The sequence below is a fragment of the Furipterus horrens genome, unplaced genomic scaffold (assembly GCF_987537825.1).
Source record: "Furipterus horrens unplaced genomic scaffold, mFurHor1.1.pri manual_scaffold_2, whole genome shotgun sequence".
NCBI lineage: Eukaryota > Metazoa > Chordata > Mammalia > Chiroptera > Furipteridae > Furipterus > Furipterus horrens.
Genome location: NW_028327172.1, coordinates 79884308 through 79956396, shown reverse-complemented (window position 1 = coordinate 79956396; position 72089 = coordinate 79884308). Strand labels below are relative to the sequence as shown.

At 38.5% G+C, this 72089-nt stretch overlaps 1 protein-coding gene and 1 pseudogene across 1 annotated transcript; both read right to left on the bottom strand.

Annotated features, from left to right (window-relative positions):
* Positions 1 to 39540: 39540 nt before the first annotated feature.
* LOC150018886 (adrenodoxin) lies at positions 39541 to 61567 on the bottom strand. The gene is made up of 4 exons (XM_090265902.1): positions 61129 to 61567; positions 56940 to 57064; positions 44417 to 44546; positions 39541 to 40309 (listed from the first exon to the last, which is right to left on the bottom strand). Exons 1-4 carry the CDS (start codon positions 61335 to 61337, stop codon positions 40195 to 40197), a joined length of 579 nt encoding a protein of 192 aa, XP_090122028.1. The 5' UTR covers positions 61338 to 61567; the 3' UTR covers positions 39541 to 40194.
* Positions 50467 to 53371, bottom strand: LOC150018887 (myosin regulatory light chain RLC-A pseudogene; annotated as a pseudogene).
* Positions 61568 to 72089: the final 10522 nt, after the last annotated feature.

The following is a 72089-nucleotide window of genomic DNA, read 5'->3' as shown; positions in this document are numbered from 1 at the left end:
AAAAACTGATAATATCCTAGCAAGAGAATGTTCTATTAGGATTCTACAGAGAAACACAATTGATAGAATGTGCATATATTTATCTATAGACAAACAGAGATATAGATAGATATAGAGATTTATTTTAAGAAATTGGCTCGTGCAATTACGGAAATGGGCACGTCCAAAATCTACAAGGTGGACTGGCAGGCTGGAGACCCAAAAAGAGCCAGGGGTTGCAGTTAAAGTCCAAAACGATCAGCTACAAAATTTTCTCTTGCTTGGGAGAGGTCATTCCTATTTTTTTTATTCAGGCTTTCAACTGATTGGATGAAGTCCATTACATTATGAAGGGCAATCTGTTTAATTGAAGTTCATCAAATTAAATGTAAATCTTATGTAAAAACACCTTCACAGAAACTTACAAAATGACATTTGACCAAATATCTGGGCACTATGATCCAGCCAAATTGGTGGATAAAAATAATCATCACAAATATCTTTTAGAATTAGGCCAACCAACATTTGTATCCCAGTCTTGCCACTTAATAATTATGTGACTTTCTGAGCCTTCCTTTATCTGTCAAATGCAAATAATAACACAAATCTTGAAAGATTATTAGAAATAAATTATATAACCAGTATAAGCACATAGTAAGAGCTTAAAAATGATAGCCATTTTTCTTCACTTGGGAATATTTAAGCCTGACACAAGTAGCAACTATCTCAGATTGCTTTATAGCCCAGGCAGTGTGGCCCCTGGCAAAACACAGGTGGGAGTTGACATTGGCCTGCACCACCCAGGAACCCGCAGAGCCTGCACACCCAGTGGAGAGCTACAGACCATGTTGGAGCACCACCACCCTGAACATGCACAGCTGACCTCCACAGAGGGCAGAGGTTGGTGGTCAGTAGTCACAGCCAATCCTGCAGCTGACTGGCATTGGTAAATCCCTCCCAATGATCTGCCAATAGCAATCAAATCTCAGCTACAGGAGGAGGATATACTTAGCCCACATGAAGGGCACACCTCGAGAACTCAGCTTGAGTGATAGGGGAGGCTGTGCCACTGGACCCCACAGGACACCTAGTACATTAGGCCATGCTACCAAGTCAGGGAGTCAAAGCAGCTCTACCTAATACACAGAAACAAACAAGGGAAGTTGACAAAATAAGGAGACAAAGAAGCATGGCCCAAATGAAAAAACAAATCAAAATACCAGAAAAAGAGCTAAACAAAAGGGAGATAAGCAACCTGTCAGATGAAGAGTTCAAAACACTGGTTATAAAGATGCTCAAGGAACTGAGTCAGGACCTCAACAGCATAAAAGAGATCCAGTCAGAAATGAAGGATACAGTGATTGAAATAAAGAACAATTTACAGGGAAACAACAATGAAGACAAGAATCAAATCAATGATTTGGAACATAAAGAAACAAAAAACAACCAATCAGAATAACAAGAAGAAAAAATAATCCAAAAAAAATGAAGATAGTGTAAGCAGCCTCTGGGACAACTTCAAGCGTTCCAATATTCGCATCACTGGAGTGCCAGAAGAAGAGAAAGAACAAGAAATTGAAAATATGTTTGAAAAAATAGGACTTCCAGTCAACATGGAGGCATGGGTAGACAGACAGGCTGCATCTCCCTCCACAACTATGAAGAAATACAACTACATCAAAACTGGAGACAACCAGAAGTTCCAGAAAATCAAGCTGCATGGAAGTTCAACAAACAACAATATAAAAAAGACGTACTCATCCAGAAAGGTAGGGCAGAGCCAAGGCAAAGAGGACACGATGTAGAGGTGGTGGCAGCAGCAGCAGCAGTGGCGACAGTATTCAAAATGATAAAAAGCAAGGACCTACAACCTAGATTACTCTATCCAACAAAGCTATCATTGATGGTGGAAGGGCAGATAAAGTGCGTTCCAGACAAGGTGAAGCTAAAGGAGTTCATCATCACCAAGCCATTATTATATGAAATGTTAAAGGTATTTATTTAAGAAAAAGAGGATCAAAACTATGAACATTAAAATGACAACAAACTCACAACTATCAACAACAGAACCTAAAAAAAAAAAAAAAAAAAAAACTAAGCAAACAACCAGATTAAGAACAGAATCATAGGTATGGGGATCATTTGGAGGGTTATCAGCTTGGAGGGGGAGAAATGGGGAAATTGTTCAGGGATTAAGAAGCATAATGGGCAGGTACAAAATAGACAAGGGGAAGTTAAGAATAATATAGGAAAGGGTGAAGCCAAAGAACTTATATGCATGCCCCATGGACATGAACTAAGGGGGCGGGGGTTGCTGGAGGAAAAGGAGATACTGGGCAGAGGGTTGCAAAGGGAAAAGAAATTGGGACAACTGTAACTGCATAATCAATAAAATATAATTTAAAAAGAAAGAAAAAATAATAATGAAAGCAATTCCCTCATTTGGTGAAGGAAATAGACATGCAAGTCCAAGAAGCACAGAGATTCCCAAACAAGATGATGCACAGAAGCCCACTGCAAGACACATTATATTTAAAATGCTAAAGATTAAAGATAAAAAGAAATCTTAAAAGCAGCAAGAGAAAAGCAGCGAGTTACCTACAGGGGAGTTCCCATAAGACTGTCAACTGATTTCTCAAAGGAAACTTTGCAGGCTAGAAAGGATTGACAAGAAATATTCAGTCATGATAAAATCAATGACCCAACGGGTGCAGGGAGGGCCCACTGGACACACAGAAGACTGTGCGCAGTCACCCCTGGCCAGCCCAGTGGGTGCCAGGCAAAAGTACCAGGCCGGAATCCGGAGTGCAGAGCACTTGCCCAGGCCCTTCTTCTTTAATTGTTGTTTATTTGTTTGTGGGCCTAGTTTAGCCTCCCTTTCACTCTAAATAAATAGAATATAACTACTATATAATTCCACTTTCCTACTATATTCTGCACTCTTCCCCTTTTTTCTTCTATAGTTATTAATATACAACATAAATATTACCTACTGTCTTGCACAGTCTCAACGATTATTAACCTATTATCCCCTCTCTCAAAAATTGTATTTTTCCTCCCCTAAAACAACTCTTATCTATTCTTCCTATAGTGTAAAAGCTTTAATCTCTCTACATTTATATTAATACTGGCTTGTTGGCTGACGATAGCAAAATAGAGGGTGGGGGATATTTTTGAGGGTGCGGGTCTCCTGCCGGGGCTGTGTGTTTATGTTCTTAACAGCATCTCCACTAAAGAATTCAAGATAAAGTGGATAGAGTGACTCTCAATCAACTAGCCAGAGGGAAGATCCTAACAAAAAAATCTGAAATATAACCAGACAGCATAAACAAACAATATAAAAGGTACCCCAAGAACATCAGGCTCAGGAGATCAAAGAGACTGCACCACTGAAACCCCCAGATCCACCATAAAGAATCTCATATCACAAAGGTGGGTAGGCAAAGCAGACAAATCCAAATAACAAAAACAAACAGGAAGAATCCAACATGGTAAGATGCAGAAACAACCTCTCAATGAAAAGAAAAGAGGAATCCCCAGAAAGAGAGGTAGATGGAATAGACATAGCCCAAATGTCAGACATGGAATTCAAAATTATGGTGGTAAAGAAGCTCAATATGCTCGAAAACCTCAAAAACAAAAGAAAATTACAGGGATCTTGCAGAGAACTACACCAACATAAAAAAAGACATAGAAACTATCAACAAGAACCAAGAAAAATGAAGAATGCAATCTCTGAACTGAAAAACACAGTAGAATCAGTCAAAACCAGACTAAACGAAGCAGATGATCGGATTAGTGAGTTAGAGGATGATGTAGGAAATAATTCTCAAATGATACAGGAAAATGAAAAAAGATTGAAAAAATATGAACAAACTGTAAGGGAATTACAGGATAGCATGAGAAGAAATAATATCAGGATCACCGGAATAAGAGAGGGAGAAGAAAAGGAGCATGGAATTGAAAAACTGATAGGAGAAATAGTGACAGAGAATTTTCCCAACCTGATGAGAGAAAAAGTTATGCAAGTCCAAGAAGCACTGAGAGTTCCAATAAAGAGGAACCCCCAAAAACCCACTCCAAGGCACATCATAGTTAAAATGGCAACATTCCAAGACAAAGAGAGAATCCTAAAAGCAGCAAGAGAAAAACAGCAAATAACTTACAAGGGAGCTCCAATAAGGCTATTGACCGATTTCTCAACAGAAACATTACAAGCCAGAAGGGAATGGTCAAAAATATTTCAAGCAATGAAAAACAAAGGCCTACAACCAAGAATACTCTACCCAGCAAGGCTCTCATTCAAACTAGAAGGTGAAATAAGGAGTTTCTCAGACAAAGGAAGACTAAAAGAATACATCTCCACCAAACCAGCATTGCAAGAGATGCTAAATGGAATATTCTAAGAAAAAGGAAGAGAAAAAACAAAAAAAGAGTAGAGGAATAGAGATACAAAAGGGAAATGAATAAATACATGTCAATAATAACGTTAAATGTAAATGGATTAAATGCTCCTATTAAAAGACATAGGGTAACAGAATGGATAAGAAAACAGGACCCACACATTTGCTGTCTACAAGAAACTCACCTCAAAACAAAAGATTTACATAGACTGAAAGTAAAGGGATATAAAAAAATATTCCAAGCAAATGGACCTGAAAAAAAAGCTGGGGTAGCAGTCCTCATAGCAGACAAAATGGATTTCAAAGCAAGGGCAATAAAAAGAGACAAAGAAGGACATTTCATAATACTTTAAGGAACAATCCATCAAGAAGATATAACACTGATAAACATATATGCACCCAACATAGGAGCACCCAAATACATAAAGCAAATACTAGAAGACCACAAGAAGGATATTAACAACAACACACTCATAGTAGGGGACTTCAACACTCCATTATCAACAATAGACAGATCGTCCAAGCAAAGAAACACCAAGGATATACAGGCATTGAACAACACACTAAACCACATGGACTTAACTGATATATATAGAACTTTTCACCCCAAAGAAGCAAAATATACGTTCTTTTCAAAGGCACATGGGACATTTTCAAAGATAAACCACATAATAGGACACAAAACAAGCCTCAACAAATTCAAGAAAATTTAAATCATATCAAGCATCTTTTCAGACCACAATGCCTTGAAACTAAAAATCAACCTCAGGGGAAAAAAACAAAGACAACCAGACTCATGGAGAATGAATAACACGCTATTAAATAATGAATGGGTTAACAATGACATCAAAGAGGAAATCAAGAAATTTCTAGAAACTAATGACAATGAACACACAACAGCCCCGAACCTATGGGACACAGCAAAAGCAGTCCTAAGAGGGAAGTTCATAGTAATACAGGCATATCTGAAAAGACTAGAAGAATCTCAAATAAAAAACCTAACCCTAAAACTACAAGAACTAGAACAACAACAAACAAAGCCTAGGGCAAAAAGAAGAAAGGAAATCATCAAGATCAAAGCAGAATTAAACAACATAGAAACTAAATGAACAATCCAAAAAATCAACAAAACTAGGAGTAAGTTCTTTGAAAAAATAAACAAAATTGACATGCCTCTAGCCAGGCTCATCAAGAAAAAAAGAGAGAAGATCCAAATAAACAAAAGCAGAAATGAAAGAGGAGAAATCACGACTGATACCTCAGAAATACAAACAATTATAAGAAATTACTACAAACAACTATATGGCAAGAAATTTGACAACCTAGTAGAAATGGACAGATTTCTAGAAACATATAACCTTCCAAAAATGAATCAAGAAAAAGTAGAAAGTCTCAACAGACCAATAACAAAGAAGGAAATTGAAACAGTAATCAAAAATCTCCCTGCACACAAAAGCCCTGGACTGGATGGCTTCACCGGCGAATTTTACAAAACATTTAGGGAAGAACTAACTCCTACCCTTCTCAAACTAGTCCAAAAAATCCAAGAAGAGGGAAAAATCCCAAACTCTTTCTATGAAGCCAGTATTACCATAATCCCAAAGCCAGGTCAAGACACAGCAAAGAAAGAAAACTACAGGCCAATATCACTGATGAACATAGATGCTAAAATCCTCAATAAAATATTGGCAAACAGGATCCAGCAATACATCAAAAAGATCATACACCATGATCAAGTGGGATTCACCCCAGGGATGCAAGGATGGTTTAATATCCGCAAATCAATAAATATAATACATCACCTAAACAAAATGAAAGACAAATATCACATGATCATATCTATAGATGCAGAAAAAGCATTTGATAAAGTACAACACCCATTTATGTTGAAAACACTCAGCAAAATGGGAATAGAGGGAGCATACCTTAACATAATTAAGGCTATATATGAGAAGCCTGAAGCCAACATCATACTCAATGGACAAAAACTGAAAGCATTCTCCTTGAAATCAGGAACTAGACAAGGCTGTCCACTCTCCCCACTTCTATTCAACATAGTGTTGGAAGTCCTAGCCACAGCAATCAGACAAGACAAAGAAATAAAAGGCATCCAAATTGGGAAAGAAGAAGTAAAACTATCACTATTTGCAGACGACATGATAGTATACCTAGAAAACCCTATAAACTCCACTAAAAGACTACTCGATATAATAAGTGAATTTGACAAAATAGCAGGGTACAAAATAAATATACAGAAATCTAAGGCATTTCTGTACACCAACAATAAAATATCAGAGACAGAGGCAAAAAAGAAAATACCGTTTACTATAGCAACAAGAAAAATAAAGTACCTAGGAATAAACTTAACCAAAGAGATAAAAGACCTGTACTCTGAAAATTATGCAACATTGAAGAAAGAAATTAAGGAAGATACAAATAAATGGAAGAAAATACCATGTTCTTCGATGGGAAGAATCAACATCATCAAAATGGCCATACTACCCAAAGCAATTTACAGATTCAATGCAATCCCTATTAAAATACCAATGACATATTTCACTGACCTAGAACAAATCCTCCAAAAATTCATATGGAACCAAAAAAGACCCCGAATAGCAAAAGCAATCTTGAGACAGAAGAACACAGCAGGAGGAATCACGATACCAGACATCAAACAATACTACAAAGCCACTGTGATCAAGACAGTCCTGTACTGGCATAAGAACAGACATATAGATCAGTGGAACAGAATTGAAAGCCCAGAAATAAACCCAGGCCTCTATGGTCAACTAATCTTTGATAAAGGAGGAAGGAATATAAAATGGAGTGAGAAGAGCCTCTTTAACAAATGGTGCTGGGAGAACTGGACAGGGACGTGCAAAAAAATGAAACTAGACCACCAACTTACACCACACACAAGAATAAACTCAAGATGGATTAAAGACTTAAATGTAAGCCATGACACCATAAAAGTCCTAGAGGAAAACGTAGGCAGGAAAATTTCAGATATCCCACATAACAACATCTTCACGGACACATCTCCTAAGGCTAAAGAAATAAAGGAAAAAATAAACAAATGGAACTACATCAAACTAAAAAGTTTCTGCTCAGCAAAAGAAAACATCAGCAAGATGAAAAGGAAACCAACCATATGGGAAAACATATTTGCCAATGATATCACAGACAGGGGACTGATATCCAAAATATATAAAGAGCTTATACGACTCAACATCAAGAAAACAAACAACCCAATTAAAAAATGGGCAAAGGACCTGAACAAACACTTCTCCAACGAGGACATACAGAAGGTCCATAGGCACATGAAAAAATGCTCAACATCATTGGCCATCAGAGAGATGCAAGTAAAAACCACAATGAGAAACCACTTTACGCCTGTCAGAATGTCCATCATCAACAAATCAATAAACAACAAGTGCTGGCAAGGATGTGGAGAAACGGAAACCCTACTGCACTGTTGGTGGGAATGCAGACTAGTGCAGCCACTATGGAAAACAGTATGGAATTTCCTCAAAAAACTAAAAATGGTACTGCCTTTTGAACCAGAGATTCCACTGCTAGGATTATACCCGAAAAATCCTAAAACCCTAATTCAAAAAAACCTATGCACCCCTATGTTCATAGCAGCCCTGTTTACAATAGCTAAGTGCTGGAAACAGCCTAGTGCCCATCTGTAGATGAGTGGATCAAAAAACTGTGGTACATCTACACAATGGAATACTATGTAGTAGAAAGAAAGAAGGAACTCCTGCCATTTGTGACAACATGGATGGAACTAGAGAGAATTATTCTTAGTGAAATAAGCCAGGAAAATAAAGCAAAATACCATATGATATCACCTAATACAGGAAACTAAAGAGCAACACAAACAAACGAACTAAATAGGCAAAGACTAGAATAGTAGTCAGTAGAGGGAGGGGGGAGGGAGAGAAGGGAGATAAGTAAGGGAAGGGTCTAGTCAAGGAACATCTACGAATGACTCATGGACACAGACAATGGGGACGGATATGATTGTGGGAGAAGGGATGGGCTGGGAGGGGGGAGCAATGGGGGGAAAATGGGACAAATGTAATTGAAAAACCAAAAAATAAAATTAAAAAAAAAAGAAGAAGAAATATTCAGTCATGAAAAGCAGGGTCCTACAGCCAAAGCTGCTCTACCCAGCAAAACTATCATTTAGAATCAGATGGTAGATAAAGAGCTTAAAGAAGTTTCCAGACAAGAAAAAACTACAGGACTTCATCATTACTAAACCATTATTATATAAAATGTTAAATGGGACTATTTAAGAATAAGAAGAAGGAGAGATCAAAACTATGAACAATAAAAAGGCATTAAATACATATCAATCAACAATTGAATAAAAAAACAAACTAAGCAAACAAGAGAACACAGACAGAATCACGGATATGGAGAGGGTTTTGATGTTTGCCACATGGGAGGTTGGTTGGGGGAGAAAGGCTGAACAGGTGAACAGATTAAGAGTACAAATGGCCAGTTACAGAATAGCCAGGGGGTTGTAAGGTACAGTATAGGAAATGGAGTGGCCAAATAACTTAAACCATGACCCATAGACATAAACAATGTTGTGGGAATTACTAGAGGGAGTGTAGGGTGTTGGGTAGAGGAGTGGAGATGGGGGGAAATTGGGATGTCTGTAATACCATAAGCAATAAAATGTAATTTAAAAATAGAATAAAATAAATGATAGCCACTGTTAATATCTTCACTCATAGAGTCATCTTCTGGTATTCTATTTTAAGGAAATAACTGGAAATATAAAAATGGAGTTTATTGCTATACTATTCACAATACTGAAAAACAGAAAATAACCTAAATGTCCAACTATAGAAGAATGGCTAAAGAAACTATAGTAGGAGAGAATTTCAAGCAACAATTAAAACACATGATTGCAAGTATTCTCAACACTAGAGAATACTCATGTTATGTAAAGTAATAAAAGCAGGAAACAAAAAAAAAAGCTTGAACTGCTCAACTATGTAAAAAAGGACAATTAAATCTTATTAAAATAAAATACTCCAAAATAATGTTTTGTTATTTCTTTTTCTATATTTTCCAAATTAACAATGAGCTTTCATGTTTTAGTAATTAGACTAAATTAAAATAATTTTGTTTAAAAACATGCAGCTTCAGATTGCCCTCAGTGATGACTTCTCTTGGGCATGGTAGCAGAATGGTGACCGGGAACACTCTCTCCCCAGTCTGACTCCTCACTCCAGCTGGACCTGAGCTGCCATGAGCAGACATGGTAGGTGCATCACAGACTGGCTGCCAGTGTTCCTCGGATAGTTTACAAGCAGGCTGCCCCATAGAAATGCCCCAAATACATTTTCATCAGTTGGCTTCCTCTCAGAGGGAGGCCACATTTCCTACCCTGCAGCCTATATAATGGTAGCTCTATTTTCTTGATTTCCTGAGCAAAGGGCATTAGGGCTGTTTCCAGTCTTTTAGCCTTCGAGGTGCAGTTAGCAGACAGATGTCAGATAAGCCAAGTTCCTAACAGAACACAATCCACCTGGCCTATGCGTTCCATCCACAATACTGAGGGTCTAATTTGGACTAAGAAAGACATCCAGTAAAAATTACCCATCTCTCCAGATGACAAAGGGTTGGTTGGCTGACCAGGAATCCAGGGTCCAACAACTGAGATAACTCCTTGCCTTGCCTCATCTCGTGAGCTGCATGTGATTAGGAAAACAAAATACTCAACCCAGAAATCACAGAGTAAGAAGAGACCAGTAAAGGAGAAAAGAGGAAGATTGTCTTCTCCGTTCAACTAAATATGTATAACAAAAGCATAAATGAGTATCAAAATTTTGCCAGTATAACAAAAGTTGAATTTCTGCTTGAGATGGAAGATCAGGAAATGATTTGTGCAGCTTATTAATAATGTAATCATGAACTCTGGAATTACCGCCATGAATAAGCAATATCCTTTGCAACAGGCACAGGCCTCGAGCCAAAGAGAAAAACATGAGTAGCCAGCATGGCATGACTGGGTCTCCACCATATGAAGGGGCATCAGAGTGATTTTCAGCAATAGGCTGGTTGGACATGCCCACCCAAATGTGGGGCAGTGAATGCTTCCTGCTCTAGGTACAACGGGAAAGCAGACATTTCCTTGGCAGTTGCCACTTTTCCTACAGTGTCCTCTTCAACTTTTATATGTCTCTTCTTTTATTCCTTCCCTTCCCTTTCTAACATATTCCTCCACCCTAGGTTGCATTGCAGTCTTTCCTGCTAAGGGCTTGACTAGATAAGAGATTAATTAATAAAAGTATACAGTGTGCGCAGCCCCCCACCCTGAAGAGGTATTCACTAGTAATTAAAGGATTCTTTTAAAACATTTTTCCATTATAAAAGATGAAAGATAACACTGTGAACATTTCTATATAATTTCTTTCATTCTCTACTCTGTACATAGTTTTAATTTGGGCTTTCAAACATAGCTGAGATGACACTGTATGAATGATCAAAGCCTTCTTTATTTTTATTTAACAAACATTTCCCCAAAATTAATATAGATTCATAGGAAGGACCATTTTCAAGGTACATGTAATATTCCACTGAGAAGATAAATCATAACTTACTAACTCCTCTATTATCATGTAATAGTTCCCCCTTATCCATGGTTTTAATTACGAGCAGTCAACAACAGTCCAAAAATATTAAATAGAAAATTCCAGATATACACAATTCCTAAGTTTTAAATTGTGTGCCATTCTGAGTGGCATGATGAAATCTCTCAAGTCCCACTCCTTCCTACCCAGGATGTGAATCATTCCTTTGTCAAGCATCTCCACACTGTAGACACTCCCTGCCTCTGAGTCACTGAGTAGCCATTTCAGTTATCAGATGGACTGTTGAGGTATCACAGTGCTTGTGTTCAAGTGACCCTTATTCTACTTAATAATGACCCCAAAGTGCAAGAGTAGTGATGCTGGCAATTCAGATATGCCAAAGAGAAGTGATAAAATGCTTCCTTTAAGAAAAAAGGTAAGTACAATACAGTAAGATATTTTGAGAGATCACATAACTCTCATTACAGAGTTATGTAATAATTGTCTATTTTATTATTAGTTGTTAATTTCTTTATTGCATCTACTTTTAAATTAAACCTTTTAATAGATATGTACATACAGGGAAAAAAAACAGTTTATATAGGGTTGGGTACTACCTGTGGTTTCAGACATCTACTGAGGGTCTTGGAATATATACCCCTAGGTAAAGGGGAACTACTATAATTCCTCTTAAGGAATAAAATTGTCTGAACTTACAAAAATGCTGTTAGGTCCTAGAAGTAATAACAACTAACATGTGTTGAAGACTGACTACATGCCAAAGATTACTCTAAGTATCCTGTATTTATGAGCTCATTTGACCCTCACAGAAAATCTTATTAGAAGAGTGTACTATTCATTTCACCATCATTTTGTAAGAATAAAACTTGGTTATAGAGCTAGTGAGTAACTTGCTGAAGCTCCTTGCTAGAAAGTAGGAGAGCAGAGCTTGTGTATCCATGCACTTTGGTTCCAGAACTTGGGGTGTAAACCACCACAGGATGGATGGTAAGGTCAAGGGCTGAGGGCTGAGCTAGTTACACAGTTCAAAGTTCAGAGATGAGGACAGAACTGCTCAGCAGGAGACAAGTAACAAAATTTATTGTTAAGGTAACAGAAGGCAGGTGGGAGAAACAATGAAAGAGAGGAGTCAAGGAATGATGTAGGAGAGGCGAAGAGAAGAACTTCCCCGTGGTGGGGAAGCCTAAAATACAACTTTGGGGAGCAGGAATGCCTACAATGAGTGGATTTTTAACAACAGCTTTATTGAGGTATAATTGACAAACTGTATTTATATAAAGTACACTATTTGATAAGTTGAAACCGTCAACACAATCAAGATAGCAAACAATTCCATCACCCCCAAAGTGTCTCCATGCACTTTATATTCTCCCAAACCCCTGCCCACCCAGGCAGCCACTGATCTTCTTTCTCTCACTGTAGGTTAGTTTGCATTTCCTAGAATGTCATATAAATGAAATTGTACAGTATATGCTCTTTTTCTGTCTGGTGTCTTTCACTCAGTGTAATTATTTTAAGATTCATCCATGATTTAGTGTGTATCAATAGTTTATTCCTTCTCATTTCTAAGAAGCATTCCATTGTATTGTTATATCAAAGTTTATTTATCCATTCACCTGTTGATGGGCATTTGAGTTGCTTCCAGTTTGTGGCTATTACAAATAAAGCTCCTCTGAACAGTCCTGTTTGTCTTTGTACGGAAAAAAAAAAAAAAAAAAAAAAAAAAAAAACCCTTTCATTCCAGTAGGAGTAGAATGGCTGTGTCATATTTTAGGTTTATATTTAACTTTTTAAGAAATTATTTTCTGGCCCTGGCTGGGTAGCTCAGTTGGTTAGAGAACTGTCCCTGATTACAAGGTTGTGGTTTCAATCCCCAGTCAGTGTACACCAGGGCACACCCAAGAATAAACCAATGAATGCATAAATAAGTGAAAAAACAAATTAATGTTTCTCTTCGTCTCTCTTTCTCACTCTCTCTCTCTCAAATCAATAAATAAAAAAGAAATTAAAAAAATTATTTTCCAAAATGTTGTACCAGATATATGAGATTTACCATTTCTCCACATCCTTGCTAACACTTGTATCATCAGTCTTTCTTTTTTAAAAAATTATTTTATTTATTTATTTTTAGAGAGAGGGGAAGGAAGGGAGAAAGAGAAGGAGAGAAACATGAATATGTGGTTGCCTTTCATGCGCCTCCAAAAGGGGATCCAGCCTGTAACCGAGGCATGTGCTATGTCTGGGACTTGAACCAGCAATCCCTTGGTTCATAGGCTGGCACTCATTACACTGAGCCACACCAATCAGGGCTAGTCTTTTTAATTTTAAACATTCTAAAGATGTGTAGTAGTATTTCATTGTGACTTTAATTGGCATTTCTCTAATAACAAGTTATGTTGACCATCTTTTCATGCATTTATTTACCATGTATCTTCCTGATGAAATGTTCTTTAAAATATATTTTTATTTTTCTTCAGTTGTTTTATTGCATTTAATTATTTATATATTTGCATATAAGTCCTTTATCAGATATTTTCTTCCATCTTAATTTTGATAGAGTCCAATTTATCCTTTTTTTTTTAATATGGACCATGTTTTTGTGTCATAGCTGAAAAATTCTAAGTCTTACACTTCTAGGTTTCATATGTAGATCTTTAACCCATTTGGAGTTAATTTTTGCACATGGAACAAGTATGAATCACAGGTCATACTTTTGTGTATAAATACCAATCATTCCAGCACCATTTGTTGAAAAACTGTCTTTCTTTCATCGAATTGCCTTTGTTCTTTTGTCACAATTGACCATATATATGTATTTATGAACTCTCTGTTCTGTTTCATTGATCCATATAACTATCTGTATATCAATACTGTATAAGAATGTCTTGATTACTGTGGGTTTATAATACATCTTGAACTGAGGTAGTATAATTCTTCAAATTTTGTTATTCTTCAAATTGTTTTGACTTTTCTAGGTCCTTTGCATTTTCACATGCATGTTAGAATAACCTTGTGGATTTCTTTAAAATAAGAAAGCCTCCTGAAATTTTGATTGGAAGTGTGTTGAATACATAGATCAGTTTAGGGAGAATGGACATTTTAATAATATTGATTCTCCCAAACCACAAAATTGGCATATATCTCTCCACAAAATGGATTTTTAAAATATTATTTAGTGTGTACTGACTTCAGTACCCAGATCTTCAGTAAAGTCATAAGTTTATAAATATATGCTTATACTTTTGTGACATGTGTATGTTTGGAAACTGCTGAAACTTGTCATGGTTTGATTAACATGATAAGGCCAAAGCAACAGTGTGTGGAGCCAAAAGCATAGGACCATGGGAGGGTCCATAAAACTTGGTAGAAATTTGACAGTGGACTTCCACAGACAGTAAAATTGATGGTATTTTGTTAATATGTTATGGAAAGATACTACCTAAATCTCAGGGCCAAAAGTAGCATGAATGCAGACTTTTCATATATATATATATATATATATATATCGTCGTCGTCGGCAGCCGTCCGACTCGAGAGACGATGGTGTAGCTTCTTAAGAGTCTATCTGCACCGCCGAGAATGGTTGTGCAGTCCGACTCGGGAGTGACACGGTATCTGTCTCCTCCCGTGTTGAATCGACATCTTGCGATGACGCTGGAGTGTCCTCTCCAGTGAAGCTGAAGCTACAGAGCCTGGGCAGGGTGATATGGAGGGTCTGCTGTCGCCCATGCAGCAGACCCCCCCTCTCTTCGCAGCTGAAAGGTCCAAGGGAAAGACGGAGTCAATACAGCTTGGCTTCAGGTGCGCCGCAGGAGTTGCCGGTGTTGACTACAACGTCAAACCGCCTTAGGGACTCCGGCTCCGGATTTTCTGTCGGGGTTTACTCCCTTAGCCTTTCCCCTGAAGAGGTATGCCGCAAGGCAGCGGAGGTTTTTTGGAATCAGAGTTTTCCTTCTCTGATGTGCCCTGACTGGAAGATCGAACCAGCGACACTTAGCTCGCAGGCCGACGCTCAATCCACTGAGCCAAACCAGCCAGGGACATATATATATATATCAGAGAAGGAAAACTCTGACTCCAAAAAACCTCCGCTGCCTTGCGGCATACCTCTTCAGGGGAAAGGCTAAGGGAGTAAACCCCGACAGAAAATCCGGAGCCGGAGTCCCTAAGGCGGTTTGACGTTGTAGTCAACACCGGCAACTCCTGCGGCGCACCTGAACCCAAGCTGTATTGACTCCGTCTTTCCCTTGGACCCTTCAGCTGCGAAGAGAGGGGGGGTCTGCTGCATGGGCAACAGCAGACCCTCCATATCACCCGGCCCAGGCTCTGTAGCTTCAGCTTCACTGGAGAGGACACTCCAGCGTCATCGCAAGATGTCGATTCAACACGGGAGGAGACAGATACCGTGTCACTCCCGAGTCGGACTGCACAACCATTCTCGGCGGTGCAGATAGACTCTTAAGAAGCTACATCATCGTCTCTCGAGACGGACGGCTGCCGACGACGATATATATATATATATATATATATATATATGAAGAGAGAGAGAGAGAAAGAAAGGAAGGAAGGAAGGAAGGAAGGAAGGAAGGAAGGAAGGAAGGAAGGAAGGAAGGAAGGAAGGAAAGAAGGAATGATTTCAAGAGTTAGGATTTAAAACTAAATTTAATCAAAGTCATAAAGACCCTCAGTTTCAAAACTGAGCTCACAGATACCACTCAGAGAACTGTGATGAGGCAGTGAGAACAACCTTGCTGTAAATACATATATTAATGACATCTTGAAACAGACATTTCAGTAACCCTTCTAAATGAGAATTTTATCACCTAGTTGTTTGAGGTGCTTTTAATTGAAGGCCCAGAGGTGTAGAAACCTCTGCCAGACCTTAGGCAGAGCCCAGGTAAGCAGACTTTCCTTCCAGAGACATACTAGTTTCCCAGTCATGCCAAAAGCTGACATCAAAACTTTTCTGCAACAAAGAGAAAGCAGTATAGTACTTGCCTGTTCACCACTGACGAGCTCTGGCTCATCATCAGGGAGTAAAGAGAAGCCTTCCCAGGGAGCAGAAAGACCAGAGGTGGTTTTTATCTGATGCGATGGTTACATAATACTGCCTCCCTGAGAAATTATATTGCAATAGGAATATTGGCAGCGTCACCAAAAATAAGTAAATAAATAAAACTCTCTGGCCCCAAGCTTACCTTAGATTTGCCTTGCAGCTATCACAAAGAATGCATTAGGAGATTCCAACTGGGTTAGATCTTGTTGAAGAGGAATTGATAGTCATCTACGGAGAGAATTCAGAAGTTGCAGCCTGACCGTGTTTCCTTTTATACAAGGATTGATCTTTGTTTTGGAGCAGTGGTGAACCAATCTATTTAAAGCTAATTGCTCCAGTAGTAACATGAATTATGAGAAAAGAAGAAGAAAAATAACTTTTAAACAACACATTAGTCTCAGAATGGCAAAGATATCCATGTCTAAGAGAAGGAAGAAGATTCAGGACAGTTTCCTGCTCACCAGAGGGCTCAGGTATTTTGGAATTCTTTCAGATTTGGGATGTAAAGAACTTTTGACAAGTTAGCCAAAATGATAGCCTGATATAACAGGACCAAGTGACAATTTAGTCAAAGAGGTTTTTTTGCTTGTTTGTTTGTTTTGCCAATCTGCCTGTGCAGCAGCTTAAAAGCTCATTGTTGTTGCTTAAAGGAAACAAGTTCTAGAGAGATATCAGTGACCTTGGAACAGTCCCCAGAAGAGATCCTGGTTTCCTCGAAGCAACTGTGGCAATGCGCCATGTGGACAGTTTTAAGTCTGGGGACAGGTTTATATGGGGAGATTCTGGCTTGACCGTGACCTGGAACAGTCATCCCAGACCTTCTTATCCAGTTTCTCTGCACAAGGCCAAGGCAAAAGAGATAATTTCCTGTTACACTCCCTGTCTGCTGTGGCCTTTGCACTTGACAAGCAGGGTACGTACTTAGCCTCATTCCTTTTCTAATTCCAGCGCCACCTGCAGCATGAATGGTATCAGCTCATCAGGGAGCAAGAAGCCTGGTTCAGAAGTGAAAGACAAGGATGACAATGAAAGCCATGGTGTTCCATTGCACTTCTTGTCCAGAACCAAGATTGTTTACTTAGATTAGAATAAATCCAGATGTGGCGAAGCCACCAAAGTGCTATAAAATATGTTGACAAGTGAAGAAAAATTCTATTTGGGGTTTGCTCGAAAATACCCGGGTGTAAGTGGGAGGTAGGGGGATTGGGAGGAGGGTCGTAGATAAAACAGTGATCACTAGGAGTTGATACTTTTTGAAATTGGGTGATGGGTATAAGAAAGTAATATTCTCATAGAACAGGTGTGTTATTCATTCAAGCTAATGAATGCCAAGTACTCAGCATACAGTAAGTGCTCAATAAATGCTACCTATTTTCTCCACTTTACATGCAAAGCTCAAAAAAGCAACTTGCCTGAAGCAGTAAAGCTAGGTCTCTAAACTACACCTATCTTATTCCAAAGCCTGTGCTCTTAGCCACTCTCTTATTTAATATATACAATACCCAATGCCTAGCACTGCAACTAATTATTGGGTGTGACCCACTGTATTAAGTACTTTGTATGAATTAACATATTTAATTACTACAACTAGTCCTTATGATGAAGGACTAGTAATATAGACATTTTACAAATGAGGAGACTGAAGGCCTAAGATATTTGAACCTTCTTCTGCCCAAGAGAAAGGTCAGTAAGTGGAACCAGACACTCTGGCGCTCTGCTTCTAGAATCCACCTTCCTAACCACAGGATGGCATGCTCATGCTCGCCTGGGTTAGGTTGTTTGCAAAGCCATGAGGGGCGGCTGGTGAGTGGAGATGGCCCTGGTGAGCCCTGGACTCTCTTTGGAAACTACCAACAAAAACTGAGTTGTACAGAAACAATCAGCACTTATTCCCTTCTCAATGCCTTCCTCACCATCCTCACCACGGCAGCTTCCCTGTATCCTCCTCCCTGCATGTCTCTTTCCTTTCTTATTTCTCAGTTTCCATGGTTCTCTCCCACTTGACTCCTCTTTTACTTTCAAAATTGTGTTTGCTTAATCCTCCCTCCACTAAGAGCCCTGAGGGGACCCAAGCCTGGTTATAAAGTCAGATTTCTCAATGATTCATTCAGCTAATGTTCGAGTGACTGACACTGAAAAAGCTGCTAGAGGTTGCAGAGATGAATGACCCAGCCCTCAAGGTCACAGTCTAGTGTTGTGAGGAGAGCAGTTAATCACCAGTTACAGGGCACCTACCATATACCAGGTCCTCTTGCAGACTTCAGCATGAAGCATAACATGAATGTAAAACACACAAGGACCCTTGCATTCAGACTGAGGAGTAAGGAGGTAGAGGTGAAATAAAGAAAGCGGTAAATGTAATGTATTTGGGTAGGTGCTGTTCCTGTGTTAGAAGCAAGAGCAGGGCACTCTACGAACACAAGAAAGGGATACCTGAATTGAATCTTAAAGCACAGGAAGCCTGATGAGGTGGGTGTGCGGCCACAGGGTGGTGTGTGGAGCCATAACAAAGACCTGGAGTCATGCAACAGGGAAGTACATACAGGTGTCATATCTGGGCCAAAAGCGTGAGCAAGAGAATATGGGATTAGACAGAAGCAAGATCACAGGATGCCTTGACTGCAGCTCTAAGCCTCCTGGATTCTACCCTATTGGCCTGTGTGTTGGCTAAACTTGCCTGCTAAGGATCACCCAGAGCATTTGTGATAGCTGCTTTCCAAGTTCTATGCTAGGCCTGCTCCATCAGTCTTCAGGGGAGAAGCTCTGAATGACTCGTTTTAACAAGCCATCTGGTGGTTGTTATGATCAGGCAAGTCTGGAAACAGCCTGGAGGAGATGCTGGGCAATGGGAACTATTTCTTGACCAGTTCTTTTCGGAACGCGGGTATCCTCATTCCTCCCCTTGCAGAGCTGAGTCCTTGAACCTCCACGAAATATCTGAATAGTAGGTATGCTGTCCTGGCCTTGGGACTTCTGGTCTCAGGAGCAAATAAGACAGTGTGTGACCTCTGCCACCAGAGGCATCACTGCAAATCAAAATATGTCTAGTGGCAGAGATCAAACAGCAGACACGAAAGAAATGGGAAATATTGTTTTCCCTTTCCACCATTTTCTTTTCTTTTCTTTTTTTTTTTCTTTTAATCCTCATCTGAGGATTTTTTTTTTTTTTTTTTTTTTTTTTTTTTACTGCTTTTAGAGAGAGAGGGAGAGAAAAATTGAAGTGAGAGAGAGAAGCATCAATCAGTTGCCTCCCGTACATGCCCAGACCAGGGATCAAACCCGCAACCTAGGTATGCACACTGACTGGGAATTGAACCTGCACCCTTCTGGTTATGGGACGATGCTCCAACCAACTGAGCCACACTTGCCAGGGCTTTTTTTTTTTTTTTTCTTTTTTATGGGGTTGTAAGGATTTGTGTTTGCAACATGCACTAGGTAGGTATAGATGAACTAAACACTGAAATGATAAAAGATAGAAGGAATAGAGAATCTGGATATTGGAACAGGGGTTGGGTAGTGAATAGAAATTTTTACAGGTCAGAAAATTATGTTTGTAGAGATTTGGCAAACTGTACTAGAAAATGCCTTGATGAAGAGAAAAATAATGTCTCCTCCTTCTAGCATTCTCAGGAGTGCTGGCCAAAGCTTCCTCAGAGAGTGAGTGGTGAGTGATTTGATGATACAGATTCTATACATACTACATGTAAGTGGGCTAGGGATTAGGTTTCATAACACCACGTTAGTGTTGCTAAAGCTCCCCATGATGGAAAAATTCTCTTGTTGTTCAGTATCTTGGCTTCTAACTGTTCAGAAAGGATTAGTGAGAAATTCTATTGCAATTCATGGTTAATACAAATAAAAGGTTGGGGGAGGAGAAAGGAGAGAAAAGAGAGAGACAATGCCAAAAAATGAAAACTCATTTTAGCTCTTCTATTAAAGCCAGGTGTATTTTAGGCCCTGTTTCTAAGCAACTGCATAATGGTAATATTCTTGAATCCTTTTTTTAAAGACACACAACTGTCAGTCAGGAAAGGTCAGAAGGTAATTATAAAGCAATAAGGATAGTGTACAAGAGGCAGCATCACTCCAGCATTGCTTGGGAAGCAGTGACAGTTTGTCTTTTGCATTCATCTTCTGAAACTCTTAAGATCTTCCTTGGGGCACTTAGCCATGGCCCTTCTGCAAGACCACTGACACAAACTTGATTGTGACATTGGCGTTTAACCTGATCAGTCTATCAGCACACCTCTGACGTCATCTACTGGAGACTGATGAGGCTCCCCAGTGTGCACCACCCCACACGGGTTTTCAAAGGGGTAGTACGGCAGAGATCCAGGACAACATGGAGCCAACGAAGAACCTTCTTATCGAACATACCTCAGAGAGCAGTTCAACAGGCTCAAATATAGATAAGAAAACTAAACCAAAAGATAGCAGGGGGAAAGAAGAGAGAAGGAAACCAAACTCAATGAAGCATGTGAATGTGCCTCGTTTAGGTTCTCTAAAGGCAGAGACATTCTATACAATGTTGACTTTGTTATTGTGTGTATGACCTTGTGACGAAGAAGAAAACATTTATTGAGTTCTTCAAGCACTTTGCTAGGCCCTTTTTACCATTTGATTTTCACAATAATTGTATAGGGTTTATAGGTATCATTCCTATTTTACAGAGGACAAAGTCAGGGCTTACAGAGGTTGTCTTCCTGGTTCCCTCACTTACTGCACATTTGACCTTGGAAACAGTTGTGTAGTCCTTACCTGCAAAATAACATCACACACCTTGCAGAGTACTTTACAAGATTAAACAAGGTAGTTTATGTGAACACCTAGCACAGAGGCTGTGAATATGATAAGTCAGAGCATTGCACTGCTTTTCTCAAAACCCTACAGAAGCTTCCATCCCACAAGAGTAAAGACAAGTCCTTGCTGTGGCCGACAGGACCTGCAGCATCTGGAAATTCCCCTTTTCTACTCAACTTTTCTGACCACCCTCCCAGTGCCTGCTGACATCCTACACTCCCTAGGCCCTGCCTACCCTGGAGCATTTCCACCTCAGAGACCATCCCATTTAAAACCGCAGCTCCTCACTCTCTGCCGCTCAACACCAGCAACCCTCCTCTCTGATTTACTCCTCTCCAAAGCACTTAGCAGCACTTAAAATACCCCATATTTTCATGTATTTTCTATTTCCCCCACTGGCACTGGAAAGTAAGCTTTAAAGACAGGGATTTAATTGTTTTGTTTAGTCGTTGCTGAGTCCCCAGCACCTAGTAGATATTCAATCAATATTCATTAAATGAACAAATGAATATATCTTTATCCTCTCTTGTTTCCTCTTCCAAGGTCATACATCTTAGATCAGAAGTCTCTGCCCTTCCAAAATAGGGTAAAAGACACACACAAAACTTAGCTGTAAGTAACTAAGAAACACATTTAAATGGTTCCAAGGCAAAGAACATATCCAAACAAGGGACAAGTAATGTACACACTATAAGTCCTTCCTGAGTTTGGGATATTTAGAACTTTATATAATTACTTTTTTTGTTTGTTTTTAGTGTTCACATGGCTTACCCCCTACCATGAAGGTGCCCAGTCCCTGCTTTCCCACCTTTAGTACAAGCACCTGTTGACTGCCTAGTGTGTGGCAGGCATCAGGCTCTGGGCAGTACAATACACAGGACATGCTTACAGCTTAGTGACGGGAACAAACACCAATAGCCGATCTCAACACTCTAATATGGTAAATGCTAAGGTGAAACTATCTCCTTGGGGACCTAGAAAGGAGAAATTTAGCACCTGCTGGGAGTTCAGAGAAGACTTCCCAGAGATGTCGAAAAGACCATCAAGAGTTAGCCAGACCCAGAGGGGCAAGAGGGTGTTACAGAGGTAAGTCTAAGCAAATGCAGTTCAGAAACTGCACAACATATGCTAGGAACTGCAGGGGTCCCGTGTTACAAGAACACCACATATGAGGCTCAAGGTCCCTTACCTCCCAGATGACAGAGCTTGGACTGCACTTGTGGAATGTGAAATGATTGACTGCTTTCAAACTGATCACCCTAATGGGTGATGCTTTTAATTTAGGCTTATTAAAGGTTTTTTTTTAGGTCTCGTAAAACAAGACGGTGAAATCTTGGATGACACAACTGGCCCTTTTCACATAGTGACCAGAGAGAATACAGACCCATCAGAAACCCGTGTAGCCTAAAGGCCACCTTAGAAGCAGCCAATAGCCCAGGTGGGTCAGGTGATCTACTTCAATCCATGGTCAACCCACAGGCTCACTCCAGGCTGGCCAGCCTCCTAAGACCAGAAAATCCTTTAGCAGGTGAATCAATTGTTCCTTAAAAATAAAGTGCATTCAAAGAGAGCCATATTGACATTTCAGAGACTTCTGAGTATAATGAAAGTCCTGGTAATTAGGACTCAGCTGATGCACTTCTCAGGAATTCTCTAGACCAGATGTTGCAAGATGGCAGCCCATTACATTTGCTCTTGGCTGTTTTATTCACCCCATATGTTAAGGACAAACTAAAATAACTTAAAATCCTTATGAACATATAACAACCATATTTCACAGAAAAAATTGGATCCTAACTCCTCTTGAAAAAAATCTCAAAATACTGGCCTGCCTTCCTGCAATATTTGGCAGCTGGCTGGAATGCAATAGCAGCAGTTACCACCCTCCTAGCCTCCTCGCCCTAGATGGGACATGGTCTCATTTCCACTCCCAACGTTGGACCTTACAAGTGACTCCTGAGTCTTCAGAGACTGACCCTAAACATACTGGATGTCTACTCCTTATTCAAAATCACAGCCCCTCATCTCCAGCCCAGGTTTATCAAGTGACCATGTTGAAAAGTTCTTTCAAGTCCTATAAGTCCTATTAATTACTCAGTGTTAGTATTTGGTTGGAGGGGGAAGATACCTTGGAAAGGAGGACACAATAGGCATTGCACTACACAAAGGGGAGGACAGAGGCAAGAGTAGGGTTGGGTGAGAAGTGGGGGTGGGGGAGGCAGACTGTACCCTATTTTTACTAGCAGTATTTTTCTTAGGAGCTGGGTCAATGTAAAAAGGAAAGATGTGAAAGGGGGAGTGGTGAGGCGGAAGAGGCAGAATAGAATTAGTGTCTTGACAGGACTTACAAGTGCCAAGGAATAAAGAAGGATTCCTCTCCTTTTTAAGCCTTGTGGACAAATATTTAAACAAAAAATATTAATAGCCATGCACTTCTAAGTTTTATTACTAATTAGAACTTAACATGCTTAGGAGTTTTAAATGAGGTGTTAACTGCAAAGTATGTTAACTTGGGCAGGGATGAGCTTTTTCCAGTTCAAAATTAATGCCCCTACAAAAAAATAAGACTAATGGAATGTTTCACCCAGATGGTCTGGCTCTTTGATATCTACAAACTTTTTGAAAACACTTAAAATATTTTCAACTTCTCTGTGCAGTTGCATTTGGTGATGACTGTTGGCTTACTTATTTCCTGTTTGGTTTTTCCTTTGCTCTCCCTCCAAATAATTCTTGGGTTGGAAAGCTGTAGGCAGTCCACAAAACTGGATTTGTGGCATTAAAAAAGTTGTGTAATAATGGAGACACAAGTGCCAACAGGTGGTTTCATAATCTAATGCCTTGTGTTAAGTTGTTACCCTGCCACTTGGCATGAATTCCGAGTTGGATGATGGATATTCTGAGGTGTACGCATTAACCATATCAAGATGAGGCTCTGTCCTTCACAGGATGGGATTTCACTGGGGCTATGAAAGAGCTCCAAGACTGCATGATTACTGCACAAATGCAACCAGCCGGTTGGCTGGGAACTGGTGCAACAGTAAGACATTTTAATCCCTCGTGGAGGAAGAGAAAAATGGGAGTCAGCTTCCTGAGGCCATCTTCTTTTTGTCCTCTACAATAAAGGAAGCCTCCCTCTATTCCACAAAGGTGTGCTTAGTTAGCAGTGCACACTGGGACAGACTAGTAGAAAAAAAGTGGGTAGTGGTATGTCTACTCCACTGCTATGTACATCAAAACTTCGCTTAGTCAATTTTGGTAGCGTTCTTAAAGGAAACAATCATTTTTGTCTTCCTTAAGAGTTTAACTGTCTGGCAAAAGTAATAAAAATTAAAAAGCACTTGGAAGTTTGTCTCTTCATCATTCTAATAAGAGTTATAACCTAAGACGTTAATTTCAGAAGCTGTTGTTGTTACAGAACCTTTCTGCCTCTCTTTGTTTGGTTTAGCAGACTCGTTTCACATAATTTTACCTACTTAATCCAAAACTCTAACCCAAGATTTTCTTCTCCTGGGCTCCTGCCTTTCAGGGCACAGTAGTGGACAAAGGAAAGAGGTCATTTCATAGGAGCTTCATTTAACAAATTCAACCAATATTGGTTAACCACCTATCATGTGCCAGATATTCCTGAAGGCATTTGGAATATTCAATGAATGAGACAGGACTTTTTAAAAAGAGGAGCTGTCACTTCTGATTTTGTAATTCAAATATGATCTTTGGTAGGCCACATCACTTGAAATCATTGTATATGTGGAAATCTTACTGGCACTTTGTTGTACAACACACAGCTCAAAACTGAATAGCCAGAGTATACACCTTGCCATAACAGATTAAATGGAAACCTTCTGGGATTATTGAAAATTTCCCCAAAATGTTTTAGCTTCTGCTCAAAGAATAGCTTATCTATCCTGCAAGATCTATCCAATGATCATACTTCAAAAAACATTAGATTGGGCTGTCAAGAAATGTGTAAAATATTTTTTTGAGCTTGATTAAAGAAATATATTTCAACTCTTATGTATGCTTCAACTTAGTGGGTGGAGAGTAAGCAGATCGCTGGTAGCGCAGTTATCCCTTTCACAGCAGGTTTCCATAGAACAGCTTGTTTGGGAGTATTAAAAAGAACTGTGTGGTTTGAAAGAACTCATGTTGCACTTAAAAGTAAACAATTTATATTTCATTTCAGCAACAGGTACCTCCTTTCTTTTAGTTTTATTGGAAGTATCACCCCTTACTTTTTCCCCTTGTAAGGGGCAGGGAAGTGGTGACTCTCAAACCATTAGAAAATAATCAGCAGCAAAGGACAAATGTAACTAAATCTTGAATTGGGGGTCTCTGAGCCAGAGTTAACAGTATCAGCACACTTACAAGTCAGGAAAGGGGGCATTCCACAGCTCAACACAAATGCTTCTGAGGACAAAGGATATCTGAGATCAAAGGGGGGCAGATATTCATCGTCAAACTCCGGGAAATGGGAAAATGTAGTAGACAGCTCAGCAAACAAGATAGGGAAATTTCAAAGAGCTGGAGACAGACCTATAACCAGATCACCCTGAGTTAATTATCACCCTCAGTTAATTTAGTTAATCACATTAGATTATAACTCCGGAGTAGCCAGCATGGAAAAACAGATAAAAACAGCCAGTTCCATTTTATCGGTGTGCATGCCCCTGGCTGGCTATATGCCCGACTCTGCAGACTCATGAATAAATGCCTCACTTTGCTGCTGAAGTGCTGTGTCCCAGTGTTTTATTGTGAGCATTTCTCACACCCTCAATAAAACGTCAGTGACTTATTTCCAGACCATATACACATCTGTATTCTGGTATTTGCTTCCTTTCCTAATTATTATAGCCTAGAAATTTTCAGTCCATAACCACTTCTTGAGGATTTGATGTATGTAGTTATTAATGAAATATTTCTCTAACATAATAAAGCACTTCCATTTTGAGTACATTTATAAGATGGGTAGTTGGACTTCAAATTAATCTCTTTATCCATTTGCTTTTTAAAAAATAACTATTCTAAATGTAAAAGTTAAAGAACCAAGTCTCAGTTTGCAATTCATATGTAATAGGAATTCTGTGTATGCTTTAATACCTAAGGTCTAGATTTTGTCAGGAAGTAACAACCATCAATCACGTAGTGCTTTGCAGTTAACAAAAGTGTTTACACACATATTTTAATTTAAATAATTATGAAACTTTGTCCAGTGGATATTACTATATGGGTGAGAGTAGTTTGGCTGAGATGTGGGTATAACTGTCTTTATTTAACAGATGAGTAACCAGAGGCTGAGCAGAATTAAGTGATAACTTAAGACGGAACATAAATGTGGAAAAACAGCCAGGCTTCAAGCAATCACTGTATAATTTTCTATAAATTACAAAGGACTTTCATACAAATACATAGTGAGCATGTGTCAGAGATTTAATTCTTTAACAAGAGGATCAGCAGAAAGACAACGTTGATTCAAAGAAGACAAGAAACTGATACACAGTTGGGAGGGGAGGGAAGTGTTGTGTTAGACCAGAGACAAACACAAAACTGAGTAACGCCCTGCAAGTTGAGAAAACCGAAATTCTTGGAGTTGCCTTGTCTACCAAACAGAAACCTTTTACAATTTATCAATCTTCTCTAAGTTATTGAACAGCTAACTTTAGAGGAACTGGGTCCTAATCAATAAGTACTAACTCAGTTACCTCCCCTAGAGCAGGAGTAACCAAATAGTAAATACAAGGTGGGGCAAAAGTAGGTTTACAATTGTGAGTACTTGAAACAGAGTTTATGCTTCTATTATTTAATCAGTTTCCATAGGAACTGTACACCTGTTTTTGTCCCACCCTGTACCTCAGGCCATTTGCTCTCCAACAGGACTACTCAACTCTGCTGCTGAGCAGGGAAGTGGCCACAGGCAGTAAGCAACGAGCATGGCTGTGTTCCCATAAAACTTTATTTACACAAAACAGGTGGTGGGCTTGATCCTACTCACAAGATACAGTTTGCAAATGCCCCAGACCTAGAACATCAAGTGATCCTTAGGTGGCCAAATAAGGCAATCCTCTAATCCCTTGCTTTCCTCCCAGCTTTCATAAGAGAGCTTATTCTGCTGTCTCTCTGAGGCCCCTTCAATCTTTAGACTTCAGTTAAAAAACAAAATAAGACTCTTTTGAAGAGAGAATATTAAAACATAACTACTAAGAAGAGCATCTCAATATTTCTGCCTTTGGCTTGTTAGTTTGGAAAACTATTGTATGAACTACCCATCCCTTTTCCACCACCTTGACGAACCATTAGGACCAATAGGAAGAAGCCTTATGCTGAGGAGAAACTCCAAGCAGCTATCAGAAATACGTGATGCCAGACTTCCGGCCAAGATGGAGGCTTAGACGGACACGCTAGGTCTCCCTCTACAACTACAGTGGAATACAACTACTTCAAAACAAAGGATAACTAGAAATTCCAGAAAATAAAGCTACACGGAAGCCCAACATATGAAGTTATAAACCAGCGGTGCCATTTGGGCAGGTAAGAGTTAAAGAAGGCAAAGCTGTTTGCTGAGCGGCGGGGCGGGGCAGCGAAAAATCCTGGAGGCAATCAAGCCCCTGGCGTGCGCGACTCCAAGCCCCTGGCGTGCCCGACTCCGGCGCTGGGGAGCAGCCGCAGCATCGCCTTGAACAGTGAGGCCCAGGGGGGCGGGAGGACGGATCCCAGTCTCCTAGCTGAATAACTGTGTGAATCCATCTTGGACCCCCGCCCCCACAGAAAGCACCACAGGGCTGCGAAATAGGTCGCGGACAGGCAGGCGACTCCGATCAAGCCCCTGGCGTGCCCGACTCCGGCGCTGGGGAGCAGCCGCAGCATCGCCTTGAACAGTGAGGCCCAGGGGGGCGGGAGGACGGATCCCGGTCTCCTAGCTGAATAACTGTGTGAATCCATCTTGGACCCCCGCCCCCACAGAAAGCACCACAGGGCTGCGAAATAGGTCGCGGACGGGCAGGCGCCGGCGGTCGCTGATTTGTGACGCGTACGCAGGCACTGCCCCCTACCCCCGACAGCCGGCCCAGGAAAACAAAACACATCTGTCAAAATGTGGCAGACAAATATAGAGATCCCGGTGACACAACTCACCAGACAGCAGATAGAGAACCTGACAGATGAACAGATAAGAAACCTGTCAGAGGCTCAGTTCTGGGCCATTGTTATCAGGTGGCTTACAGAATTCACAAAAGAGCAGGAAAAAGATATGAAAGAAGCGAAAAACTTTCATAACGAAAGGAACAAAACCACATACGAGACAGATGGTGAGGAATCCAGAGTCCATTTCAACAAACTGGAATATGGAGAAGGAACAAGCAGTCAACCAATGCAGCGAGAGGAAATGGCAAGCAACAATGAGAGGATCAGAAACCTCTGGGACAGCTATAAAAGGCCCAACATAAGAATCATTGGTTTGCCAGAGAATGAGGAAGATGAACTAGAACTTGAAAAATTGAGTGAAAATATAATAAAGGAGAACTTCCCAGACTTGGGGAAGGGAATAGACTTGCAGGTCCAGGAAGCAAGGAGAGTTCCCAAGAGACTGGACCCAGGGAGAACCACTCCAAGACACATTATAATCAAAATGTCAAAAATTAAAGATAAAGAGAGAATCTTAAAAGCAGCAAGAGAGAAGAAAAGAATTATGTACAAAGGGGTCCCAATTAGACTATCAGCTGACTTCTCAAGGGAAACCCTACAGACAAGAAGGGACTGGCAAGAAATATTCAAAGTAATGAAAATCCAAAACCTACAACCACGAATACTCTATCCAGCGAAATTGTCATTCAGAATAGAAGGACAGAGAAAGTGTTTCCAGGACAAAATAAAACTGAAAGAGTTCATTAGATCCAAACCACTGTTATATGAGAAGTTAAAGGGACTGGTTTAAAAAACAGAAGCTAGGGAGATGAAACAAAGGCAAACGAAACAGGCAACGAGAGTGGAAAAGGAACTGTGGGTAAGGGAAACATAGTGGGGGGAGGCCAACAGGGAGGGGGAGTGGGGAGAGGGAGGGAGAGGATATAGGAATTGGGGATCATGGTAGGAGGGAATGGAATAGACGGAGAGAGGTTGGGAGGAACTGTAAGCACAACTAATGGACATAATCTAAAAGGGGGGGGACAACTGGAGGGAGGGGGCCACCGGGTAGAGGGGAGCAGAGGGAAGGGAAAGTGGCACAAATGTAATATTTTAATCAATAAAACACATTAAATCTGTAAAAAAAAAAAAAAAAAAAAGAAAAAGAAATACGTGATGCCACATGCTTCTAAGATGGAGCACTGGCATGGTCATGACAGTGTCCCATGATTTAAGAGAAGGTAGTCCATGTACCACCCACAGGACCTCAGCATTCAGATTTCAAGAATCAACAACCTACAAGATCTAAGACCAGCAAAGGGATCTGCATTCAGCTCATTCAAAAGCTGTTTCATCCTAGATGTTAAAAAAAAATTATAAGAAGTTGAACACTGTCCTTTTTAGTATAGTGGAAATTACCTGATCTCTCAAGAAAACGTTACTATGTATCCTAACTCTTGTCAAGTTGGGGTCAGGGTGCAGGCTCAGTATATAGGCCTATACTGAGCTCAGGTAGTCTCATCCACAAACAGGTGACTGCCACAGAGCAAAATGCAAGAAGCGTATTCCTTTTAAGACCAGGTTTTGATTAATTCATGATATAAGAGTATATTGTATACGTACAGTGGGCTAAATACTATGGTGGACACTGCAGTTACAAAGTTGAACACAACCCAGTCCTCATTCTTAAAAAGCTTAATCTATCAGAGAGAATATGTAACAAGAACCAATGTGCTTTATGCAATGTTATATATAACACAGGTGAACAATTTTTAACATAATACCTGTTGAGTTCTATTTTTCAGCTGTTTTAGACTTAAATAGGCATGCTGATTTCAAAACTGCAGTTAGTTTTTTTTCTACCATGTCAAGTTTTTTCTGTACAGCTTATCTTAACGCGACCACTCTGGGCTGGATCGAGCCTGGATTGAGGTAAGCACTAGTGCTCTCCTATTGGCTGAGAGCAAACCTCCCTCAAGTGGGGAGGGGTGGGGGACAACCTTGGAGACCAGCGACAGGTTCGTACTTTTCTAGGCTGTTCAGTTACCTATGAGACAGTGTGGTGAGAGGTTGTGTGCTGCTCTATATAGTGAATTGTATTCCGTAGTCTGAGTTCTTGTCTGTATACAAGGAGTTAGCAGAATTTATTTTTTTATTTACATATGTCCTTATTTCCTTTCCTTCAGATCATGTCTGCCTCTGCTATTTCTCATTTTAAGTGCCTAAACAACCCTGATTCATTTTGTTATATCTGTGGTAGTTTCACCATTCCAAGTCAAAGGACAAACATCAGCACATTTGTCAGGCAAGCCTATTTTGCACATTTTAAAGTAAAACTTGGTGATCAAGATAAGTCTTGGGCCCCTCACAAGGTGTGCAATCAATGTGTCAAGAGTTTACGGATGTGGATGAAGGGAACATGTGATAAATTGCCATTTGGTATACCTATGGTTTGACGAGAGTCCAGAGATCATTCATGTGACTGTTCCTTTTGTATAGTGAAAACGCCAGGATGTAACAAGAAAAATAAATGTAAAATAGAGTATCCTAGTCTACCATCAGCTATATGCCCAGTGTCTCATCAGTTGAAATCCCAGTGCCAGTTTTGATTGAGCTACCCTCTTTTGAAAAACAGGAGTATGGTGAAGAACTAAGTGACAGAAACAATGAAGATTTTGAAATTGAAGATGACTCAGTTCATAAGGGACTTGATCAGCAGGGGTTGAATGTTTTGGTACGAGATTTGGAACTATCCAAAAAAGGCCTCAGAACTCCTAGCATCAAGACTACACAGAGGGTTCTGGCTGCTGTGGCTTAGTGGATTGAGCATCGGCCTGTGAGCCAAGTGTCGCTGATTCGATTTCCAGTCAGGACACATGACTAGGTTGCACATCGGGTCCCCAGTTGGGGGCGCGAGCGAGAGGCAACCACACAGTGATGTTTCTCTCCCCCTCTTTCTCCTTTCCCCTCTCTCTACAAAAAATAAATAAATAAACAAATTAATTGAAAAAAAAAAAAGACTACACAAGAAAAACTTACTTGATAAAGGAGGGAAGGCATCTTACTTTCGATAGAGAAAGTACATTTCAGCAGTACTTTCGAAGTGACGCTGGCTTTGTGTATTGCCATTACATACATGGTTTAATGGAGGAATTGGGAATTCCAATCTATAACGCAACTGAATGGCAACTGTTCATCGATTGCTCAAAGCAGAACTTGAAGTGTGTCCTCCTCCACAATGGCAATTTATTTGGTGTGGTCCCAAATGCCCATTCAGTTTGTTTTTGTGAAGAATATGAAGACATAGAGTCAATGATCTGTTGGAATATCACAAGCACAATTGGATCATCTGTGTTGATCTTAAAATGGTCTGCTTCCTTCTTGAACAGTGACATGGATACACCAAGTATCCCTGTTTTCTGTGTATGTGGGACAGCAGAGCTCGTGAGAAGCACTGGGTGGAGTCAAACTGGCCTCCAAGATCTGACCTCAAACCTGGTGATCCAAACATTCTACATGAGCCACTTGTTGACAGAAAGAACATTCTATACCCACTTCTGCACATAAAACTGGGTCTCATGAAGCAATTTGTTAAAACTTTGCCCACTAAAGGAGACTGTTTCAAGTACCTCATTTTGGCATTTCCTAGCCTGTCATTTGAAAAGATAAAGTATCTTATTACATATGTTTGGTAGCAGAACTTTACTACTTGTACACAATTTGACTAACAGTAACAATATATAGCCTTTATATGAATAACTCTAAATAAACAGTCTATTCAGGTAAGATTTTTTATTTTCCTTTGTATGTACATTTTGTAAGATTTGGGGGACAAAGGGAGGGTATCCTGTAACTTAAAAAGTTGACATGATAGAGAAAAACTGGGGTCATTTTTGGATTCAGATGCCAAAAGTTAGTCAGAAACAAGTGTCAGATCTAACTCAATGAAAACTGTGTTCCCCGGTGTAATACATGTAGTAAATGCTATAAAGGGCTGTCTGAGGCAGAGTACTGGGACAGATGAGGGAGCGATAATGAGTACTGGGATAAGTCAGGCTGAGTTAATAGTTTCAGAAACACCTAGCAGACAAAGGGAGCCAGAAGGACACAATGGCTCTGTTTAATTTTATAACACTATTACCAAATCAAGTGTAAAAATTAGATGACATATATCTTGATAAGAAGATGAACAAATGGGAGTCAAAGAGAGAAGACATTGATTAGATGGTCTATTACTAACAGTTTTTGCAGAGATAATGTCTCTAACTGTGAAGCACTTTCCTGTCAACTTCTCTCCTCAGTTATTTCTGGTAGGTTTCAATTATCTAACTCCTTGTTTCTGTCCTGCTACAGCCACACTTATTCATCTGTTAGTTAGCATACCTTCCTCCTTCCAGCTGGTCTTCTAATTTTTCAGTTTCAAAAAACTTATAAACAGAAAAAAGCCTGATAAAAATAACTTGATATCATGTGATATGTTGACACATTAAAAGAATCCTTTTGTTGCTTAACCAAGATCTTATTTGCATTCTTAAATATTTCTCCAATAGGAAACAAAGTTCATATATAATGTTTGAATGTCTTTGAATGCTTTACACTTAGAATGAGGTTTCATATACCTTTTTAAATGTACATATAACATATTATTCCTGTTTTTTTTATTTTAGAGAGTGCTAAGTTAGCCTGTAAATGAGAAAGCCATCTAACAAATTCTGATCCAAAATGTGGTTTACGTTATATTCTGGTTTTTCTTCAGGTTGCATAAATCTTTTGTCTTTTACAAAATGTGGTTTGCCACAATATTTCAGGTAGTTTAAGGGAAAGAAAAGCAAATAGAAGAGTTGTAAAAAGGAAGAAAAGAAATATGGGAAAATATAATAAATCTAACTTTCCCTTATAAAACAACTTTCAAGTGAAATGTAATAGTTCTAATGAATGCTGAATGACTATTATGGAAACCACATGAATTACCACCCACGTGATCCTTAAAATAGTTATGAAGAAAATAGAAACACTGTTCTTTAAGACAAAAATTAGATAATATTTTCACAGTGAAAGTTAGGCAAATGTTTTGAAAATTCTTAGAATGGTTCACTTAAAAAGTAATCCAGCAGTTCTGAATTACTTATGTAATTACAGATTGGTTTTATCTGTGAAAACCGCATACAAAATTAAGTATAAGCACATAACCAACAATTATATAGAATATTATACCAAAGGAATATGCCTTTTTTGATGGCAAAATGACACAGAAATATAAACTAAAATTACACAGCATTGAAAGGGAGCCCACCACTATTCCCTCTAATTTAAATTGACCGTCAAGAAGAAAACTTGGGGGAGATCTAAAATGGCAGAGGAGTAAGTGGAAGCTACATTAACCTCCTCCCAGGACCAATCTGAAATTACAACTTAATTGTGGAGAAATCATCTGGAATAACCAACTGAACACTAGCTGGAGAGCAGTCTTATAACCACAGAGAGACAGAGAAGGCCACTTCATCACAATGTGACTGGTAGGAAGTGTGGAGACACAAAAGGACTGACTGGGCTCCCATGGGTGGCAGCTGAAGGAACTGAGAAACAGCTCAGCAGCTGTTCCCCCTGAGAAGAACAGGGTCTAAACCCCCAGCTGGGCTTCCCAGCTTACAGCAACAGAGCAAAAAGTAAAATAGCATCCAGCTGTGAAAAGCAGAAAGCCGCAGGGTTTTTTGGCTGGCCTGAAAGAAACAGCTGGAGACAAAGGGCTCTTAAACAGATCGCGCATGAAAATATTTTGGCACCCACTTACCCTGGGATCAAGCAGAGGGAGGGCAGATAGGACTAGAGATGCTTGGGGAGAATTTAGGGGTGGCTTTGAGCAGAGAACTGAGGGAGCAACCGAATAAGTCCCAGTGCTGACTCATTCCCCATACTGCAGGCAGACCATTCCCCTCCAAGTGGCATCAGCCTGAGGGGAAGCAAAAGGCCTGCCTACAGGAATTAGTCTGCCCCACCCTCGGAGTTTAAGCCTGATGGCTGATCACAGATTGAATAGATTAACAACTAAAGGAGACAAGACAACAGCAGTAGATCTCTGGTAGTCTCCAACAGGCTGCCTAGGCCAGACTGGTACATGATCTGACGCCACCAGGGGCAGATCCAGGAAGTGCAGATCATTCTAAGAAGCAGCAACAAACAAGAAGAGTCACAAAAATGAGAAGACAGAGAAACAACCCCCATCAAAAGGAAAGGAGAAATCCCCAGAAAGAATGCTAAATGAAATAGAGGAAAGCAAACTATCAGACATGAGATTCAAAACATAGATGATAGGGAAGTTCGATGAGCTCAGTGAGCTCAAAGAAAACTACAAAGAACTCCAGGGAAACTACAAGGAGCTTACTGAGGATTATACAAGCATGAAAAAGGACACAGAAGCTATGATAAGAGCCAGGAGGAAATGAAGAATACAATTTCTGAACTGAAGAACACAGTAGAAGGGATTAAAACCAGTCTAGAGGAAGCAGAATATCGGATCAGCAAGCTGGAGGACAACATAGAAAAAGTTCCCAGACAGGGCAACAAAATGAAAAAACACTGAAAAGAATGAAGAGGTTTTAAGAAAGCTGCAGGACAACATAAAACGTAATATCCATATCATAGGACTACCAGAAGGAGAAGAGGAGCAATGGATAGAAAACCTGTTTGAAGAAGTAATGACAGAAAACTTCCTTAACTTGATGAGAGAAAAAGTCACACAAGTTCAGGAAGTACAGAGGGTCCCAATGAAGATGAACCCAAATAGGACCACTCCAAGACATATCATAATTAAAATGGCAACATTGAAAGACAGAGAGAGAATCCTAAAGGCAGCAAGAGAGAAACAGTTAATAACATACAAGGGAACTCCGATAAGGCTATCATCATATTTCTCAGCAGAAACACTACAAGCCAGAAGGGAATGGCAAAAAAATATTCCAAGCAATGAAAAATAAAGGCCTACGACCAAGACTGTCTACCCAGCAAGGCTCTCATTCAAAATGGAAGATGAAATAAGGATTTTCCCAGACAAAAGAAGGCTAAAAAGATACATCTCCACCAAATCAGCATTGCAAGAGATGCTAAAGGGTCTGCTTTAAAAAGACGAAGAAACAGGGGACTTCTGGCCAAGATGGTGGCATAGACCGACACACTCTGTCTCCCTCCACAACTAAGAAGGACTACAACTACGTCAAAACCAAAAATAATAAGTTCCAGAAAATAAAGCTACATGAAAGTCCAATGTATGAAGTCATAAACAAGTGGTGCTCGTCTGGACAAGTAGGAAGGGCGAAATTGCAGCTGAGAAAGATAGAACTTTGCTGGAGGCAGCAGCTGCAGCAGCGAACAGTGGTACCGTGTAAGCAGACACCCATATTTGGGGGGAGGAGAGAAGCACCTGGGAGCCAGCCCTGGCTGCAGACCAGACCCGTCAGTTCGCGATTCCAACACTGGGGAAGGCAGACTCCACGGTCTCGAACTGTGAGTCCCAGAGGGCGTGCAGACGGAGGAAGAGGCTCCCGGTTCCTGAGCGAAGAGTAACAGCAGGAATCCATCTTGGACCCCCGCCCCCACGCAAAGTGCCACAGGGTGGTGAGAAAGGTTGCCAGGTTGTGACAAGTACACGGGGCTCCGCCCAATATAGCATAGGTGTGACAGCGCCCCACCCAAGAAGGAAAGATAAACAAAACGGTCAGAATGGCAGAATTAATGATTGAAATACCAATGACACAAATGAAAAATCAAAAAAAGGTCTTAACCGATGAACAAAGAGCAAGTCTTTCTGAGGCTCAGTTCAGAGCTATAGTCATTAGGCAGCTTACAGACCTAACAGCAGGGCTGAATCAAGGCAGGGAAGGAATGAAGGCTAGTCCTGCTGAAATGAACAAAAATACATACAAGACATGTGGTGAGGAAGGGAAAGCCATGGATCAAATCAACAAATCGGAACATAGGGAGGGAACAGTCAACCAGTGCAGAAAGAGGAAACAAAAAGTGAGGAATATGAGGAGAGGCTCAGAAACCTCTGAGACAGCTATAAGAGAACGAACATTCGAATTATAGGATTGCCAGAGGGTGAAGAAGAAGAACTAGAAATTGAAAAATTATGTGAAAAAATAATGAAGCATAACTTCCCTAACTTGGGGAAGGAAATGGAACTTACAGCTCCAGGAAGCACAGAGTTCCGGATAGGCTGGACCCAGGGAAGACCACACCAGGACACATTATCATCAAAATGTCAAAAATTAAAGAATCTTAAAAGCAGGAAGAGAGACAATTATGTACAAAGGGAGTCCCAATTAGACTATCAGCAGATTTCTCAAAGGAGACTTTACAGGCAAGAAGGGACTGGCAAGAAATATTCAAAGTAATGAAAAGCAAAAACCTACATCCACGATTACTCTATCCAGCAAAGCTGTCATTCAGAATAGAAGGGCAGAGAAAGTGTTTCCAGGACAAAGTAAAACTGAAGGAGTTAGATCCAAACCACTGTTATATGAGATGTTAAAGGGACTTGTTTAGAAGAAGGAGGATCAAAACTATGAACATTAAAATGAAAAGTGTATCACAACAACCAACAGCAGAAGCTAGGGAATCGAAACAAAGGCAAACTAAGTAGGCAATGAGAGGGGGAAAAGAATTATAGGTACAGGGAACATATTGGGGGGAGGTCAGCAGGGAGGTGGAAGGGGGGAAAGGGAGGAAAATGATGCAGGAATTAAGAAGCATAGTAGGAGGGAGTGGAGTAGATAGGAAGATGTTGAGAAGAACTATATGCACAACCACTGGGCATGGACTAAGAGGGGGAACAACAGAAGGAAGGGAGGGTCTGAGGGTGGAGGGGGGCAGGGGGAAAAGAATTTGGGACAACTGTAACAGCGTAATTAATAAAAGAAAAAAAAAGATGAAGAAACAGACACAGAGAGGAACACAAGTACAAAGGGGAAAAATGACAATGAATAAGTACCTATCAATAATGACAGAAGAATTTATGCACCCCTATGTTCATAGCAGAACTATTTACAATAGCCAAGTGCTGGAAACAACCTAAGTGCCCATCTGTAGATGAGTGGATCAAAAAACTGTGATACATTTACACAATGGAGTACTATGTAGCAGAAAGAAAGAACTCCTACCATTTGCGACAACATGGATGAAGCTAGCGAGAATTATGCTTAGCGAAATAAGCCAGGCAAGGAAAGACAGATACCATGTGATATCACCTAATACAAGAAACTAATGAACAACACAAACAAGAAAAACTGAACCAGAGGCATGTAAACAAGGAGAGACTAACAGTGACAAGGAAGGAGGGGAGAGGGAGAGAAGGGGGGTAAAAAGAGTAAGGATCTAATCAAAGAACATGTATAAATGACCCACGGACATGGACAATAGGATAGGGATTGACTGTGGGAGACGGGGTGGGGGGGGACAGGGTGCAGGGAAAGCAATGGGGAAAAAGGATGAGACAACTGTAACAGAAAAAAAACAAAAAATAATTTAGTGGGGAAAAAAAAGCAAAATAAATAAATGAGCCAGCGAATCCTCCCACTCAAACAAACAAAACTTCACATGTAGAAGAGTGAACAAAAGACAATGTAAAATATGGAAATGCAATTTTAGTGAATACAGTATTACGACAAGGATTTCCCTTCACACAGTATATTTTTCTCCCTTCCTGACCCCTCCAGAATTTAGCATTCTGAAGAAATGAGTAATAATATAAGGTGCTTTGCATAAAACTAATAAGACCAGTTGTTAATAGAGGTTCTGTTAACCAAGACTTTGACTGGAATGCCATGCCTAAAGGAAGCACGCCTGGGCTCTGGTTGTTACCAAAAAGCCCTGAGGAACTGGGATTGACTTTCGAAGGTAATAAAAGCCCATGAGAAAAAAAGGCCTGGTACATTGGTTGGTTGTGCGGTTCATGGCAATCTTTCCAGAGAAGTAACGAAGGTTGCTTTCCTAAAAGATGGCTAGAAGAAACCTTAAGGCACAATGGAAAACCAGAAGGACTTGGAAAAGACAGGTGTGTACAGGAAAGGCTGAATGGCACGTATGTGGCTCAGCTTCTGTGTCCTGAAGGGCAGACTGAAGGTCACCCTAAAGGTTCCTTGTGTAAGTTCCAGCAAAGCAAACTTAATGATCATATGTGATCATTTGCTGCTCTTGTTGTGTTTATGCAAACGAACCGGATAAATTAAAAATGGACTTAATGCAGTCCCTTTAATGACGAGGGTAATCTTAAGGAGAAAAATAGCGATTCAAGGAAAATCACAATGCTCAGTGGTAGACTATAAACTAGTGCAGCTACCTTTAAAGTTTATTTTCATTTAAAGTTTGTTTTCATTTGAAAACAAAAGTTAAACTAGGTCTGTGACATCATCAAAGATGCTTAATTTACAGGCAAGAAGAATGTCAAATGCCTTGCAACTGGATGTCTTCCCAATAAGACAGTCTTGCAGATTTAGAGACTGGTTTGTGGGTTATGTTGCTTAAATTAACATGTTTTTTCATAGGGCATAAGCCTATAATCTCATTACCCGAGTGACTGTCTGTACGTATAGGCCTCACTTAATCCTGTCTGCATTGCTGCCACCTGAGACTCAACGGTTTGGCTGAACTAAGTGGTTGTGTTGGTGAAGTATGGAGTGGTTTGTGGCCTTCACTTTAAAACTGGTTTCTCTTTTCTATCCTAATGGCTTGGACAAAAAGGGTCCAGAGGTCTGAGGGGGGAAAACCTAAAATATTCCCCTTAGCCCAAACTAAGTATAGTGGGCAAAAGGGCTTTGGACAGGAGTGATGTGCCTTGCACATCCTCCTCCAAAGAAGTCTATTACATTGAAAAACTAATCCGTGCCTTTTGTCATCTAGTGGTTATGGATTGAATGATGTCTTTTAATCCTGTTGCCAAATCTGTTGCCCCCAGAATACAACAAGGATGCTAGCTTGTTAAACCAAGCACACCGTTGCCCGGGGACAGCCAACTGACCTGGAGTCTGCAAGATCCTTCCCTTTGTGGGAAGGTCACCCTCCCCTCCACACCCCCACACTTATTAGGGATTTCTGTACCCAAGGGTAAGTAGGAAGACAACCATGTCCAGCTTGAAGAAGCTAGAGGCTAACTCAAAGGTCTTACAGTTCATTTTTTTTCTTTTATTTATTTGTTCTGCCCTTCCCCAGGATTAGTCCAAGCTAGTTGATGTTTTATTGTACTTCCAAGAGCACACTGCATACCCCTTTACTATCATTTACCAGTTTACTCACGGTAAAGATAAAGTTCAAATGTTTGCCATTCATAATTGATCATCATGGTGATCAAGCCATTCCCTCTCATCTCCAGGACTACATGCGACTGAGCTCGCTGCACACCCGGCAGTTCCATTCGGGCTGTGCAGTGTGGAAGCTTGCTCATTTTCTTGTGCAACTCAGGACAGAGAAAACCTAATCCATAAATTCTCTATTCTGTTACAGGCAGAGATTTATAGATCAGCATTATTTTTTAAATATTGCAAAGACAGACCATTCTACTTAGGATAGAAAAGACTAAAGACACCCAATGTTTTGTTTATTCCTCCAATTTTTTTTTGTTATATTGCCTTTGCTCAGACTTACACTTCTCGTTGAATCAAAATTCTGAAATATTTATGTATAAGGTTACAGCTGTCTTTGAAATTAATCAGTTCACAAAGCAATAGTTTTTCCCATACACATTCACACTTAATTACTACCATAAGTACAATATTCATAATTTCTCCAGTTTTAATGTGAACATCTAATTTGAGTTAGCAAGATGCAGGTTCTAGTACGGATTTTCTGATTCACTGTGAGGGCCTAGACAAGCCATTTTAGATCTCTGCCTTCACCCACATCTAACAGGGATAATACCTTTTCAAACTTACTTTACAGGCAAATAGACAGGATTTATGTGAAAATATTTTGCTAAAGTTGCTAAACAAACATAAAGCAAAATAGGTAAAATTTTATCATACTATTTTCTAGCATTTGATTTTATAATTTAACAAAAATAAAGATTGCATACTTTCCAACTACAAAATTTAGTAGTTATACAAGGTGAATTAAAGTAGTAAAGCTGGTCATAATAGTAAACTCATTCATCCATGCTCTCATTTAATTACATTAAAAAGTAATAATTATAAAAATAGGTAAAACTGTGTAAAATATTCCTATTTATTCTGTTCTAGGAGTTCTTGCCCACATCCATGGACTGTCGGGCATCAGCCATGGCATCAGGTACTTGAACAGTCATTTTGTCCATAGACTTTGTCAAACAGACTTGGCAGCCCAACCGGGATCTGTATAGAAAAGGGGGAGGCATGGTTTAGTATTAAGCACATACCATTCATAAAACAATGCAGTTGTATAGAACATCTTCTTACCCAAAGAAATTAGAAATTTATTCACCTTTTAAATTTCTATTAAGTTGAAAAAGATACATTCAACTCTCAACTGGAGGATAACAAAATGGAAACAGGAAAAACAAAAAGCCTTGAGGGCCGAAGCTTCATTTTAGTCTTTAGTCTCCATCATTTACTAATCGTTTCACCAAAACTACTGGTTTTTGGTGAAAGGACTGACAGGAAATGAAACGAGGAACACAACAGTGGAGAAGAAAACAGGTTTTAGCAATGTCAAGAAAAGGATTAATCAATTCCCAGATAATTAAAACCATACAGACTACAGTCTTTAAAACAAGAAATTTGGAATAAACATGGACATAAGTCATCAATTATAAGATACATATGTTCCCCACACTTTTTTAACATCTCTAAAATCAACATAAATCTTAAAATCAATGATATCTTACAATCACTGTAAAGTGGTAGTCATACCAGAATCACAAACTTGGTTACAATATTCATATCGGTGTCCTTTCAAATGAGTTATGAGAAGTATGTTACTACTAAATGTGTTGAATTTAATTACCAGTCAGAATTAGTGCAAAAGATTACAAAAGAAAAAATTAAAAATACAGAAACACAGCAGAGTATAAATTTTATATTTGCAGATGTATAATTTGATATTCATAAAGCAAGTATTTGTAACTGAAAGAACAAATATAATTCCATTTTCTTTTTTTCAAAATTACTATCAATTTTATTTATGCTTTCCTTTTTTAACAGAGATATACAGATCTATGCCTAGGTAATTCAAAATAGCTCTTTTTCTCTGCACAAAATATGTTAAGTGCCAAGACAACTTTGTGCCCTATTTTTACTAGCAGTATTTTTCTTAGGGGCACACAAAAATAAATGTCAGTCTTACAATCAAATTGTCTTCCATTTGATGGAATGTTATATGCAGGTCTTGGTTTCATTAACATATGTAAGCATTTACTAAGCATCTAAAGGCACAGCACTAAACATCAGTTGAGGTAAAAAGAACAGCAACTCCCTTCAATCCTCTGAATATCTTACATGCTTGGTGCCCAGGGAGGCAAAAAAGAGGAAGCAGGGGGTTAGAGCCTTCTAGCCAAACAGACCAGTGGTTCAGAATCCAGCCTGAACACAGTGTGCACACTTTCTCAATGCCCGTCCCCAAACTCTAGTTTCCTAATCTCATCCTAAAATGGATAATAAACAGGTTCCTCACTGGATTATTGTGAGGATTAGTTGCTAATATCAGTATTATGGAAAGAGATGAGACACATTCACAGATAATTAATATAGGAACTTGTGAGAAATGCCAGAGTGTGAAAGCCAAAAGGTCTGAGGAGAAAGCACTAACTTCTGTCCAGAAAAGCTGGTGTTTAAAATAGGCTCTAAAGAATGGGTAGAATATTTAATAAAAGATAAAGGAGAAAGCATTTGAGGCAAAGGTAACAGAATTCCAGGTATGTTTGAGGCAGGGTGGGTTTTTAGCTTGGCTGCTGTGCAGAACAGACAAGGGCAAGACAGTGACAGGCTAGAAAATGGCCAGGCCACGGACAGCTTTGAACACCAGCAAAAGAGTTCAGGTTTTAATTGGTGAGCAATGAAGAGCCATTGGGAAGTTTTTGTGTAAGAGAGTAAGTATAACCATGGGAAATACTGACTGTTAATAGAAAAAGAAATCCCCTTCTACACTAGTTCCTATTTGTTTATTAGAAACAGCTTTTACAAAACTCAAGTACACATTAAGCTCCATTTGCAAGAGAGAAAATGAGGCAAACCAATTTAGACCAATTAATTAGCACTGTGGTGAGCCCTAGAGAGACAGCTGGTTATTTGATAGCATTAGCCTTTAAGGAACTTTTAATTTAGTAAAAGAAATAATACAGAAACAGTTGTCCATGAAACAGAATGTAATACAGTAAAAAGTGTGTTATGGGAGTACAGGCAGGGGAAGCACTGAGAGGCTCCACCCGGGAAGATAAAGCAGAGGCACTCGGGGCTATTTCTCTCCTGCTTCTCTCCCTCCTTAAAGGTTTCTGGCTTTAAGGTCTGCCCAGTGTGGAAGTGTCTTACACCTCCGGAGAACGAGACAGACAGCAAGTCCTCTTCCTTGATATCACTATTAGTCCCACAAAACTTTGACGCCTATGCAAACCTTGAAGATATTTTTCTCCACTCACCCTTGTCATATGTACATGTCAGTGGAAATATACTGCGTGTTGTGTTTACTTCTAAGGTTGGGGAAGCACATTGAAAAAGTAATAAATGAAGGGCTTTAAGGCCCAAATTAACAGATTCAAATCAGGACCATCATTCTGTAGTTGGGCAGCCTTAAGCAAATTTCTGATAACTAAACCTTCTTTTCCAGCCTAGAAAGTGGTGATAATGCTGCCTAACTGATGGCTAGAAATAATCTTTAATTGCCTGTGCATTATAGTAAGTATCTAACATGTAAATTGATATGATTATCGTTATGCTAACAACTACTATTTAATGAACTTTCTCCACAGCACTTCTCACAACGACCCTATGAAGTAGCTACTCTTATCCTCATCTTACAAATACAGAAACTGAGGCCTCTGTGTAGATCATCCATGGAAACTGGTGGCAGCAAGTACTGACCATCATCAAATACAGATTCACAGATAATTCCTAAATCTCTCTTTCTATCAACCATTAATTCCACCAATAGCTGGTGATGCCCTATTGTAAATACCATAAACACTAGTCCTTACTCTTAATTTTCATGTTCTAAAACTTCTGAATTTTATTATCAAAGTTCTTGGCTAGTTCATGTTTACATTAGGTCTTTTGTATCTTCTGACATTTGTGTATCTCTTCTAACTGTAGCTCTCCTCTAATTTTCTTTTTCTTTTCACTCTGAATATCATCAGTTCCATGCACCTACAAAGTTTATGTAAATAAAAGGGCAAGCAGTTGGCCATGATGTACTCTTACCATTAGAGAAACAATTCTTAGAACCAAATTAAAACAGTCTCTGAGCATATTCTGTGTATTAACTATCCTTTCTGAAAAAAAAAGGTGTTAATAGAGACTGTGGCACCTGAAGATGTGAGGGGGACAGACAGATGGTCGTCATCATCTGCTCTGCTTGGAACCCCAAGGAGATACTATTTTTCCAGTTCCTCTTCCCCAGGTATCAGTCTCACCTTCACCAAGAGGGAAATAAACTATAAAGGAGTAAAATTATTCTTCACCTCTAAATAAATACAAATGACCTAAGCATTTTTGTGAGAATAAGAAATTTTATGTCTTTTAGATAAGATAATTTGTTAAAGGTCTAACAAAATTGTAGTTACATAATACACATGAAATAAAACTATTACTACTATTACTTTTAATTTAAAAAATCTTTTTCATTAGGGTCACCATATTATAGTTAAACACCAAAGCCAACCTTATATAAGCCCTCATTATCTTGCCCCTTAAAAGAGTAAATCAACTAGCTACTTTCCCTAACTCCAACCAAAAAATTATATAATTTTTAAGAATAAGGCATCGCTTGATATCACTCACTTGCTACTTTAGATCTTAACACTTTTAAGAGTAATTTTACCTATTAATTAACAAGAATAACCTCTGACTGATGTAATTTAATGTACACACAGAAACAGAACTATCCATGTTAACATAATTATTATTATATATTAGTTCCTTTAAAAATTCCATTCTCCCAAGTAGGAAAAACTTTCCATTATAATTTTGTTCAATTATCAAATCTTTCCTTCTATAATACCATAAAAAGTATTAAATGTAATACCACCTCATTAAATTGTGATAAATATTAATTTCTGGAATAAAAATAAAGAAATCTATTGTTTTACTTTCATAAAAAGGAAAGTTTCATAAGGGCTAAACTGTAGAATACAAAGAGAAATGTCACATATTTTACATTCAAAGTTTGTAACTGTTACCTGTCTGTGCAGAAAAAGCACTAAAAGACATGAACTAATAAAACCTTTATCTTCCCAGACTGTTAGTACAACTGAAGTGGTCCTAAAATCTTACCTATCTGTTAGCCCGTACGCCAAATCAAGCATGTCATTCTCCTCATCAGTGATTGCGTCTAATTTCTCATATATGTGTTTTTCAAAGATGAGGTGACAGGTAGAACAGGCCAAGGTTCCCTCACACGCACCTACAAAAGCAACAGACATTGAACATACTCCACTCTATATTAAACACAATTTAAACTTGGTTTGAATTAACTAAAGGTAATTATTTCTAAATTTTAGAATCAGCATTGGCATTCATAAATAAGACTTTTTTTTTCTGAATAATATTGAGAATTAGGGACAACCTCCTACCCCCATACACACTCAGTTTGAAATCACATTCACATATTATTTCAAAAAGATTCTGGAGAGCACAACACAATGTATGAAGTCTTGTGGTATATAAGACGAATTAGAGAGCTAACAAACCTATATTTAAATAAAGTTACATAGTCTTCCCTCTTGTTCTTTCCTTGTAATCAAGACAGAATCAAACAAGTTCACTTTAAGAGTCACACTGGTTTTAATAATGAGGTATTTCTGTCACATAGTTAAGCTATTAACTTAATAGATATTTACTCAGTACCTATCATATGCCAGGTGCTGTGAAAAAGGAAAATGACTGAATCTGTTCTACATATCCTTTTCCCAGGGGTTACCAAACCTTTGCTTGAAAACCTCCTGAGAAAGAAATCCACACCCACGTAAGCCAGCCACTTCTGCATTTGGCTTCTACTGAGCTAAAGTCTGTAACTCAAACTTCCACCAACTGGTCCAATACTATTTCAAGGAATCCAATCCTGCCCCCCCCCCCATTTTATTGAGATATAATTGACTAATAAATAGTAAGATATTTAAAATGTACACTGTGATGATTTGATATACATACACATTGTAAAAGTATTCCTGTCATTTAGTTGACACATCCATTATACATTTTCAGTGACAACATTTAAGTTCTATTCTCTTAGCAAATGTCAATTATACAACACAGTGTTATCAACTGTAGTCGCCATATTATACTTTCGAGCCTCAGACTTTAATTATTTTACAGCTGAAAGTTTGTAGCCTTTACCAACCTCTCTCTGTTTCCCCCACCTATAGCCCCTAGCAAACACCTTTCTACTGTTTCTATGAAAATTATATTAACTATTTAGTGAGTCCTTCTTTTAAACCATAGCTTTTCATGTATTTGAGATTGTTCTTTCTTTTCCAGGCTGCGTACACCCAAGTCATTCACATTTTTCTTCTATAGAAGTCTAACTCCCTTTCCTCAGTCTGGTTGGGCTCTTCTAATCCGTGGCAACCAGGAGGATCTGACAAAACAGAATCGTGCAAAACTGTTCTTGTTAAATTCCACCTTAAAAATTGTTTTTTCTGGTTTGTTTTTTAATACTAATTTTTAAAGTAATTACATAAATTTGAATATTATAGACTCTTAGGAGTTACTTCAGTTTGATTTAGATTCTCTTTTGGTCAATAAACAACACATAAAATATGTAAGAGAACTACTATCAATAACTAGTAACCTTAATTTTCCTCTGAATGAAGAGAACGTTTCAGTATGAACTGTTCCCTCATAATTTAAACACTTACTATTCATCTTTTGTTATCTTAAAAAATCAAGAGAGACTTCCTTAAATGTTCATTTTGATAAAATCTAATTCAAAGAAATAACAGAATTAAGTAGAAAGAGAACACAGAGTGAAGTATACAGGAGCAACCAGCGTGGGCTCTGCAGCCGACTCCCTGGCTTCAATCCCAGCTCCACTTTTATTAAGGGCATCAACCTGGGCTACTTAACCCTTCATGCCTCAGTTTCCTCAATACTTTTTTCTGCACCAACATCACAGGGTAGTTGGGAGAATTACATGACAGTGTACTTAACCTACAAGTATATACTTGCAGCCATGACTGATAGATAGTAATCACTATTCAGGTGTTGGTAATTATTATTTTTTGAAAGTTGTAAGAGATCTTAAGAGTAATTCAACGTTTTTTTCATGAACAGGAAAAGAATTAAACCCAAGATTTTAAATAAATATACTAAGGTCATGCTACTGAATACTAATTATAGATAGGTCATGTCTTCAGCTAAGTTTTCCAATGCTGAAGACAACTAGTTCCTTCCACTCAATAATCTAAGTCGCCTTACTTAAATAGTAAATATAATACAGAAATATATACACATACTAATTGGTTATTTGAATAAGTAGCTTAGTTTTCTATTTTTGTGTAAATTTGAAATATTTCACACAAAAAATAAATGGTTATACTTTACTTAAAAAAGGGCTTTCTCTGCTTAAAATAATACACACGCACGGATACACATATCAAGTTCAAAAACCCCTGTAGTAAGAGGAGAACTCGTGTAGTACAACCTTGAGGTTCAAGCTCCAGATGGACCTACCACACCACCTGCTATGTCCTGAACAAGCCTCCCAGTTTTCTTCTCATCTGTTTAAGAGATTGAGGCAGATGATCGCTAAGGGCCTGTTGGCTCTAATATTTTGACTCCAGACAAAAGTATTACCGTTCTAATGGATGTATTCAGTAAGTATACTTATCTTGATTTCTATTTATCTTATCAATACCCAATGCATACAGATGAGGTATTATAAAATTGTACACCTGAAACCTATAAAATTGTATTAACAAATGTCACCTCAATAAAATCAATTAGAAACTACCTAATGCAGACAAACTCAAAAACTAAAATGGTAAATCCCTCTGGAAATACTGCAGGACAAAAATCAGTAAATCCAGCCTTCTTTTGTCTTCAAAATGTAAGTAAAACAATCCTTACAAAATATTCCCAGCAATTTTCTTCAGATTTGTTATTAAAAAAACAAATCCTGAGACCTTCAAGCCAAGTATAACAGAAGATGCAAGGAAAATAAAACCTGTAGTCCAGAGCTGGAGAGGGTGTGGGGGCGCTGCAGAGGCAGCAGACCACTTGCTTTCTAAGGAGCTTGAACTTGTTCCATAAGCCCATTGTTCTTCACCTTGTTTCCCAGCACATTGGGAGGGTAACACAGGCTCAGTTAACAGAGAGATGACACTGGCCAGCGGCTTATGAACACCTGTCATCCCACTCCCAGACTCAGCCCCAGCCCCTGGAGAGATTGTGGGTGTGAACCTGTGCTCCAGGTTACAGAGAGCTGCGGAAGGATCAGAAGAAAAAGCTTAAGAGATTTCACAAAGAAGTGAGGGAAAACTGAAAAGGAAGGAGCAGAGGCAGAGAGAGCCAAGGTGAAGGACCCCTTTAGAAAGGAAGTCAAGATAAGAATATCCCAAACGGTAGAGAAAACCAGAAAAGTGCAATGTCAGTGAAGCCCAGGGAAGAAGAAGAGTGCATACAATATGGTCTCAAATCATCCCGGAATGGAGAAAAGTTCATATGCCTATAAATCCTAACAGAAAAACTTAGGACATTCCTTTTTGTACCATCTGGTCAGAAGAAGTTAAGAGTTACTTACCATCCATCCAAGTCTTCAATGCTTCTCCTCCCTAGAAAACTCCATTCTTCTAACCTTCTTAAATGTTTTATTTTCATTCTCTAATATAACTTTTATTGCCCTCTCACAAACTTTGGCAACTGTTTCCACATCTTGCTTAAGTTACCAAGTTCAGAGCGGAAGAGAGTATTCTAATAAGAATTTGACAAATGTTGAGTTATACAGATTAACTTTTGGTTCCTACATGCTAAGTTCCTATTACCGGTGCTAGTTCCAGTTTATTCTTGAAATAAATGTATCACATTCATGATCCCTCCTTATAGTCTCTTTCAAACTTTTTCCACCACAAGTTGAGCCCAGGTGTGTTTTTCTTATTCCTCATACTAGAAAGAACTCAAATATAAAAGAAACTTCAAATATGAAATCAATTCAGCCTATATAAGATGGCTAACACTGAACCAGAGAAACATAATGGTCCTATTATGATATAAGTACTACTACAGAAAAAAACTCTGCCTGGTTGGTGTGGCTCAGTGGATTGTGTGCCAGCCTGAGAACCACCAAAGAGTCGCTGGTTTGATTCCCAGTCAGGGCACACGCCTGAGTTGCTAGCCAGGTCCCCAGCTGGGGGCACGCAAGAGGCAACCACACATTGATGCTTCTCTCCCTTCTCCTCTCCCTAAAATAAATAAATAAATAAATAAAATGTTTAAAAAGAAAAAAGAAAAAAACTCTGCAGCAAAGATTTACAAGACTTATCCTTCTCAATTACACACTGAACACTGTCCAGATAGAGCATATGTTAGGACACAAAACAAGTTTTAAAATATTAAGATTGAAATCATACTTATATAATAAGTATATTTTCCAACAATGGTATAAAACTAGTGGTTCATATTTACCGCTACCAGAATAAGGTGCAAAGTGGGAAAAGGAGGTCTATAGTGTGGAGGGTATGTGTAATATGTAGTAAGTGTGTGCATGTGTGTAGTAGGTATGTCCAGGAAGCTAAGGTGTTCTTGACCTTGCATTAGAAGTTGCAATGCATTTTCTCATAAAACGAAACTGTAAACTGTGATTAAGTAGTTACAAATAAATAGGTTCTATAGGGTGGGCTGAAAATTTTGCCACCATATATAACATTATTTTCATGAGAAAGCAAATTGCAAATACCAGGTAGTTGACCTGAAAATGGACTTGGAGAATAAAATCTATTCAAAAAATGGGGACTGTCTGTTTTTTGTTCTTATCACATACAGAGGAAAAAATTCTACAAAACAAGCAGTGGGAGGTAATCTCTAAAAGGGAAAAGGGTACAAAAATAACCACTATACAGCCTTCAATCTAAAACTGATAGCTGATTAGAATATGAGTACAATAATAAAATGACATGTGGAGATGGGGACAGAAAGTGCAAAAGTTATGTGACTTATGCTTATTGTTTACATACAGCCAGAGCAATATTGGTGGCTGTCAGTTTTTAGCATCTTTATAGGTGGTTGGTTGTATAAGAGTAAATTAATGGGGAAATATGTATATGTGTATATGTATGTATATATCTATGTATTTGGCTGGTTTGGCTCAGTGGATTGAGCGTCGGCCTGCGAGCTAAGTGTCGCTGGTTCGATCTTCCAGTCAGGGCACATCAGAGAAGGAAAACTCTGACTCCAAAAAACCTCCGCTGCCTTGCGGCATACCTCTTCAGGGGAAAGGCTAAGGGAGTAAACCCCGACAGAAAATCCAGAGCCGGAGTCCCTAAGGCGGTTTGACGTTGTAGTCAACACCGGCAACTCCTGCGGCGCACCTGAAGCCAAGCTGTATTGACTCCGTCTTTCCCTTGGACCCTTCAGCTGCGAAGAGAGGGGGGGTCTGCTGCATGGGCAACAGCAGACCCTCCATATCACCCTGCCCAGGCTCTGTAGCTTCAGCTTCACTGGAGAGGACACTCCAGCGTCATCGCAAGATGTCGATTCAACACGGGAGGAGACAGATACCGTGTCACTCCCGAGTCGGACTGCACAGCCATTCTCGGCGGTGCAGATAGACTCTTAAGAAGCTACACCATCGTCTCTCGAGACGGACGGCTGCCGACGATATCTATGTATTTGTATATATACATACATATATATGTAAGCATAAAGTGATTGAATTTTATGAGGGATGCATTCTCAAAGACTTTGAAAATTGTTTAAATCTCATAATTTGAGTTATTTTCTCAATGAAACAATATGTAATATAGGGAAATGGGTTCTTATAGTACATAAATCTATAATCCTCATCATATTTTTTGTTTAAGTTTTATTATAAAGTTTAATATGGTTCAGAAAAAAATTGAGTAAAAAACTTCCTCTGAAAAAATATATTGACTCTATGTAGACTAGTTATTGGGGGGGGGGGGCTGGTAAGTTAAATTACCCTATTTTCTATTCTGAAAATGACAAAAAGTCCTATTTCCAGTCTGATTATAGAGATGCATGTGCTGAGAATAAATACCACAAGAAAGGCAAAAGCTGTAAAGCTAGAGCATGCTATAGGTTCTAAGAGAAAGTCTCAGAAATACCCAAAGTGGTGACAAGGAACATTTGGCTGGAATTTGGAGTGCTTTTCAATCATATTTGTCTTCTGCTCCATGTTTAAGGATGTGTGTGAATTCAGTGTAACTGAAATGTCCTTTTTGTCAATAGGTGCTTCTCTGTACAACTCATCCACTTCCTCTTCTGTAAACTGATCTCCCACTGTTGTCAGCAGCTCTCTCAGGTAATCTTCCTGAGTGGTGCCAATTGCTTCTTCATTAAAGCAAACAAAAGCGTATCTGATGACATCTTCTGGATCTGCGCCATGCAACTTTTCACAGAACATGGTGAAATGTATGGGACCTGGCACCCCATTCATCATATCCACCACAGCGTCTAGATACTCATCGGCTGGATTTTCCCCAGGGAGGTGCACATATCATGTAAATCTTCCTTGTCAACGAAACCAACTTCGTTCTGATCAATCATGCTGAAGGCCTCTTTAAACTCCTGAATATGTGACTGGTCAAACATAGCAAACACATTGGATGTGCGCACTGAGGGCGCTTCTTGGTCCTTGCCCTCTTGCTGCACGTGGTGGTTAGATCCCTGTGTAGCTGCGAGAATCGAGAGGTCCAGTGACCCTTCTCGCTTCCTCCTCTGCCACTATCGCCACTCTTCTACAGCCAGAGGCGCTAAAATCCCTCACCTTTTTGTTTTAAATATACTTAGGTAGAACAAACACTTGAAGTAAAACTTTTTACATTACTATACCCACCTTTCAAATAATTAAAAATACTGTGCCTTAGCAAGACAATAATCCGACTCAGGGACACATAGCCATACTGTTATTAGTCCCTGGCAACAGCATTTTATCCATCATCCTAGCTTGTTTATACAGTTTTCATGAATTTACAGGTATACATGCTTTAGTGCTTTTATTTTGTTAGCATTCTGGTTAACGATTCAGAGTTCTTTCTTCTACATTAACAATAATATGTATCCTGACAGGTTTTTGGCTTTCTTTATAGCATTTTGTCACATCTAACTTCTAACTTCCAAAATAACTCGTTTTCAGATGTGTTTTTCAGGATTATCATATAATGAATGCTTAGCTGAAACTGTTATTGGCTTTAAAAATAATATTAAATTATAATCAAATCACAGTTTAAAATATCAGCACTATAGTCAACAAAATTATAGGCATTTAGATGTCTGTAAACAGCGCAGTTCCTATGATATTAACAAAAAATGGCAGTTATTTGTTTACCAACTAAAAGTGGTACCACTTTAGCTGCAGCAACAAATGTGAAATTTATAGTTCACACAGCCTGCCAAGTTGAAACTATGAGATTCTTGACAACAGTTTTGAGTTTTCACAAAAGTTCTGATTTTACTAGAGTAAGAACATTAATATTGTTAATCAGTACGATTTCACATTTGTAATTAAAAATTACATTAAAAACAAGCAAGGCATGGTTACTGGCTAATTTCAAAGTAGTTAATGAATAAAACTTTCTGATTGAATTTTAAAAAGACTAGTGATATTACACTTTTGTACAAATGCTCAGAAATTCTTGCCATTAAGTTAATTTCCAGAGAAAGTTAGATATTTGCACACTATTTCTCCTTTCCTTTCATGTAAGTTGAGTGTTTGCCAATAGGAAAAGACTGTTTTGTATGTGTGTATGCATAAGCAGGCATGCACACGTATCTCATATTAAGATCATTCTGTAAATCTATTATGATGCTGACAAGACAGATGGGTCACCCCAAACTTAACCCCTTACTCAAACATAAACCCATTGGATAGCTGTGTAGGAATATTATATTTAAAAACTGTGAAACACATATAAAATCTAATTTTATAAAATAAAGTTTAATCTAGAATAGCCAGAAATACACTATAACAATAGCAAGTCAATAAAGGTGATAGGAATAAATATAAATGTATATAAACATTCTCAGGATCTCCCAATTTGAATAATTTCCCTCAGAACAGACATATGAAGGATATAAGTAATGCAGAAGAAAAAAATGAAGTCTGAGATAATAAAATAGGTAAATTTGATCAGAGAGATATAACTGCCCCCTAGTGACAGAATATTATAATACACTGAAAACATCATGAAAGTTGGAAATAAGAATGCTTGTAAATTTGTGTTGCTTCCAAAATTTACAATTGTTCCTTTTTTAATTATTTATCCATTCATTTCTTGACTTAATATACAATAAGGGATAAAACAGGAATTATTTCATCCTTCATTGAAGTCTCTTGGGAGAAAGAGGTATAAGTAAACAAAGACATATATAATTAATATACTGTGATAAATGCTATGAAAGAAATGAACAGGAGGCTGTAATGGAGAATAATGGGTTCAGGCTAATAAGAGAAACCCTTGGGATTGGGTGGTTGGGCAAAGCCTCACTAAGGAAGTAACATAAACTGAGACTAGACAGATACAGGATTTTCAAGATGGGGATGGGGGAAGTGGCCCCAGGAAGAAAAGAGTGTAAAGTGTGTACAAAGTCTCCAAGGTAAAAATTCTGGGTGAATTAAGCTCTTGAGAAAAGGCCGGCATGGCCAAAGTAAGAAGAAAAAAAAATGAGCAGAAATGGGGGCGAGCGGCAGATGGGATGGGGCCAGATAACGCATAACCTTTTAGGCTAGGGTAAGGAATATAAATTTTACCTAAGTGCAATGGGAAGTTATTCATGGTTTTTATCAGGGGATACGTCTGATGTGTATTATGACAGATCACTCCAACTGCTAGGCTCAAGAGCAGAAGCAGATCAGCACAGTTCCAGGTATAAAGTGACTGGCCAGCCTCAAGTAGTAACTGTAGGGACAGAGAGAATAGGACACACTTTGAATAGAAGACATACTTTGGAAGCACAACTGACAGGAGCTGCTGATGGACTAGAGGTAGGAGATGGAGGAGAAGGAAGAATAAGACGCTCTCCATTTTCAGGCTTCAACTGCTGAGTGATATTCATTACTGACAGAAGACTCAAGAAAGGATAGATTTCAATTTGTGAGGGGTGGGTGGTGGGGTCAAAAGTTGTTTAAATATGTTGACTTTAAAATACCTGTGCAATTTCCAAGAAGGGGTGTGAAGGAAGAAAGTTGGGTCTATAGTCCAAGACTCAGAGGGGACGTCTGAGCTACCAATGCAAATTTAAGAGTTTATGGGTATCTAGATAAGATTTAATGTCAGAGAGGGATGATTTCATCCAGGGAGAAATTGTAGAGACCCTGTACTTAGTCAGCCTCGTTTGAGTATGGTGCTCATCTGTGCACATGACTTACAACAAACAATACGTAAAGTGTCTCCTGTATTCAGCTTTAGGAATTAATGAAGTAGCTGCCCCCATACTGTCACAATAACCTCTTCTTTATAAGGATAACATTTCAGTTTCTTGACCTCTTTTCATCTTTATTCTAGACAGTGAATTAGGCTTAACTCATCGTTTGTGGACCTACTTTAGCTTATCTCAAGTATATATTTACATGCCAAAATTCTGGACATGTTAGGATCCTTGAACTTTAAAGGCTCTTTGCTAAGTCTGCATAAGTGAATGCAGAATTCTTAGTGAACTACTGAAGAAGGTGTTGGCATTAAATTTTCTATATTTCTAGTGTACTGGGGAAAAAAAGATTCTTTTAGTAGTTATCTCTGTGTGGTGTGATCATGGGAAGTCTTTTTTGCTGTATTTTTAAAATTTGTTATAACAAACAGAGAATCTGTATTACTTATTATGTTAATAATAGTAGCTAATGTTTATTTAAAGCACTTGCTTTTTACAGCTACTGTAGTTCTGAGGTTGCCAGTTTTTTAAGGCTTTTGGAACCAGAGGGAGGAGAATGAGAGTTAGCCAAGTTAAAATGCCACAAATCCCACTGTTCTTCTTATACAGTAGGCACTGTGCTAAGCACTTTACTTCCAATGTCCCATTTAATCTTTAACGACTCCATGATGTTAGAACTATTATAATCCTATTTTACAGAAGAAGAAACTGAAGCATAAAGATGTTAAAGTGGCTTGCTCCAGGTCTCATGGCTAGTGACAATGTTCGTTTATGAACCATAATCTATAATGAACAGTGAAATAACTATGTAATTAATAGCTAACTTTTATTTTAAGCACTTGCTTTTTATTTTTTAATCCCCACCCAAGGATATGTTTATTCATTTTAGAGAGAGAAGAAGGGAGAGAGAAGAGAAAGAAAGAGGGCCAGAAAGAAACATTAATCGGTTGCCTCTCATATGCAACCCAACCAGGGATTGAACCTGCAACCTGGGTATGTGCCCTGACTGGGGATCGAACGCACAATCTTTTAGTGCACTAGATGACACTCCAACCAACTGAGCCACATGGCCAGCGCTTAAGCACTTGCTTTTTATAGCTACTATAGTTCTGACGATTATGAACCATAACCTATCTGATTCCAGTCTATTTTCTTTTTTTTTATAAAATTGATTCTAGAGAGAGAAGGGCGAGAAAGAGACACTGATTTGCTTCGTTTATTTATGCATTCATTGGTTGATTCTTGTACATGCCCTGACCAGGAATCAAGCCCACAACCTTCATGTATAGGGATGATGCTCTAAGCAACTGAGCTACCAGGCCAGAGCCTCTATTTTCCATTACTGTGTTATGTACTACTTTTCATTTGTGAATAAATAATTCAGAAAAACTAAGGTTAAAGTGTAGCTAAATATGAACTGATACAAGAGAGATCAATAGTACATTAATTTTATAGAACATATACTGTACATAAATTATCAATGAGTTCTTTATCTAAATAAGTCATTCATTTTTATAAATTGATTCAAGAGAGAGAGAAGGGGAAAGGAGAGAAACATGGATGTGAGAAAAACATCGAGTGGTTGCCTCTCACACATGCGCCAACTGGGGAATGAACCTGCAACCTAGGTAGGTGCCCTGACAGGGAATTGAACCCATGACCTTTCAGTGCATAGGAGGATGCACCAACCAACTGAGCCACACCAACTGAGCTAAATAAGTCATTCTTAACCAAAGTGTATATATGAATCACCCAGAGCATTTTAAAAACATACTTGCAAAGCTCCCCTCTCTTCCTGCACTATCTAGGGTGGAACACAGACGAGGTTTGCACTTTGAAAAGTTCTGCAGATTCTAACTCAATCCCAAACAAAAAAAAAACACTTTATTAGACTAAAACCTCCTCAAAATTGGTACTATATCAACTATTTCATCACCTAATTTCTATAACAGTTCACCCAGGAAAGATGCTTCTTAGAGAAAAAGGCATAAAGGAAAAGTGGAGGCTTAAGAATTAGAGACTTAGGTTTGAATCTTAGCCTTCTCACTTGCTGCATGTACAACCCAGGGAAAATTAACTTCTCTGAATCTTAGTTTCTTCATTTATAAAATGAAGGTTTAAAAAAAAATCTCCCTCTTAAGAGTTTTTACAATTGTAGATAACATATGCTGGAATGTAGTATGGACTCAACTGGTAGTTGTTTTAATTAATCATAAAACTGAAGAGACATATATTAGATTTAAAAATTCAGCAAATATAGTAAGTGCCAACTCTGGGCAAAGTATACTCTGTCAAGTTGCTTTGAGTGAGAACAGTCTTCCAAGAGCTCACAATCTACTAAGGGAAAAGAGCATTCTCCCTAAAAAGGAAACTATGATGAGCATTAACAGACAGAGGCATATTTCACATATCATGGGAAAATGAAGAAAAGAGAACTAATTCTGATGTAGTAGAAATGGTTTTCAAAAGTGCAATGTGACCTGTGCCATGACATCAGCATGGTCAGACAGGATCCTTGGATCTTATTCCAGACCAATGGTTCACAAACTTTAACAAGTATCAAAATCATATGGAGGGCTTATTAAAACACACATTGCTGGGCCCTACCCGAGACTTTCTGATTCAGGACATCTGGAGTGGGGCCCAAGAATCCGCAATTCCCAAGTGATACTGATGCTGATGGTTACGGGAACCCTCTCCAACAACCATCACTATAGACAGAGTGCTTGACCCAAACTGGCAAGTGCTACATAGGGTATTCCTGAGCTCTACCATATGGCAGTGTCTGGGATATGGGTTTTCTGGGAGTGGTTAAGGAATATGGCCAGAAAACTGTAAATAAAAACTCTCTCAGTAGAACACTTTCTTCTCTAATAAGAGGTATAGAAATCACCCTTCTAGAAAAGTGAGCTAACATTCAAAATTCAGTTAAAACCATTCAACTACCCCTCGTGCTGTGATATTTATTATCTCTAACCTGTTATCTTTCAACTCCACCTATGTCCTGGCTTTGCATAACACAGGTAAACAGTAAAGTCATGAGGCAACAGTAATTTGCGGGGAATAACGCTAATTAAGTGTACAAAGAACAGGAATACAATGTTACTCTTATTTTTTAAATATGAGAATATAACCCTAATACATCCTGAATTTTAATATTTTACTCAGTATACTATAAGATAAACTTCTTCAAAAAAAGAGTTGAAACCTATTCAATAGTTTCACTTACAAACGTTAAGAAAACTTCCATACTCACCGAAACCATCAATATCTAGATTATTTTCAACCACAACATCTAGCAAAGAGTCACCGACTTTTCCTTTGGTTGTTAATATTTCACCATCACGATTTAAAAAGTGGACTGTTATTTTATCTTCTGAGCTGGAAAAGGAAACAGTCCTTTATTATTTCAGTAATTTCAAAAGATACTTTAAAATAGTTGTTTAAAGAACTTGTAAGGTCAAAGAAACAGTGGTGTGTGTGTGTGTGTGTGTGTATGTGTATGCATGGGCATGCAAGCAAATGTGCTCTTACAATATTTTCTTTTCTTTCAAAAGTCCATTTGTGAAGAAGACTCCACAAAACAAAGGCATGTCTATCTGCCCACCTACCAGGAGAGTTCTGCCACCTTAAAGGAAATGACAACTACATCACTTCCAAAGCTATATGTAACTCCCTATGTATCATGTGTCTCCCTAGTGGTCATGGTCATGGGTTACAGTCATGTGAAAATGTTTAGCAATCATCATTACTCATGAAATTCTGCTCTCACACAGCAATCTGAAAAACAATGTCTCTATGAATGTGTCCCTAAAAGACCAGACCATGGCTGTGGTAAGCTTTAGAAAAGCAAATCATTCTGCCATCAATAAGGCAATTGTGCATGTGTCTGATACTTCTGAGTATTTGAACATCTTATTTTGGTCCACACTGTGTACTCAAAAAGCAGACTATAAAATATTATTTGTTTGTTTGAATCTGTGAAAGGATATAGTACCTCCTCATGTGTTTTATTATAGGATATTATCTTATCTATCAGCTAGCTGACTTAAATTTCTTTCCCTTCTCACAAACATCACAACAAAATTAGGGAAAACAAGTTATACAAGCAACTAGATAGCCTCCACCATTGATCATTTTAATTTTTACCTCACAATTGAAAATACGTACTTAAAATTAGTTGTAATTTTTACTACTGCCAGTAGATGGTAACAGTCTATATCAAAGCAAATTTTAATATAAGTAAAACCTAGAATTAAATAATTCCAGAGCTATAAGTATCTTACAAATTATCAAATTAGCTCATTTCACAAAAGAGGCAACTGAAGCCCCTATCAGATAATGGTCTCCCTAATATTTCAACACTGAAAAAAGAGAATTCCATTAAGAATTACCAAAAATACGTGGGAGAGAAAAATCCCTCAAAGGGCCTGTGCTCTCGAACTTTTTTCATAGCAAAAAAAAAAGCTTTAAAAAAAGTATTCTGACTATCTGAATACTATCCATGATATTCCAGGTAGAATGACTAAGAATGAGAATGAAGATACTCTGAAGGCAGGAAGACCACTTTGTAAGTTATTAAAACAGCACAAACTAAGCAAGGATGTAGGAGACATTGGCTTAAGTGATTCAGGAGGTAGAAATAAAAGGTTGTGGTGACCATCAATGTAAAATGGATTGAGAGAGGGAAGAAATAATGTTGAAGTTTCCAGCTCAGGCAGTTATGGGGTACAGTTTAAGGTAGGGTTAACAGTGGGAACAGGAGTTTTGGGGAAGATGGAAATTAGTTTGAGTTTAGACCTGTTTAATAATAGAAAAAAATAGATGAGAATGTCCAGAAGCCAGGTGGAAATACGGATCTGAGCCCAGCAAGAAAGGAAAGGTAATTTCATAGTTGAAAAACACGGACTGTAAGAATCAGATTTTAGATTCTAGCCCCAGTTCTGACACACGCCTATTAGGTGTCAATAGGAAGCCCCTTAATTCCCCATGGGTAAGATGGGATAACAGTGACTTCCCCAAGCTCCCCAGAAAATTAAAGGAGAGAAAGTTTGTGGAAACGTTTTTGTTGTTTTTTTTTTCCTTAAAGCATTATACACGTACTTTACCCAAGTAATTCTCTCTATTCATGATTAACAAATGGTGTTGGTGGGTTTTGTAGGTTTCCCCCCAATTCTAAGAACTAGCAAAAAAGCTTTTAGCTATTCCCAAAAAGGAAAGGATTTCATACACTGGGAGATAATTGTGATCATACCAAATTTTCTGCCATCAATTAATCAGCTAATACTATGTTCTTCACTTGTTACTCCTTATTGCCATTTATTCTGCTCAACCACAGCAAACATTTTAACAAAGCTGTCAGGCCTTGCTGGGGAAGTTCAAGGAGGGGGTTACAGCTGCTGATGCCCACCCTTTCACCACACACAGCAGCCTGGGGCGGCTGGTTCAAGAAAAGGGCTCCCTACTTCCATAGCTACCTTAAGTCTTCCAAATGACCCCACAGTTATGGTGCTCAAAAACAAAAACTACATGAATTTTAGTCCTAGTTTTGCCAGCAACTTAATATGGAATTTTATTCCCATTTATCTATCTCACAGGATTTTCTCAAGTGTCAAGTGAAATAATATATGGAAAGCTCTTTTCAACTTACATCACTACAAAAGATAAAGTATTGTGTCACGGTATTTTGGAGTTAAACGTCAAAGTCAGAACTACAGCTTCTAGATTGCTCTGTCCAATGGACTTTGTATGTTCTATACCTGTGATGTCTGATACAGCAGCTACTAGATACTGAGTACTTAAAACTTCAACTGAAAACTGATTCTTTAATTTTATTTAACTGTATTTTAAGTAGCCACAAGTAGTTAGTGGTGATCATATTGGACAGCACAAGTCTCAGGTAATAATACTATCTGTAGGTCCAAAGTCTGTGATAGGAAGCACAGGACCATCAATAGAAACTGTTGTTTCCAATGAGGGGGAAAATAGAATTGCGAGGGAATAGAACAAAGGTGCATCCCTTTAAGACAACTTCATAATATCCAAATCCAAACAATAAGTTTGGGGGATTTAATTTCCATTTACACAAGCATTAATGCTCATTTAAATACCAGTTACACAAATACGTTCAACACATATCCCAATTTATACACAATTTTTCAAGAAAGCATCTATTGTGGAAAACAAGGCATCCGCTTGGAGGGAGATCAAAAGCAGAAAAGTATAGGGAAAATAGGGACAAATAAATCTGGTTTGCCTTCTCCATTACTCCCCTCACAGTTAATGCAACAAATGTATTGCGCACCCACTATAAAATAAGATTAAGAGGGAAAGAGGAATAAGTCCTACACCCTATGCTCAGAAACTGAAAAAGGCAGAATACAAATCCAACAGTTTCTCCCTCCCTCTAGTTCTAGCTTCTTATTATTGCAGGAGGGCAAATAGCAGTTATGCATTATAAAGGGCCCCAGCACGTTCCTATACTCTGAAATGATGAGAACATTTTACCTCTATTATTTCTAAGGAGATTACGTCTTTGAAAAACAAATTATGCCCAAGAATATAAAACCTCAACATATTTGGGGAAAATCTTTTTCACATCTCTTTCAGCATTTAACAAATCAACACTGCGGGCCTCAGAAGCTACTGCTGCTAACAGGTAACATCCACTGACTGAGCCCTGCTATTGGCCAGGCACAAGACTACCTGCATTACCTGTACTTTCCCATTTATTCTTCAAATAATCCTATGAGGCCTATCCTTCACTTAAAGGTGGGAAAACTGAGGTTCGTAGAGATTGAGGAAGTTAGACAGTAAGTGCCAAGACCCATTTTAAAACCCTGTCTTGCCACTCCAACACAGCAGCTTTTAACGCTCTATCAACTAGAAGAGAGCGCACAGGGACGCATGAAGGATAGAGCGGGTATATGCTAAATGGGCATTCTCCTGACAAAGACCTGGAGACAGAATGTCCTAACATTGCAGGAGAAAGGCTCCGTCAGAAACTGCTGGCCAGGATCTCCTTGAGGTAGCATCTTACGAAGGTCACTTGTAGGTTCCTGGCAGAGCAAAGGTTAGATTCGAGCCAAACCACATGGACAGCCAGTGGCAGCAAAGCGCTTGGCTTTTCAGAGACCCTCGGAAAGGAAAATCGGGGGCCCTGGGTCCCCGTTTCCCGCCAGGCATCAGTGACTCGGAAACTTAGCGACGCGCAGTCAGAGAGAGAGAGACGGCGCCCAACGACAAAACAGGGTCTGGAGGAGCGCCGCGGAAAAGGAGGAGCAAGAGGCGGGCGGTTGTGGACGTCGATCCGACACGCAGGCGCCCGAGAAATGACAGGGAGCGAGAAATCAGGCCCAGGGATCGCGGCTACCCCGAGGCGGGGGGTTGCCCCCTGGACAAGAGGCCCTTAAGCACCCACGCGCGGGCCCAGGTCCGCGCCTCACCTGCAACGCGCCGGTGCCGACATGCTCAGCGACCGGGTCGCCGCCGCGCAGCTGCCCAGGCCCGACTCGGCGCTCCCGCCCGACGCTTGATTTCCCGGGAGGCCGCTGGCTCCCGCGCGAGCTCCAGCGAGGAGGAACCACCGACGGACTGCACCGCCGAGGGCTACAGAGGAAGTGTGCAGAAGCCGGACGCACCCCGCGGCGGCCATAGCCGGCTGTCCGATAACTGCCGGATGCGACGCAGGCCGACCGCGCACGAGCGGCTGCGAGAAGCGCCCTGAGTGCTGGCGGCCACCTGCGCCGGCGCCTGACGCTCTTGGCACTCGAGGCGGGTCCACCCGGGCCGGGGTGCCAGGGAGGTCGCTCTCGTGCCGCAAGCCGACTGCTCCGCGCGCCTTCAGAGTGACCTATAAATCCTTTAGGGCTCAGAGCACAGCCCTTCCCTTCCGCCCGTTCCCACGCCTCCGGGAATGGGTGTTTTAGGGGGCGGGGCTAAGCACTGACTGTTTTGTTTTCTTTTTAACCTACTGGCTAGGTTTTGTCTTAACCTTGAAGCTTTGTTAAGCGTATAGAGTTGCCACGCAAAAACAATAAATTTTAGAAGATAGCTGAACGTCTAACGGAAAGATACAGTAAAACAGCCCCCCGTTTTAACTAACCCACTTCTGTTTTGCACTTCCCTCCTACTCCCCGCATCCCCCCCTAAAAAACAAACAAACAAACACAACCTGGTAGATTCTGTCATCTTGGAGTACAAATTAGGTTCAAAGGCGATTCTGGGCATTGTTAAACAAGAACAATAGGAAACTTAAAAAATCTCAAAATGCCAATAGAGGTACTACCTAGAGAAATAAATATGACTGTGAAGTTATAAACTATCACAATAAGTAAATTTGGGGATACTGGAGGAGGCAGGTGGTAATCCTAGGCCTGAATAGCAAATAAATGCTTCTTGAGTACTTGAAGTTCACGAGACTTACAAAGAAACTTTGATGAACTGAGTTTTTTTAAAGAGTTACAAAAAGGAGAAAGATGTATTTAAAAATATACTTTATCATGGTTAATATGTTGTGGTGGAAAGAGCGTGGGCTTTGAGGTCAAAAATTAGCAATGTTCAAATCCAAGGTCTAGCACTTTTGAGCTCTGTTGAGCTCTGAGACCTTGGATAAATTATTCTCTTAGAGGATCAGAGTTTCCACAACACGTTCACGGATAAGATGTTCCATTTTTCAGGGCCATTCTGGGGGTTAGACAAACTAACACAAACAACGCACAACCAGCCTAGTGCGTCACAAACAATGATGGATAACTTCCTGGGCCTTCCTCCCTAAGGCTAGTCTTTTATTTTATTTTTCCCAGTGAGGCAAAGAAAGGGACCCTGGAAATAGGCTGGGGGATAAGCCCACCAACAAGATGTGGCTGCCCATTGTTCCCTTGGTTAACAGGCTCTTCAGGACCCTTAGAGTTTAGAACTGAAGAAGCAAAATACAAGCCTGAGGAAACTCAAAGAAGAGCATGCCCCTAAGTCTAGTCTTAAGGCTACTAAAGGCCAAAGGCAAGTGAATATATTGCAAATACAAGAAAAGATGCTTTAAAGAATATTCAGAACAAGAAAGTATAGACCTGAGTGAAGTCTCTCCAATGTACAGTAGACACTGAACCTAATGGCAAGAGAGAAGGCAGTCATTTGACTCCCGAATTGCCTCAATCTGATGCTAGAGTTCAAGTTGGAAAGGACACAAATCCAGACAAGTAAAGGGAAAGAGGAGGTTGTAAAAGAAGTTAATTTTTTATAGCATTAAGTCTCTAAAGTCAGATGAATTAATTATAGGGAGAGTACTGGGGGAAAAAAATGCATATGTTCCCTTTCCTCTCAGCCCTCCTTTTCAGCTTCAACTTGGTTGTGGCACTTGCAGCTTTACACTTTGTAGAATGGTTATTTGCATACACAGTTTATCTTAGTAGACCACACACTACCAGGTACAGGGCAAGGGTTCCATAAGGATTTGTGATTAAAGTAATGTTGTCATGTAACTTCTACTACCAGTCATCAGAATTCATGAAACGTGCATGAAAATTAAAGATGGAAAAAATGTCCTCCAGATTTTCAAAGGCAAGTAAAGGTTGATTCCAAAGATTATAGATATCAATACTCATGAAGCAGTATTCCAGAGGAAATTTATAAATATACGGGTCATGACCACAAATAAAAAAGCAATATGGAGTTACTGAGCATAAGCTTTTGCTTATATATGTCTTCTTTTTTATAAAACTCCCATCTCTCCATCTTTCACTCCTGTCAAAATCCATGCATATTTTGCAACTCATCTCAAATTCTCTTTCCCATGAAGTTGTGCCTGTTTATCCCAACAGATCATCCCTTCCCCTGCTGAATGCCTAAGACCTTTGTTTGTTCTTGTAAAACTTATAGTATCTATTGTTTCAAAAAAGATAGTGTTCATGAAAGTGTTTTGTGAACTTTCAAGTGTCATAAAGTTCAGATTCAATGTTTATTGCACACCTACTCTGAGCTTCATATGTTTATGGAGCACCTACTCTGTGCTTTATCACATAAACTTTGTGCAGCTCCTCTAGAATGAAGCTCCCAGGAGTAGGGATGCTATTTTATTCATCTTCACATCCCCAGCTCCTGGCATAGTGCCTATCACAAAGCAGCTATTTAATAATGTCTTTGTTAAAGACCTGTCTTAGAAACTTCCACAATTTTTATCTCATTTGGTTACAGAAATTCTATAAAATAAATTTGCCTATAAGCAGTAAATGCCTTTAATCAATAAATATTTGATATCAGCAGTATGTAAAGTCATTATGTTAGTGCTGGAGACACAGCAGTGAACAAAGAAATCCCTGACCTCTTATTTTTATATGAGAAAACTGAGCTGCACAGTAGTTGTGAATTTCTTAGAATCATACTGCTAGTAAGTTGCAAAACTAAAATTTAAATCCAGGTATTCCTTGTCCCAAATTCAAGGCATAAGGATAAAAAAAGATCGTTTTGTTATTTTTATTACATAGACAATCCCCGACTTACAATGGTTTAACTTCCAATTTTTCCTTTACGATGGTAGGAAAGTGATATACATTCAATAGAAACCACCTAGACTAAGCTATGATATTTGGTAGGTTAAGTGCATTTCCAATCTATAATATTTCCAATTTATAATTGGTTTCTCAGGATGTAACCCTATCATAAGTTGAGGTGCATCTCTATTTTATTATATATTTACATATATTATTCATTAAATTTTACTATATGTTCTATAATTAATATATCATATATTTTTCAACTCTACATTTAATAGTAAATGCTTAAGATTCTACATGATCCATATACAGGCATACCTCAGAGATATTTTGGATTCAGTCCCAGACCACTTTAATAAAGCAAGTATAACAATAAAATGAGTCATAATCTTTTTGTTGTTATGTGTTGCTTTCAGTATGTAAAAAACACAACACTTGTGCAGTGCAATAAAATAAGGCATAATAAAATGAGGTGTGCCTATAATTCAGGGATAAAGTCAGAAATTATCATTATCTAAAATTTTAAAAAGGTATGAAATTAGAACTAAATCTATTTCACCCCAAGAAATTATTCCACCCTCAGGTAATCTGTTAATATGGCTGATAATATTGGTAAGTTTTCTAACTTTAAATTTTAAATATAACTGATATTTACATAAAGTTCTGTCTTTGTCTTAATTGATCTTCCTACTTGCAGTCTTTATTTTTAGCTCTTGACATTTTTATTTTTATTTATTTTTAAATATATCTTCTCTTAAGTATCTTTTCTTTTTTTATTTAATCTTTATTGTATTTTTTCCCATTACCATTTAGTCCCCTTACACCTCCTTCCCCCTGGCAATCACCACACTGTTGTTCATGCCCATGAGTCCTTTTTCCTCTACTTGCAGTCTTATCTTGTTCTAAGGTATCCTCCATACTGCCAGTAGGCTGATCCGGTTAAAATACTAATTTGATCATGTTATTTTCTTGATGAAAATCCTTGAATAACATTCCATTGCCCTTATGTGATACTCCATTACCACTGAAATGACAATGAAATGACATTCCATCACCATTTATTATTAGAACAAAACAAACTGCCCAGCTGGACAAGCAACACCCCTCCAGCTCCTTCCACTGCCCACCAAGCATTGGTCCTCCACACACCTTTCTCCTCCACAGGTTTTGTATTCCACTGCCTGCACCTGGATGATGCAAAGCCAGCCTCCAGGACTCAATTCAGTCCTTTGAAGGAACCGTTCTCTGACACATGCAACTTTGTGGATCTTATACACTATAAATTCCTCTATCATAGCTTACAATTAATATCATAAGCAGTTAAGAACTTGATCAAGTGGCTTGTTGGGTTTCAGGTCCCATGTTTTTAAGATTACTTTTCGGGTAATTGTTAATTTTTTAACATGTCTCTCACATGTTAATAGTTGGTTGTCTCTTTTTGTGATATTAGCCATTCCTGATGAGCACTTCACTTGGGGTGCAACATGCTGATATTCCAGTTGTCCTTCCTTCTGCACTGATTATGTAGACTACTTCTATAAAGACAGGCTTACCCTCAGATTCTCTCCCAACAACCTGAAGCAGAGCCTGTATAGGAAAGGCAGGATAAACGCTTGTTTGCCTTTACTTATCTGTCATACTTACAAGTTTTTTTATCTTTTCTATTCATTCACAAGCTGATTTAAAAAGTTATAATTTTCTAGAAAATGGTATACTTTACCTAAAATTTTGAGATCTATTGGTATAAATTTTTCCTAGTATTTATTCATGTTTTTAAAATATCTCTGATATATCCATAGCTACATTACTTTTTATATTTCTTGTATTATTTTCTGTTCTTCTCTTCTCATCTTTAATTAATCTTGTCAAAAGTTTACTTTATTAGTCTTTTCAAATGATAACTTCAGGCATTGACCTTCTGTGCTATATCTCTGCTTTCTAATTTTATATACTTATCTTTATGATGTTCTTAATTCTAAATTCTTTAGATTATATGTTCTTTTTCTAACTTCTTGGTCTAGATATTTAGCTCATTAATTTTTAATTTTGTTTTTTAAAAGAAGTATTTTAATTTCACTAAGCATTTAAGTTACCTCTAAGTAGTATGTTTGGTTGTGTCCAGATTTGAAATGCAATATTTTCTTTATTGTTCAGTTTAAATATTTTTAAATTTCCACTCTGTTTATCCTTTGATGGTGAGCCATTTGGAAGTGTATCTTAATTAAGGTTTCAAAACTTTCCTCAACATATATAGTGCCTATCATGGGTACCACGCTCAATGATTCTTCAGTCACATGAAATTTCTTACTAATAAAAGAATAAATATAATAGCTAACACTTAGTGATTAGTCTGTGCCAAATACTGTCCTAGATGCTTTACATCTTTTGATTTATTTAATCTTTACAAAACCACTATGAGGTAGGTAGCAGTGTCATTATCATTTTACTGATGAATAAACTAAGGCACAGTTTATATTTACATAAAGTGAGGTTTGGGGTATTATCAAAAGAAATTATACTAAATGACTTTGAGTACAGTAGTTTCTATAACATACAAACACAACAGATACACTGTATATTTTATATTACATTCTTCCAACAAATGGATTTATTCACCTTTAGACTTGAGAGGAAAAATAAAATGGAATCTATACATTTCCATTTCTTTGAATCTGAAAGAAGTGCTGCAATTGGTGTGTATGTGTGAATTTCATTGACCCCATATCAAAATGGATTTCCTCCAGTTGTTTTTCATCTTGTTTGTACCATTTTTACTCTGTGAGTCTGTTCAAGGCATTAGACGTGTATTATTTTACCTTTGGAGTTTATTAACATACAGCCATTAATTTGGAGTAATTAATATGCAGGCTAGACTAGAGCTTAACAATAAAGAAAATGTAGTTAACAGTGCTGTGGGACAGCTCAAGGCTAGTCTCCAGGAATGCAGCATTTGATCTCTGGGTTAAGATTGAGTAACTAGAGAGCAATTGCCAAATTTCCTTGAACTTAGATGACATAAAGCTTTGAGTTAAAAAAAATAAATTGTTTCATTTCAATGCCAATTGTTATTTAAAGGAGTTTCTGAGTATTAGGCTGTTGCAAAGCTTCACGGTTGGGGTCTGCTTTGAAAAATCCATTTCTAGCAAAACTTACCTTAAATGTTGACCAACTTCCATAGTAGACAACATGATAATATTTATAAAAATTACAAATTTATTTACTGTTTAATCCAGGAATCCCACTTCTGGAAATTTGTTCTATAAATACAGCTGTGTGTGATACAGCTCTGTCATATATTGTACAGTGTTGTTTGCAGCATTGTCTGTAATAGAAACTATTAGAAATGACTTTTAAGTGTCCTTCATTAGGAAATTAAATAAACTATGGTACAGTAAATAGTTTCCCCTTATCTGCGGGTTTTGCTTTCTGTTGTTCCAGTTACCCATGGTCAACTGAGGTACAAACATATTAAATGGGAAATACCAGAAATAAACAATTCGTAAGTTTTAAATTGCACCCCCTGTGTAGCACGATGAAATCTCTTTCCCTCTCCATCCTGCTTGGGACAAGAATAATTTCTTTGTCCAGCATATTCATGCTGTACATGGTCCCCTCCCATCAGTAGCCAGTAGTCATCTCATTTATCAGATCGATTGTGTGGTATTGCAGTGCTTGTGTTCAAGTAACCCTTATTTTACTTAATAATGGCCCCAAAGTGCAAGAGTAGTGATGCTGGGAATTCAAATATGCCAAAGATGAGGCAGGATAGTGAGAAGCTAGGAAAATTTCTTGGCAAGTGGAGACAGATCGCTGAACACAATGGCCCAGCATTTCATATTCATATACAAAAGGTCACTTCCCAAGAGATAACATCTAGGCTTCAGTAGTGTTTTAGCTCCAGGTGCAGAAACACAGCAAAACCAGATGGGCAACCCCAGGACCAGCTGCAATGACTCAAGACCCCCCCCCCCACCAGGCACTGACCAATCAGTGGAGACCATGACCCTGAAGGGACACACCTGGAGAACTGATGAATATTCTACTAAAACCCTCCCCTGACACCTCCCTAAGATTCCTGCCTGCAGGAAAGAGCCAAAAGCATCAAGGCAAAGGACTCAGGGTGAGTGCTTTCCCTCTGGGAGCAGCCAGATCCATTTTCTTTCCCTTCTTCTTCCCCCACTTCTTTCTTCAGAAGCAAGTGTCTCCTAAACTCTAAGGCAGCTTCTCCCAGGCTTATCCCCTGATCTTTCCTTAAGGCCCCCTTTTCTCTGACTTCCCAATGAGCTAAGGCAGCCCAGCCTAGGCTCTACTATTGCTTCTTCTATGTTAAGCCTTTCCTTGTTTCACTGTCCCCAGCTTTAATAAATGTATCCTCATAGTCATCTGGACTTGTGTTGTGACATCTCTCCTACATGAAGTCAAGAACCCCCACATTACAGCTGGCCCTAGGCAGACCCACTCAGGGCCAAGCCCCTGTCTGATAACAAAGAGAACCGTAAAGAGCTTCCTTTATGTGAAGGTATATAGGAAAAAACATAGTATATATAGGGTTTGGTACTATCCATGGCTTCAGGCATCCACCGGAGGTCTTGGGGTATGTCCTCTATGGATAAGGGGGACTACTGTACTACCCCACAATTGAATAATATGCAGCTGAAAAATTAATAATAGAAAGAAAGCTCTTGTGTACTGATGCAGAGTAATCTCCAAGATACATTGTTAAGTGAAAAAGGCAAAGTGTATAATGAAGAAAATAATGTATCTTTTGTGTAAGAAGAGGAAGAAAAATAAGAATATTTATACTCATTTTGCTTGAACTTGCATGTATAAGCACTGGAAATATAAATAATAAATAAACAGGGGTATAAGGAATAGGGCAGACAGGGGCAGAGAAGGGAGCTACAGTCACTTGTAGTAGTATTTTAACTTTTGGACAATGTAGATGTACTATCTACTCAAAACAAAAGAAAATAAAACAAAATAAGCACAACTTTCAAAAGAAAAAAATTCCTCTTTCTACTTATTCACAGACTTTTCTAAGCTTGTAATCTTTTTGATAATCTTGTATATGAACTCAAGGCACTTAGCAAGGGGGAGCAATGGTGGAAAATGCAAGTCTCCTATAGAAGAATACTTAAAGCCAGCATGTGAGAGAAAGTTAGAGCCAAAAGATCATAAAATGACAAAATGGTATAATTTTCTAGCTAGAAGGATCTAAATGACAATTATTTCTATAAATTAAGAAAATTGAACCCCAGAATGTTAAGTGACTTGCCACAGTCATGGAGACACACAGAAATAAAGACTAGGATTCCAGGAACCCTGATTAACAGTCTTAATGTTTCTTTCTTTATATCTCGATGCCCTCTATTGATTAATGATACCCTTCTAATGCGGTAAAAATACCATGTGTAAAGTGCTTTAAGTATCTTTACATACATTAACTACTTTGATTATCTAATTATAATATCAAGATAAGGTAGTATATTATAATAGTAAAGGTTATAGACTCCAGAGTTAGATTTTGAATCCCTGCCTCATCACTTGCTATATGATCTTGAACAAATTACTTAACTTCTCAAGCCTCATTATTCTCATCTGTAGATTGGGACTATAACAGTACCCACCTCAAAGGGCTGATGTAAATAGTAAATGAGGTAACGCGCGTTAGAGACTTAGCCTGGCACCTAATATATCCTCCCTGAATGTGATTATTATTACTGCTTTTATTTTACAGATAAAAAGTAAGGTTCAGGGGAATGGTTGAGTATCTGTCCCAAGGGCACATACTTACAAGTAAGTGGTAGAGTAAGGTCTACTCACTTGAAAATTTCATACTTTTTCCATCCCTGTATGATTCATAGGTTCAACACACTTTGTTTTCCTCTAACTCATCATAGTTTTTCTACTTTTTCTTGCAACTCAGTCAATATGAATCCTTTTACAAAAAAGAAAAGATAATAGCCTGATGTATTTGAATGGGATAAAATTAAAAAATATCTGTACTCAATCAAATTTTATTTTTCTGTCATTACAGGATCTAACATATTATAAATAAATACAGTAGTCCCTCTCTATATCACAGTTCACTTACCACAGCCTCACTGTATCGCGGGATTTTAAAAAATATATTTATTTATCGCGGATTTTTCGCTATATTGCAGGACTTTGCGGTACTGTATACGTATGTTGTTAAAGTTATGTAGGTTTAAGAGTATAGAATAAATGTAAGGTTCCTACTTCACGGGGGCGTCTAGAACGTAATACCCATGATAAGTGAGGGAATACTCTATTAATTATTTTGTTTGCTAACATAATATTTCTTGAAATATAATTGGTGGTTAGAAAGGGTTTCCTTACATAAAGAAACCAATTTCATCCAGATAAGGTTAAATATATAAGTTTATAATTAAATTAAATTATTCATATGTAAATAATATAATTATATATCTATATTATTTTATATTTTATTGTATATCATTTATATAATTACATAATGTGTAATTTATATATTAGACATATGTATATAATAATTGTATAAATTAGATGCATAAACAGCATATAAGATATACTTATCTACATTATTCATTATACATTATTTTGCATAATTATAATATACATTGTATATTTTATATATGTGTTTAGATGTTTATAATTTATCTTAAAATTGTTCTGGAGTAATTCAGTAAAATATCTTTGAACTATTAAAATGTGAAGAAAAAACAAACTGATGTAATGAAAGTAATATTATTTCAATTACCTATGTTTAATAGCTTTTCTTTCTGGACTTTGCAAAGCCTTCTTGGTAAACCCATTGCAAAGCATTATCTGGCTTGGCCTCTGCATGTGTTCTGTATTGTGTAAACATGAAAAGTTGACTAGTTTACTGTGTATGTGTAAATAGTCTGGCCATCAAGCCATATTCAGCCAATGGTCACATCCAGTGCAACTTTGCATAGAAGACTTAGGATGTGGTTTGTACGTAAGTATGATCTGTAAAATAATTGGGGTGAATTCTGATGCATGTCAGTATAAACAGATTTGTTGACTGAAATGTACTTTAAGAAAAGATAAATTTGTAAATAAACTGATTTATAAATTAAAACTTTATTAATATTGTTGAGGTATAATTAATATTATATGACTTTCAGGTGTACAACATAATGATTCTACATTTGTATATATTGTGAAGTGATCACCACAATAACTCTAGTTAACAGCCATCACTGCACATAGGTATAAATTTTTTACATGCCTGTGTATATACTATGGTCATATATACATGTATATGCATATATTCGGTTGGCCAAAAAGTCTGTTTAGTTTTTCCCATAAAATAAAAAGACACATTTTTCATTTTCACCAATACCTGCATGGTATAATGTTGATTGTTCTTAATTAGTGTCTCAGTTTATGGTCGCTTTCAACTTCAACTGGTCTACCTGACTAGAGAACATTGTCTAGCAAGAAACCTCCAGCAAAAAACTTCACAAACCACTTTTGACACCTTTGCTTAGTCACAGCACCTTTTCCATACACTGCACAAATCTTTTATTGCATTTCAGCTGCATTTTTACCTTTCTTGAAATAGTAAAGCATAATATACCAAAAATGTTGTGTATTTTCTTCCATCTTCAATATTAAAATGGCTACACAAAAGTTCACCAATGTTGATGTTTTTTTAAATGCATGCTGATATTACAGTTGTCACAATACAACCTAACAAAATTGTTTTAAATGAAGTAAAAGACAACTAAGTCCTACTAGAGGCATCTTACAAAAAAAATTTTTTTTAACTTTTTGGTTGACCCAGTATATACATAGGTGTATATAAATATATATTTTTATGTAATGATAACTAACTCCAATATCCCATCTACAGGTAAATAGATAACAAAATTGTGTATGCCTATACA

Coding starts and splice junctions, on each gene's coding strand:
- LOC150018886 (XM_090265902.1), bottom strand. CDS start 61,337: ATGGCCGCCGCGGGGTGCGTCCGGCTTCTGCACACTTCCTCTGTAGCC. Junction 57,065..61,128: donor TCGGCACCGGCGCGTTGCAG/GTGAGGCGCGGA, acceptor TTCCTTTTCCAG/CTCAGAAGATAAAATAACAG. Junction 40,310..44,416: donor GCGTACGGGCTAACAGATAG/GTAAGATTTTAG, acceptor TTTTCTATACAG/ATCCCGGTTGGGCTGCCAAG.